A 71,507-nucleotide genomic window follows, 5' to 3' on the forward strand; every position below is an offset into this window, starting at 1 on the left:
ATGGAAATGCGAGATTTATAAGAGGATGTATTCTCCATATATCCTTTATAAAGGACGAAATTTCTTTAAAGGGGGAAGAATGTAATGCCCCCTATTTTTTTGCATGGAATTTTATCAAAGAGTAAACGACATATTCCCATCCAAGGTTTGACAAAATCCTAGTGGGTACCCCTGGTTTCATTTATTCTAGATTCCCACCTCAAAAGGACATTGTTGTCATATTTAGGTTACAAAGGGTGTTATTACCATAATGTCTTTAACGAATGAATTAATAAATTAATTTTAACCCCAAAATTACTAAATTATAAGTTAACCATCTTATTTTTAAATTACTTCAATAATACCCTTGGTACTACGCACCCTCTTAGTTTTTGTCGGATTTGGGTTGTTTCCAACGGTGTTGAACCCCCTGGTCATCTCCATCACCTTCCCCATCGTTCGTCGTCCAAAACTTCTCTGGTTCCCAACTCATTGGCCCCTCTGATCGTCGACACCGTAAGGCTTAGGGTTTCGATGTTCTTCGTTAGATTCCGATGATGAAAATCCAATTAGACATCACCACTGCAACCAGCGTCTCCAACTCTACAAAACCCCTATGTCTTTAGCAATTGTTTAGTCGTCGTTCGCCATTCGAGATCGACAAAAGCCAGTCGCATGTAGCGGTTGTCGTGGCTGGCAATTGGAGAGTGATAAGGGGTTGTGAAGAGTAAGATTTTGTAGAGTAGAGGATAGGGGTTCAAATGGTGATGACAAGGGTTATTTTGGTTGGAAGAATCGTCTAAAAAGGGTAAAAAATGTCAGAGGTGACATCGGCTAACGTGCGTCGGAGCACTGTTAGGGGCGACGATTTGCTAATGTGTGCCTCTTCTTGCAAAATGGCCAATTTAATTACCCCTTAACTGTTATATCCAACAATTTTCCGTCACTTTAAGGGTGAGAATCTGGAATAAATGGAACTAAGGGTACTAACTTAGGATTTCGTCAAACCTTGGGCGGGAATATGTCGTTTACTCTTTATTAAATTTTATTTTGTGATTTTGGGGGTTAAAGTGTTAGATTTTGAAATTTTGAGGGAGTAGAAAAATCGAAAACAAGCGAGGACCAAAGGGAATTTGTCAGATATTTTTATGAATAGTAATAGATCTTAAAAGAGAGGACCAGGAAGAAGACGGAGAAAAAAAGAGAGAAAAGAAAGGAGAAAAGAAAGAGGAGAAAAGAGGGAGAAGAAGAAAAGAAAAAGAAAAAAGAGAAGAGATGGAAAGGAAGTTCGGCCAAGAAGGGGAGAGAGAAGAGTACAGAGCGATGGTGGTGGCTGAAACAGGGGTCACCGGCCGGCAAATTCCGGTGATCGGAAAGCAAAGGGAGATTGAGCAAATGGGAGGTTAGTAAAGCTTGATATTTCCCTTGTTGGTGATTTATGATTCAATTGATTTAAAGAACTCTCTTTGGATTGTTTTGTCTATGAATTGGTATAAATTCATGAAAAGAAAACTGAAATGTGGAGATTGCAATAATTTAGGTGGGTAGAGCATATATGTTGTGCTTAAACCCAATCTGTTATAGATGTGATTTTGGGTATGGAAGTTTACACTGTGAAGCCTAACCATTTGGACTTTCGAAAAATTTATCTAAGCTCTGGGTTCTCGGTTGGAGCTCAAATCCGGATATGTTGTTTTAGACTTCTTGAGGAATGTTTGAAAAATCATTTCACCAAAAAATTCGAAGTATTGGATTTTTTTTATAGATTTTTTAAGTCTGCCCTGAAAATTCTGGAATTTTCGTTTCCTGCGGAGCACCCTTTTTTAGTAAAAGAGTTAGTGCAGCTATACTTTTCCAAATTGAATGATTTTAAATTCTGGTAAATCCTATATGTGTCTAGTTTAATTCTGGAGAGTTTCGTGAGGTTTTGATTAAAGGCTAAATTGTTACGAATTTTACAAGTTAGTAACGTCAATTCTGGAAATAGTTGGCCGTTTTGAATGAGTTGAAAGAAAATTGTATTTTAAATAGTTATTGATTCTGGAATGACTTGAGAAAATTATGGGAACAACTTGTGTGTCTCTAGAAGGCCCCATTAAAATTATGGCTTAAATTGATGAATGAATTTTTTATGAAAAATCCGAGAGCGACCAATGCTCGGTTATGAGACAGTTTTGGTAAAGAAGAAATTAAATTAATCTTTTGGTCAGTGAAGTGTCCAATGATTTTAATGTTGAGGTGTTACATTGGGGGGGGACTTATGTATGGAGGATTTATTGGATTTTGTATATAGGGAGGGTTGGGATGGGTGGTGTCACTAACACAGTACTCTCTTCTGTATTCAAAGCTTATTTATCTCTACAAGCAGCTTTGTAGTGACAATTTTGATACAAATAAATGATTAATTTACTCTGTGGTTTTTTGAATGTGTTATAATATACACTTTGTTATATGATAGAGGTAAAATCACGAAAAGACTATGATGAGACTCCCTGCACTGCTAACAAACAATAGCCAAACAGTACAAGATAACAGAATATGTTCACCACAAACAAGCCTCAACCAAGTATATTAATGGAGAAAAACAAAGAACAACCAAAACAATTGATAAACTCAACAGATAGATCCCAGCAATTCGAGGAGCTGGGGACCTCCCACAATGCACTATTTTTATCTCCCCCCCTTCACCAACACTGACCTCCTTTATTTATACTAACTTCCAGACTACCCATTCTCTATGCTAATCAACCTGATTCTCCACTCACACAAATAACAACTTGATTCCCTACTCACACGTGATTGTAACTAATTCCCCTAACAACCAACAGCAAAGCCCTCACATTCCCGATTGTCCCTTATGCCCCTTGTATTGGTAAACATGTTTAATGGGAGGTCTATCAATCTATAATACCCAGTGGTCAACTATGACTCTTGGGTGTATCACTCAAAAGGTCCTAAGTTCAATCCATGTGGGTTGTTAATAGTGGTGGCCAATGAGGGGATTTACTCGGCTGTCAACTTCAGGGTCTTGGGGAATTACTTGAGGTGTGCATAAGCTGGCCCGGACATTCCCGATCCCCAAAAAAAAGACTTTATTAAATGTATTTTTCACCCGTAGTTTGGTTTATATTAATTTTAGGGTTAAAAATTATTTTAAAATTAAAGATAAAGTCAGTTACTACTATCTTCCTTCTCATCTTAAAAGATTTGTCATTTAACTTACACTTGTGGTAAGGATAATGTGGCAAATAAATTTGAAGCATTCCATGAAGCCATGAACTGAAGGACAATTTTGCAAATCAAAACCATATTTGAAGCATTCCACGAAGCTGTGATTGCAAAACTACTATAGTTCTTGTAAAATTGTTGCCAAAGTTCAAATCATTGAGGGTTTTTTCTTTAAGAAATCGAAATATCATTGAGCTACCTGATTCAATTGCAGATTTGAAACTTTACAGGTACCTTAACCTTTCACAGACCGAGATTACAGGCCTACCCAAGTCAACAAATTCATTAATGAACTTAGAGGTTTTGATATTAGGATGGTGTACAAGAATCAAGAAATTACTCCTTTGGGAAATTTGATCAATCTCCGGCATCTTGATATTGAAGGGGTAAATTTGAGAGGACAATGAAAGTGGATATTTCGGCCGACAGAAATCCTACCTTATGGAATCATGATTCACTTGCCATGTTATGATTTTATAGTTTCAAAGGACAGTTGAGGCAGAACAGAGCGTCTGTGGCATGTGACTTGTGAGTTAGTGAAGATTTGCTCAAGATCAAGCTTGTGGTGAGAATCCTTGTTCCTTCTCTCCTTCCGCACACTTGTTTATGATGTTTTCCGTGGATATTTTATTTGTCTCTATCTTTTAATTAGGGCGAAAACCAAGACTTCTAGGAGAAACAGCAACTACGAGAGGGCTAGTATGCTGAATCGGACAATTTCCACAGAAAATTCTCCCTAGGCTGGTTATGTTCCACCCTTTCCTGCAACAGCATTGGTTTAAAGATATCTAAAACTCCAAAAAAAGAAAATGGACCCTCCTCAAGGGAATGTCTGCTTATGCAGTCAGACAATGCCTCAAACTTCACCAGTTGAGGTGATTTCTAATGACAATGTCTTGCAAAATGAACCAGTTGAGGTGCAGAGCTTGGCATCTCTATCTTGTTTTAGGCTGTTGGTCAAATTCTAATCTCTAATCATTGGCAAATTCTAAAAATTTTGTGCTCTGCTGATCGACTTTTGCTTTATAAAATTTACTTGATGTTCTTCTTCTACGAGTTAGCCTCTACTATTGGCATTGTGAAGCCGCAAGAAATGGCAAGAATATGTTGGTGTTAGCTCTGCTTCATGTCAATTTTGATAGAATAACTGAGACATATCTTAGGTAGTTGAGTTATGTTTTGTACAGAAAGTGAGTTGAATGATTTTTTCCCCAAATTCTGGTCAATTGTATTTAAGTGTTGTGTAATACTTCAGATCAAACTTTAATTTGTTTATGAAAGTTTTTGCCATTGCCTGTTTGTAAATATGTTCTTCCTCTGTTGTGAATAAGGTATGTAGATTGGTCAATGGCAGTTCTTGCCATCTTTGTTATGAATGTATTTGCTTTCCTCCCCTTCTTCCTATCATACATTTTAGGCGGTTCATTTTATTATTTTAAAACAAGAAAGCTTCTTATTGTTGTTCAATCCTGGACTTTATTTCATGTGACCAATTTGGTAAGGTCTAACAGAGTATGGTAACTCTTCTGTCTCCAGAGCTTATGCATTTTGTGGCATATTACAAGCAGCTTTGAAATGAAAATTCTGATACAAATAAACATTATTCACTGAAATGCCAAAAAAGGTATCACATTCATGCGCCATGCACTGCAGACAAGCGGCCAGCTCAACCTCCAGACAATTCTTCAAATTCTTATCCAAGTCGCTTACACCACAGATCCCGGGAGATTGGATTATTATACAAATTAATTATTTTAAGTTCTATAAAAGCTTGTGATCCATTTGGGTGGGTTTTACTGGTGTCTGAGAAAGCTAGCCTTTTGACCTTTTCTTTGTGTGAACAGATTAACTATCGAAGAAAAAGGGTTCTCGACTTTTGATTCATGTCATCAGAAGTGTCCATAGGGCTTTACTTCTATAAAGAGGATGAAGCTGGTCGTATAATTAATTTCCAAAGCACAAAGATCAATGGAGTCATTATTTTATTTTCGATTAAAATCTTTTTTTAAAAAGCTAGTTTCATTAGTTTAACTTATCACAAATTGTTTGTACAGATACTCTCACCTAGTCTCTCATCTCTCAGTCACTCTCAAACTCTCTGCCCTTAATTTCTCCAGTGTTGAGGTACGTTACTCTCAAACTTTCCGCACTTAATTTCTCCAGTGTTGAGGTACGGAGGTTAAATGTGTTTACCTTTTTTATGAATGTATGTTTCTTTATTTTTTTATTATTATTTTTTTTTTTTTTGTGACTGAGATTCTCTAGGCCAACTTGCGCACACCTCAACTAATATTCTGAAATCTTAAAGTTGACCACCGGGTAAATCTTCTTAATATCTACTCTTATTAGCAATCCAAATAGATCGAACTTAAGACCTTTTGAGTAATATACCCAAACTCTTAGTTGATTGCTGGACCACCCCCTGATGGTTAGTTTCTTTAAATTTAGAGATAGTGAGATAAGACTTCTTTTGATCTTCTTTTGGTTGATTATTCAAGATGATTATATGTATTCTTTTTTTTTTTTTTAACAATAAATAAAGGGTACTTTTTGAGAAATTTCTTTGCACCTTCTAAACTAATAAATTCCATTTCGTCCAAACTGATATTTTTGTTTTATGTTTCAATAACAAGACTAAATGAGTGGCTCTAGCTGCCTTCAAAAGAGTCAGTCAACTACGGTATTTTTTCTACGAGTAATACCACCCATGCAATATTTTTATATAATATTTCTTATACAACATGATGTAACAAAAGATGATTAGGTGAAAGTTCATTTTTAATTTAAAATCAATCAATCATTTTTGCCACATCATATTCTATAAAAACGTGGTATGTGTTGTATTATGTTTTTTCTACAAATATTTTCACCTCTCGTATCAAACTCTCAATTATTTCTCTTATTATACTCTCAATTATTTCTCTTATTCTCTCATCACGCTCTTACCAACTCTTCTCAATCTCTACTCTTGTTTTCTCACTGTTAAGGTAAATTTACTTATTTTCAAATCTGTTTTTCGAATATTTATTTTCATATTTATATTTTGACGTATGTTTATCAGCATCTTCATACTATTGTATTCATTTATCATTAATTTAAACATAGATATATATGAATATATTAACTGGATCTTGCCCCATTTTACAATAGATCTTTCTCTCTCTGGCGGATTATTTTTCTTTAACTTTGTGTTTGTACTTAAATTAGATAAATCATATTACTCATGAATAGAATTTAGTTAAATCAGTACTTAAGAACTATAAGGAAATCAGATGATTAATGTAAGTTCAACTGCTGTTACACCAAGAAATTGACCGTAGATCATTGTTGTATTTGATGTTTTTAATTTCAAAAATGAATTTGGTTGCAGTTAAACAATTAAATCTATATGAATTTGGTTGGTGTTACAAGTTTATTGGACAGTTTTGTTGATATTGTCCCTCTCGCTTGCCTGTTGCTTCTTTGTGACAATCCTTTCTTTTCTTTCACAGACTAAACCAGAATCATGGCAGTGGGAGAAGTCTTTCTGGGTGCATTCCTCCAGGTGTTTTTCGACAGATTGGCGGATCGTAGGTTGCTGTCCTTTCTACGTGAATCTGGGATAGATATAGTGATAAAGCAGTGGAAGAAAAAGTTATCGATGATTCAAGCGGTACTTAACGACGCAGAAGAGAAGCAACTAACCAACAAGGCAGTGAAAATGTGGTTGGATGATCTGCAAGACTTGGCTTATTATGTAGAAGATATTCTGGATGAATATGCCACTCAACTTGCAGAGCGCAAATTGATGACTACAGACCACCCCACGAACAGCTTTACTGATTATTTCTCTTCTTTGATGTCCAACCGTCACATGAAGTCGCAGATAGAAGAGATAACTGACCGTTTGGAAGATCTGTGTGATCAAAGAGATTGTCTTGGGTTGAAAGAGATTGCTGGAGGGACATCAACTGCTACACCACAAAGACTACCTACTACATCCTTGCAACTTGAACCTGCTGTTATTGGTAGAGATGATGATAAAGCCAAACTACTTGAAATGATGTTGAGGGATAAACCAAGTGATGCCAACTTTCATGTAATACCCATTGTTGGAATGGGAGGAATTGGCAAAACAACACTTGCTCGCGAAGTGTTCAATGACCAGGCAGCGAAAGATTTTGACCCAAAAGTATGGGTTTGTGTTTCGGATAATGATCATTTTGATGTTCAAAAGATCTACAAGGCAATTTTGGAGGAGATAACTTCCAAGTCTTGTGATGTGGAGACTTTTAACCAACTTCAAGTTAAACTGAGATCTCAAGTTGTCGGCAAAAAATTCTTACTTGTCCTGGATGATCTCTGGAATGAGGATTATGGTAACTGGGAAATCCTAAAATCTCCCTTCATGGCAGGAGCATCAGGGAGTAGGATAATTGTTACAACACGCAACCTCAATGTCGTATCAACAATGACTGGATCCATTGAAAGTCATAATGTACAGCTCTTATCAGAAGAAGACTGTTGGTCCGTGTTCGCCAAACATGCATTCGAGAACAGAGATATTGCCAAATTTACAAATTTGGAATATATTCGTCTAAAAGTTGCCTCAAAGTGCAATGGCTTGCCCTTGGCTGCTAGGACTCTTGGTGGCCTTCTACGTTGTGAGCAAAGAGAAAGTAAATGGAATGATATTTTAGACAGTAAAATATGGGAAGATATATTGAACTCAAGTCAGCATGGTGAGATTCCGAAGGTGTTAAAATTAAGCTATCACCGTCTTCCTTCCCATCTAAAAAGATGTTTTGCATATTGTGCTACTTTTCCGAAGAATTATCAATTCAACAAGAAGGACCTCGTCCTTTTTTGGATGGCAGAAGGTCTAATTCAAGAGTCAAAATACAATAAGGAATTAGAAGATATAGGTGGTGAATATTTTCAAGATCTATTGTCAAGATCACTTTTTCAGAAATCAAGCAATACGTCTACATATGTAATACATAATCTTATTAGTGATCTGGCAAAACAGGCTTTTGGAGATACAAGTTTTAGATTGGAGGATGAATTGAGGACCAACAACCAATCAGAAGCATTAAAAAAGATTCGCCACTTGTCAATTCGCCACTTGTCTACAAAATTTGAAGCACTCCACGAAGCTGTGAACTTTAGGACAATGTTGGAAGTCAATTGTGTTGCATCTGATATAGATTTTCCTAACTTTTTGCCAAAATTCAAAAAATTGAGGGTGCTGTCTGTAATGAGTGATCCTGATATGTTTCCAATGAGTGTTCCAGTCATTAGTTTACCTGACACAATTGGAGATATGAAACATTTGAGGTACCTCAACCTTTCAAACATCAAGATTACAAGCCTACCTGAGTCAACAAATTCATTAATCAACTTAGAGGTTTTGCAACTAAGACGGTGTATGTTAATTGAGAAATTACCTCCTATGGGAAATTTGATCAATCTACACCATCTTAATATCCAAGGAGTAAATTTAATAGAGATGCCGTTGGGAATGGAAAATTGGAAGAATCTTCGAACATTATCTAATTTTGTTGTGGGCAAAGATATTAGATCTGGTTTGGATGTTTTAAAAAACTTCTAAGTTTCTCCGTGGAAATCTTCATATTTCAAAATTAGAAAATGCTACCTCATTTTCGCGAGAAGCAATATTATGTGATCAGGAGAAGTTAGACGAGTTATGGCTAGATTGGGATTGTAGCAATGGTGATAAGGAGTGTCAAAGTGAGGAAGCACAGAAAAATGTACTTGGTATATTAAGACCTCACAAAAATCTAAGAAAGCTCTGCATCAAAGGATATGGTGGCACACAGTTTCCAGATTGGCTTGGAGATTTATCATTGTCTTTAACTTTCTTGGAGACACTTGAGATTTGAACGAAATAGAGAAGCAACAGGAACAAAATAATAATAGTTAAACAAAACAAATAGTAAACAAAGAAAGCAATACGCATGATTTACCCTGGTTCACACAATGTGGGCTACGTCCAGCTGAGTCAATATTATTGCAATATGCCTCACCTCTCTCGTTTACAATGAATGAATTGTTCTCACACCCATAACAAGAGAAAAGTATGTTTATATACTAGGTTTAAGGGATTAAACCTAGTTTTACAAGAATTCCTATTCCTAAGCCCAACCCAAAAAGGAATTAATAACTTAAAAGGAATCCTACAGCGGTTATACATGGAAAAGCCCAAAACCGGGGGGCCCCCGCCCGCTGACCGGGCAGCGAACCCCCGAGTGCGTCTCCGTTACCCATTAGCTGAAGTAGTCGACAACTCCAACATTCTCCCACTTGGCGAATACTTCACACAATGAAGGCCTATCTCATCAACATACCATGTAAACTTTGCTAACGCACAGCCTTGGTAAGAAAATCTGCAGCATTAACAAGTGTATCAACCTTCTCTAACAACACCAATTTTCCTCCACCTTTTGCCTGATGAAATGGTATTGTATGTCAATGTGTTTTGATCGCGAATGAAAGGCAGGATTCTTGGCTAAGTAATAGCCCCTTGATTGTCACATCAATCTTCACAGCACAAGCTTGAACCAAGCTCTAAACTCAATCTTCGAAGCCACATAGCTTCCTGCCAGCATGTGTCAATGCCATGTATTCTGCCTCATCGATGACAAAGCCACAGTACTTTGCCTTTACTCATCCAACAAACAGCAGCACCAATATAAAGAATACATACCCACTTGTGGAACCCTCACTACCGAGATCACCTCCCCAATCAGCATCCACAAAGCCTATCCATCTAGCTCATCCCCAGTCGCCATGCCCCATAACATAATGATAAATCCGAGGTCCCACGAAGATATCTAAGAACCCTCTTTACAGCACTCCAATGCTCCTTACCAGGATTTGACATAAGCGACTCAAAACTCCCACTGCTTGTGCAATATCGGTCGCGTGCACACAGGCAACATCAACCTACCTACACACTCGCATATGGTACATGTGTCATTTCTTCAGCATCTTCCTTAGACTTAGGACACTGATCAGTAGACAATTTCACCCCAAGTCATAGGAGTCTTCACAGGTTTGCAGTCTACCATGTTAAATTTCTTCAACACCTCCCGATGTACTTTCTTTGCCCTAACCACAATTTACCCTCTGACGATCTCTAGTAATTTGCATACCCAAAATAAAATTGTGCAGCCCCAAGATCCTTCAGTCAAATTGTGCAGCTGACAACCCCTTCACAGAATTTATCAACTCCTTGCTATTCCCTATCACAACATATCATCTACATATAGGGTTAAAATAACAAACACTTTTCTAACCTTTTTCATACACACAGTGATCCACGTTGCTGCGGCTAAAACCTGCTGAAGAACATAGAGTCGAACTTTTGGTACCACATCCTTGGGGATTGTTTAAGCCCATACAGAGACTTCTTCAACCTACACACCAAGTCTCCTTCCCTTTACATACAAACCCCTCAGTTGCCTCATGTAAATTTCTTCCTCTAAATCTCCATGTAGAAATGCCGTCTTTACATCAATTTTGTTCAATTTCAAGATCAAACGCAGCAGCAATAGATAGAACATACCTGATTGATGTTAACTTGGCCACAGAAGAAAAATCTCACCATAATCAACACCCTCAATCTGCGAGAATCCCTTTGCAACGAGTCTCGCCTTATACTTTGCAATTGTCCCATCTGCCTGCAACTTTCTTTTGAACACCCACTTGCAACCAATTGCCTTTCTATCCTTAGGCAATTTACATAAGATCCATGTATTATTCTTGTCCAGTGACTGCATCTCATCTTCATCGCAACCTCCCACGATTTGCATCTTCCATGGCTCTTGCTTCATTTACATTCCTAGGTTCATCGCCAATCACATTCAAAGCTGTAATCCACTCAATGCACTTAGAGAGAAACGAACTGGTGCCTTTCTAACTCTTGTAGATCTCCTCAAAGTTGATGGCACCACAACTTCATCATCAGAATCATCCTCAACACCTCCACGACCCTCATCGCCACACTATCAAGTTTATCTTCATGGTCAATTCTATAGACTCTGAATTTCAGTCTCTGCACAACATTTGGGTCATCTCCTCCTCTTGCTCTATGTAGTCACATCAAACGAATTTTCTTTGACTGCTCAAGATCTTCAGTTCCCACACTTTGTTTACCTCTCTAAAGATTACATCTCTGCTGTATATAATGCTTCTACTCACGGATTCCACAACTTATATCCCTTGATGCCATCCTTGAACCCCACAAACGTTGCACTTCTCGGATTTACTGTCAAGCTTGCTTCTCTTCTCCTTGGCACATGCACATACGCATCACAACCAAAAACTCGATAAAAGACAGATTGGGTTTTCACCATACAAAGCTTCAATGGCGTCATGTCTTTAAAAGAAGATTGGGGACCGATTCTTCAAATAACAGCCATCGCTGTAGCTTCTGCCCAAATCAGACCCCAATCTGTCGTATTCAGAATGCATCTAGCCTTCTCAACAGTGGACCGATTGAGACGTTCAGCCACTCCATTTTGTTGAGGCGGTGTAGGTGTAGTTTTCTGCCTTGCAATTCCGTGTGTCGCACAACATTGCTCAACACTTACTAGAGCAAAACTCACCGCCATTATCAGTTTTGCAAAGCTTTAATCTTTCTGTCAACTGTTCTCAACTAAGGCTTTAAATTCCCGAAATTTCTCAAAAGCCTCAGACTTGCTGCGCAAAAATAAACCCACCAGTATCTAGAAAAATCATCAAGAAAGATACATAATCACCTGGATTTGCCAACAGATTCTACTGGAGTGGCCCAAAAACGTCACTATGAATTAACTCCAGTATTTTTGTTGCTCTCGTGCCTGTCGATTGAAAACTAACTCGATTCTCTTGCCTTGTAACATTCCTCACAAAACCCAAAACTCATAGAACAGTTAGGAATACCTTCAGCCATATTCTGAGTCACCAAAGTAGACAAAGCCGACTCTCCAATGTGCCCCATTCGCTGATGCCACATGTTGCAGAATCAAGTTCTTTTTCAGCCTCCTTTCCGAAACATAACCACCCAAAGAGGAATTTCTTACAACTGATGCTGCGCCTGTATAATGTACCATGTCGAACTCCTCGTGCAATAACCATAGATCCCCGTCATCTTACAGTGTTTCTGTCACATGAATCTATACCTGCGTCAGCCATTGTTCCAACGATAGCAGATTTCTACTCATACCAGGGATGTGCATCACTTCAGGAGCGTCCTCATTGAACCATCATGCAACCTCAGCCTGATTTTCCCGCGGCCAATATCTTCACAACAGTATCATCTCCTAACAGAACTTTCCTCCATTGTATGTCTCATACTCACAAAACCATTCCTTGTAGGTGTCATATGGAACGACGCACCAGTATCAACATACCAAACCGATTGGTCTGATCCAGCCATACATGCAGCAGCCACATACATATCACCATTTGATTCCCGTTTGTACGAAGTTCAGCTTCCTTCCCCTTCACCGGTTTGTTTCTGCATTCTTTCTTAAAATGCCCAAATTCCTGACATCTCCAGCATTTATCTTACTTTTATCCTTGCTCTTAGATCTACCTCGCGACTTTCCCTGTCGCCAGACTTATTTGAATTCCTATCAAGGTTTCGTCCCCTAGCAGTTAAAGCATCCCTAGACAACCCTCTGAACCTCTCCGCCGCATATCCTCTGCCAACAATGTAGAACATACAGATTCCCACGCACATCTGTGTCAATCCTCCACCCACCATCGCAACAATCATTTGTCCCACGTATCAGGCAGCGAGCATAACAATATTACCACTTTCTCAGATTCGGTGAGTTTGTACATCCACAGCCAGCATTGATTCACCAGAGTATTAAACTCATCCAGATGTGCAGCAACGAATCCCCTCATCATATGGAGATTGTAAGGTTTCTTGCGACGGAACAGCACGTTCCCAAAGACTTACTCGATACATATTTCCAGTTTTTGCCATAAACCCTTAGCCGTATCCTGATCCATCACATTCGTTAGAACAGAGTCCTCAAGACAGAGCGAACACACCTCTGGCTTCCCGTCCATCTTGTCCCATTCGCAAGTGCGGCATGATCCGTCGCTGCATATCTCCCACAGGATTAGACCCAAGCGTACTTGACAATCCAGTTTCAGACGTTTCACTCTTTGTAACAACGGCAGTCCCGACTTCGGCCTATCATTCACAATTGCACCCCACAGGTCCCTATCAACGAGTAATCCTCCATCCGCAGTTTCCAAGCTCGAAGCGTTTGCCGGTCGACCTTCTCAATCTCAACCTTGATCCCGCCATCTCTAATCACGATCTAACAGAACCTTGCTCTGATACAATTGAACGAAATAGAAAGCAACAGGAACAAAATAAATAGTTACACAAAACAGCAGTAACAAAGAAAGCAATACGCGCGATTTACCCTGGTTCACCCAATGTGCTACGTCCAGCTGAGTCAATTATTGCAATATGCCTCACCTCTCTCGTTTACAATGAATGAATTGTTCCCGCACCCATAACAAGAGAAAAGTATGTTTATATACTAGGTTTAAGGGATTAAACCTAGTTTACAAGAATTCCTATTCCTAAGCCCAACCCAAAAGGAATTAATAACTTAAAAGGAATCCTACAGCGGTTATACATGGAAAAGCCCAAACCGCCTACGGGCTCAGGGGCGCTGCCCCCGCAACCCCCGCCCGCTCACCGGCAGCGAGACCCCCAGTGCGTCTCCTTTACCCATTAATACTGAAGTATCGACAACTCCAACAGATTCATCACTGTGAGAAATTGCAGTCTGTTTTATGATAGAGAAGTGGGCACTCATCTCCTCTTCTCAATGATGGAAACTCAGCTTTTAATCTAAGGATCACCTATTGCTCTCTCTCATGAGTTTATCATCAACGTCAGTTACCTAAGACGATGAGCACCTTGAAAGTTTAAAATTGACAATTGTGATTCTTTGACATGCATTGTGAGAGATCAGCTACCTCATCTCTGAGAAACTATCAGTAGATAGTTGAAGAAATTGAAGTGTTTGTTGGATGATACGGAAGATGTTGGCACTTTTCTCTATCTCCTTCAGTGATGCACAGAGAGATCATTGACAACACTAAATATCCAGTCTCAGCTAGAAACTTGGACATCAGAGCTGCTCATCTCTCGCTTGTTTGTCATCGAAGGTCCACTACAAACTTAAGCGCCTCAAATTGACAATTGCTCAAATCTCTCTACTTTATCTAATGAGCCATTTACCTGCACCAAAAAAATTAAGATCTCCCTTTGCCCAAATCTCCCCGATCTTATTAGAAGACCAACCAACTGAACACTTGAAAACATCATGGTTAGTTTCTGTGAAATTAGAGCTAATAGCAAAGAGGTTCATAAAACATGGCTCTCCAAGAATTGATATGGGCTTTTGTTATAATCTAAATCCCTACCAGAGTTTACACAATCTTATCTTCGTAAGATTTCCATAATTGGATGTGGAAGTCTTTTTTCCTTCCCTGATGAAAGGCTTCCTAGCACAATCCGAGAAGTCTATATATCTGGTTGTGGGAATCTTAAAGCTCTTCCCAATGGCATCCACACCCTCAACTCTCTTCAAACGTTGACGATATCCCATTGTCCAAGAATAACATTTCCAGAAGAAGGTCTCCCCACCAGCCTCACATCACTTACAGTTGGAGGTCCGAATATCTGTAAGCCACTGATGGAGTGGAGATTGCACAAGCTCACCTCTCTTAAATACCTCTGGATTGAGTGGGGATTGTACAAGCCCTTTCTTACCTCTCACTCGACTAATGAAGTCTCAGATGCAGAATCTTTTCCAAAGGAAGGGATGTTACCGCCCTCTTTAACACAGCTTTTCATTCGTCAATTCCCAAAATTAAAATACCTTTCTTCCCAAGCTTTTCAAAATCTCACCTCTCTTCAACATTTAGAGATCTCTGGTTGCCCATATCTGACATCCTTTCCAGAGGAGGGCCTCCCATCCTCACTTTCGATATTAAGGATTTTGGATTGCCGCCTGTTAAAAGAACAGTGTAAGAAGGATGAAGGACAAGAGTGGTCGAAGATAGCCCATATCCCTGGAATCAGAATTTTGTAAACATGTAGAAGAGGGAGGAAGAACAAGCTCTACGTAGCCTCATAATTCAAAGAATTAGCTCTTGAGGTATGTGAAGTTGAACACCTAAATCCCGTTTACTTTCACCATAAATAGATGAGCTTTAATTATATAACAATTGGGTGTTTATTGTGTTCCACATGCAGGAACATATGAACTCCCAACTCCAATCAATCACAATGGTAAACAAAATCATACTCTCTACCTCAAATTGCTTCTTCTTTTACTTGATTATCAAATTGCTTGACATTTTAATCCTCTTTTTTGGTTAAAGTAAAAGTTATCACTAACTTTTATTGGTGTTCATGGCTCATTAAAAACATTGTATTAGAATATGCTGATATGTAATTTGGGAGTCAGTATTATCTGTTTCCTTTTGTCTCTTGAACATATAATGTTAAATTGTTGTATTGTTTGTTTCCTAAGGAACAAAATAACAGGAAGAAAACCTCCACATATCATTGTCGATGCAGTTCTACTACCAATTGAAACAGTTGAGGCAGAACAGAACATCTGTGGCATTTGACTTTCAGGTGTTGAAGATTTGCCCAAGAGTCAAGCTTGTGGTGAGAATCCTTATTCCTTCTCTCCTTGTGCCGATTTGTCTACTAGTTTTTCCCTGAATGTCTACTTAATTTGTCTCTCTTTTATTTAGGGTGAAAACAAAGACTGATATGAGTAACTGAAATTACGAGAGACCTAACAATACTGAATTGTACAATTTCTGAGGAAGGTTTCCATGTGTGTTTGTGTGCCACCTTGGTTGGAAGAGATGCAAGACTAGCAGGGAAATAAACCTTCTCAGTCGGTTTTGAAGCTTGTGTTAGTTTCTGCAGTTCCATATCATATTTTCTAATGATACGATGATGGGGATTGTTGTGAGGGATTTGAATTGTGGTTTGTACCCAAACTGTCAGAGACGGAGGTATGAACGATGGTTTACCCAAATGCTTATAATAACAATTTTTGCTATCTTCTATTACAAATGAATTAGCTTCCTTTTCATTCATCATATCTCATACCTGCTTTCTGAGTTTCAATCTTGCATCAAATCTTTAGCAATATAGGTTGATCTATTGATTCGGCTGGTGATCTGAGGAGATGGTAACAGGAATACCACCCATGAGGGTGCTGACTAAAATGAGATTTTTGCCCGACTTTAAGCCATGAACAATGCAGATCATTTCCCAGTTTAAGTTTTATTCAATAAACCTCAAAAAATAAACAATAATAAGGATCAGAAAATGAAAATATTGCCTGTCGTAAACTTTTTACCAAAATTGACATAATCCCTATTACAAAAGAAGAAAAGAGAAAAGTGAGACATCACAGAAGCCTCTTAAATTATTAGAAGATGCATTTCAGTGGTGTACGTGAGACTATCTACATTACAAATTAAACTTCATTTATTTCTACATCCTTGTATGGCCTCGCCCTTTACCATTTACCAGAAAGAGTAAACAGGACTTCATGCTGGAACTTCCACCTCTCTGAAAAGCCTTTAGCTACCAGCAATTGTAGACAGCAACAACTGGGAACTAACATGGATTGGTTTAAACCTTCTCTTCACCCTCTTCCTCGTCATCTATTCCAACCCAATTAGTGAATGCAAATAGAAATTCCTTGAAGTTCACCATTCCATTTTTATCCCAGTCCATCTCCTCTACAATAGTAAAGCGGGAAGAACATTAGCCATTAGAAATATCTAATATGACCAACAAAACTCATCAAAGCATAATTTGAGTAAATCTGTTCAAATGCATGCACATAGAAGAGCATGAAGATCTTCCTGCACCGAGAAATCCACATCCAGATTGAAAGCAGGGCACTTGTTATATAGGAGAAATATAATTTTTGAAACATGGAGGTATAAATTTTTTTGAATGCTGTAAGAAAGGGAAAAAAACTGACCAAATCTTTTCATGACTATTCGTCCCGAAGAGCGTTCCCCTGATTCATTTATGGCTTGAGCCATCTCATTTCTGCTGACATAACCATCCTTGTTCTTGTCCAAGAATACAAATGCATCAACCAAGGTTTCGAAAGTTGCCTCCAACTTCGGCATACCCATCCGTGATTTCTCTAAAATTCCCTTCATGGCAGGAGCATCAGGGAGTAGGATAATTGTTACAACACGCAACCTCAATGTCGTATCAACAAAGACTGGATCCATTGAAAGTCATAATGTACAGCTCTTATCAGAGAAGACTGTTGGTCCGTGTTCGCCAAACATGCATTCGAGAACAGAGATATGCCAAATTTACAAATTGGAATATATTCGTCTAAAAGTTGCCTCAAATGGCAATGGCTTGCCCTTGGCTGCTAGGACTCTTGGTGGCCTTCTACGTTGTGAGCAAAGTGAAAGTAAATGGAATGATATTTTAGACAGTAAATATGGGAAGATAATTGAACTCAAGTCAGCATGGTGAGATTCCGAAGGTGTTAAAATTAAGCTTCCACCGTCTTCCTTCCCATCTAAAAAGATGTTTTGCATATTGTGCTACTTTTCCGAAGAATTATCAATTAACAAGAAGGACCTCGCTTTTTTTGGATGGCAGAAGGTCTAATTCAAGAGTCAAAATTCAATAAGGAATTAGAAGTATAGGTGGTGAATATTTTCAAGATCTATGTCAAGATACTTTTTCAGAAATCAAGCAAGTACTCACATATGTAATACAAATCTTATTAGTGATCTGGCAAAACAGCTTTGGAGATACAAGTTTAGATTGGAGGATGAATTGAGGACAACAACCAATCAGAAGCATTAAAAAAGATTCGCCACTTGTCAATTCGCCACTTGTCTACAAAATTTGAAGCACTCACGAAGCGTGAACTTTAGGACAATGTTGGAAGTCATTGTGTTGCATCTGATATAGATTTTCTAACTTTTTGCCAAAATTCAAAAATGAGGGTGCTATCTGTAATGAGTGATCCTGATATGTTTCCAATGAGTGTTCCAGTCATTAGTTTACCTGACACAATTTGAGATATGAAACATTTGAGGTACCTAACCTTTCAAACATCAAGATACAAGCCTACCTGAGTCAACAAATTCATTAATCAACTTGGAGGTTTGAACTAAGACGGTGTATGTTAATGAGAAATTACCCCTATGGGAAATTTGATCAACTACACCATCTTATATCCAAGGAGTAAATTTAATAGAGATGCCGTTGGGAATGGAAAATGGAGAATCTTCTAACATTATCTAATTTTGTTGTGGGCAAAGATATAGATCTGGTTTGGATGTTTTAAAAAACTTCAAGTTTCTCCGTGGAAAACCTTCATATTTCAAAATTAGAAAATGCCTCATCATTTCGCGAGAAGCAATATTATGTGATCAGGAGAGGAGGCGAGTATGGCAGATTGGGATTGTAGCAATGGTGATAAGGAGTGTCAAAGTGAGGAAGCACAGAAAAATGCACTGGTATATTAAGACCTCACCAAAATCTAAGAAAGCTCTGCATCAAAGGATATGGTGGCACACAGTTCAGATGGTTGGAGATTTATCATGTGCTTTAACTTTTGGAGACACTTGAGATTCATCACTGTGAGAAATTGCAATGTCTGTTTATGATAGAGAAGTGGGCACTTCATCTTCCTCTTCTTCAATGATGGAAACTCAGCTATTTAATCTAAGGATCACCTATTGCTCATCTCTCATGAGTTTATCATCAACAAGTCAGTTACCTAAGACGATTGAGCACCTTGAAAGTTTAGAAATTGACAATTGTGATTCTTGACATGCATTGTGAGAGATCAGCTACCTTCATCTCTGAGAAGCTATCAGTAGATAGTTGTAAGAAATTGAAGTGTTTGTGGATGATACGGAAGATGTTGGCACTCTTTCTCTATCTTCTTCTTCAGTGATGCACAGAGAGATCATTGACAACACGAATATCTCAGTCTCAGCTAGAAGACTTGGACATCAGGAGCTGTCTGTCTCTCGCTTGTTTGTCATCGAAAGGTCTGTCACTTACTAAACTTAAGCGCCTCAAAATTGACAATTGCTCAAATCTCTCTACTTTCATTAATGGGCCATTTACCTGCACTCAGAAAAATTAGATCTCCCTGTGCCCAAATCTCCGATCTTATTGTTAGGAGACCAACCAACTGAAGCACTTGAAAACATCATGGTTAGTTTCTGTGAAAAATTAGAGCTAATAGCAAAGAGGTTTATAAAAACATGGCTCTCCAGGAGATTGATATGGGCTTTTGTTATAATCTTAAATCCCTACCAGAGGGTTTCACAATCTTAATTTCTTCGTAAATTCCATAAAGGATGTGAAAGTCTTTTTTCCTTCCCTGATGAAAGGCTTCTAGCACAATCCGAGAGTCTATATATCGGTTGTGGGAATCTTAAAGCTCTTCCCAATGGCAACCACACCCTCAACTCTCTTCAAACGTTGACGATATCCATTGTCCAAGAATAACATTTCCAGAAGAAGCTCCCCACCAGCCTCACACACTTACAGTTGGAGGTCCGAATATCTGAAGCCACTGATGGAGTGGAGATTGCAAGCTACCTGAGGGGGGGAGATATTCCTAGTGAGTCACGTAGAGTGGGTCTGGGGTGAGCCCAGGTGTACCAACCGGGCCCCACGGTTAGAATGGGAACGTGACAATTTCCAAAGCACAAAGATCAATGGAGTCATTATTTTATTTTCAATTAAAATCTGTTTTTAAAAAGCTAGTTTCATTATTTTAACTTATCACAAATTGTTTGAACAGATACTCTCACCGACTCTCTCATCTCTCATTCACTCTCAAACTCTCTGCCCTTAATTTCTCCAGTGTTGAGGTACGTTACTCTCAAACTTTCCGCACTTAATTTCTCCAGTGTTGAGGTACGTAGATTAAATGTGTTTACCTTTTTTATGAATGTATGCTTCTTTATTTTTTATTTTTTTTTTGTGTGATTGGAATTCTCTAAGCCAACTTAGATACACCTCAACTAATCTTCTGAAATCCTAAAGTTGATCATTGGATAAATATTTTCAATGTCCACTCTTATTAACAATCTAAGTAGATCGAACTTAAGACCTTTTGAGTAATACATCTAAATTCTTAGTTGATTGCTGAACCACCCAATGATGGTTAGTTTCTTTAAATTTAGAGGTAGCCAGATAAGATTTCTTTTGATCTTCTTTTGGTTGATTATCCAAGATGATTATATATATTCTTTTTTTTTAATAATAAATAAAGGGTACTTTTTGAGAAATTTCCTTGCACCTTCTACACTAATAAGTTCCATTTCGTCCAAACGGATATTTTTGTTTTATGTTTCAATAACAAGACTAAATGAGTGGTTCTAGCCGCCTTCCAAAGAGTCAGTCAACTATGGTATTTTTTTTACGACTAATGCTACCCATGAAATATTTTTATATAATATTTCTTATACAACATGATGTACGATATAACAAAAGATAATTGGATAAAAGTTTATTTTTAATTTAAAATCAATCAATCATTTTTGCCATATCATATTCTATAAAAACATTGTGTGTGTTGTATTATGCTTTTTCTACAAATATTTTCACCTCTCTTATCAAACTCTCAATTATTTCTCTTATTCTCTCGTCACGCTCTTACCAACTCTTCTTAATCTCTACTCTTGTTTCTCAGTGTTAGGTAAATTTACTTCCTTTTAAATCTGTTTTTCGAATTTTTATTTTCATATTTTCGTTTTGACGTATGTTTATCAGCATCTTCATACTATTGTATTCATTTATCACTAATTTAAACATAGGTATATATGAATATAGATACATGTTAACTGGATCTTGCCCCATTTTACAATAAATCTTTGTCTCTCTGGCGGATTATTTTTCTTTAACTTTGTGTTTGTACTTAAATTAGATAAATCATATTACTCACGAATAGAATTTAGTTAAAACAGTACTTAAGAACCATAAGGAAATCAGATGATCAATGTAAGGTCAACTGCTGTTACACCAAGAAATTGATCGTAGATCATTGTTGTATTTGATGTTTTTAATTTCAAGAATGAATTTGGTTGCAGTTAAACAATTAAATCTATATGAATTTGGTTGGTGTTACAAGTTTATTTGACAGTTTTGTTGATATTGTCCCTCTCGCTTGCCTGTTGCTTCTTTGTGACAATCCTTTCTTTTCTTTCACAGACTAAACCAGAATCATGGCAGTGGGAGAAGTCTTTCTGGGTGCATTCCTCCAGGTGTTTTTCGACAGATTGGCGGATCGTAGGTTGCTGTCCTTTCTACGTGAATCTGGGATAGATGTAGTGATAAAGCAGTGGAAGAAAAAGTTATCGATGATTGAAGCGGTACTTAACGACGCAGAAGAGAAGCAACTAACCAACAAGGCAGTGAAAATGTGGTTGGATGATCTGCAAGACTTGGCTTATTATGTAGAAGATATTCTGGATGAATATGCCACTCAACTTGCAGAGCGCAAATTGATGACTACAGACCACCCCACGAACAGCTTTACTGATTATTTCTCTTCTTTGATGTCCAACCGTCACATGAAGTCGCAGATAGAAGAGATAACTGACCGTTTGGAAGATCTGTGTGATCAAAGAGATTGTCTTGGGTTGAAAGAGATTGCTGGAGGGACATCAACTGCTACACCACAAAGACTACCTACTACATCCTTGCAACTTGAACCTGCTGTTATTGGTAGAGATGATGATAAAGCCAAACTACTTGAAATGATGTTGAGGGATAAACCAAGTGATGCCAACTTTCATGTAATACCCATTGTTGGAATGGGAGGAATTGGCAAAACAACACTTGCTCGCGAAGTGTTCAATGACCAGGCAGCGAAAGATTTTGACCCAAAAGTATGGGTTTGTGTTTCGGATAATGATCATTTTGATGTTCAAAAGATCTACAAGGCAATTTTGGAGGAGATAACTTCCAAGTCTTGTGATGTGGAGACTTTTAACCAACTTCAAGTTAAACTGAGATCTCAAGTTGTCGGCAAAAAATTCTTACTTGTCCTGGATGATCTCTGGAATGAGGATTATGGTAACTGGGAAATCCTAAAATCTCCCTTCATGGCAGGAGCATCAGGGAGTAGGATAATTGTTACAACACGCAACCTCAATGTCGTATCAACAATGACTGGATCCATTGAAAGTCATAATGTACAGCTCTTATCAGAAGAAGACTGTTGGTCCGTGTTCGCCAAACATGCATTCGAGAACAGAGATATTGCCAAATTTACAAATTTGGAATATATTCGTCAAAAAGTTGCACAAAGTGCATGGCTTGACTTGGCCTGCGGAGGACTCTGGTGGCTTCTCCGTGTGAGCAAAGAGAAGTTAAAGGGAATTATATTTTAGACAGTAAAATAGGGAAGATATATTGAACTCAAGTCCGCATGGGGAGATTCCGAGGTGTTAAAATTAAGATATCACCGTCTCCTTCCATCTAAAAGAGGTTTGCAGTGTTATTGGCCTGTTCCGAAGAATTATAATCAAAAGAAGGACCTCGTCCTTTTTGGATGGCAGAAGGTATAGTCAAGAGTCAAATACAATAAGGATAGAAGGATAGGTGGTGACTATTCTAAGATCTAGTGTCAAGATCACTTTCAGAAACAAGCAATACGTCTACTACATATGTAATACAACTTTAGTAGTGATTGGCAAACAGGCTTTTGGAGATACAAGTTTTAGATGGAGGATGAATGAGGACCAAACAACAATCAGAAGCATTTTAAAAAAGATTCGCCACTTGTCAATCGCCACTGTCTACAAAATTTGAAGCACTCACGAAGCTAGTGAACTTTCGGACAATGTTGGAAGCAATTGGGTTGCATCTGAATAGATTTTCCTAACTTTTGCCAAAATTCAAAAAAAAAATTGAGGTTGCGTCTGTAATGAGTGATCCGGATTGTCCAATGAAGTGTTCCAGTCATTAGTTACCGTGACACAATTGCGAGATATGAAAAACATTTGTGGTCCGTCAACCTTTCAAACAGCAAGATTACAAGCCACCTGGTCAACAAATCATTATCAACTTAGAGGTTTGGCAACTAGACGGTGTATTGTGTAATTGAGAAGAAATTACCTCCTATGGGAAAGTTGATCAATCTACGCCATCTTAATAGTCCGAGGAGTAAATTTAATAGAGATGCCGTTGGGGAATGGAAAATGGAGAATCTTCGAAACATATTAATTTGTTGTGGGCAAAAAGATATTAGATCTGGTTTGGGATGTTAAAAAAATTCTAAGTTTCTCCGTGGAAATCTTTCATTTTCCAAAATAGAAAAGCACCTTCATTTTCGCGAGAAGAATATTATGTGATCAGGAGAAGTTAGACGAGGTATGCAGATGGGGATTGTACAATGGTGATAAGGAGTGTCCCAAGTGAGGAAGCACAGGAAGAAATGTACTTGGTATATTAAGACCTGCACAAAAATTAAGAAAGCTCGCATCAAAGGATATGGTGGCAACAGTTTCCGATTCCGCAGCTTGGAGGGATTTATCATGTCTTTAACGTTCTTGGAGACACTTGGAGATTTGAACGGGGGGAAATAGAGAGCAACAGGACAAAATCATAATAGTTAACAAAACAAATAGTAAACAAAGAAAGCACTACGCATGAGTTACCCTGTTCACACAATGTGGGTACGTCCAGGAGTCAATATATGCAGTATGCCTCACCTCTATCGTTTAAATGAAGCTTGTTCTCACACCCATAAAAGAGAAAAGTATGTTTATACCAAGGTTTAAGGGAATTAAACCGAGTTTTACCAAGAATTCCTATTCCTAAGCCCAAGCCAAAAGGAAATTAATAACTAAAAGGTAAATCTACAGCGGGTGTATACAGGCGAAAAGCACACAAAACCGGGGCCACGACCGCCTGGACCGGCAGAAGAGCCCCCGAGTAGCGTCTAGGTTAACCCATCTAATGATGAAGTAGTCGACAACCCAACATTTCTCCCAACTTGGCGAATAATTCACACAATGAAGGCCTTATCTCATCAACTAAATGTAACTTTGCTACAGCTCAAGCCTGGTAAGAAAAATCGACAGCATTAAACAAAAGTTATCAACTTCTCAACAACACCAATTTTTCCCTACACCTTTGCCGGATGAAATGGATTGTAGTCAATGGTTTGATCGCGACCAGAAAGCAGGATTTCTTGTCTAAGAGTAAAAGCCCCTTTGATTGTCACATCCAATGTCACAGCATAAGCTTGAAACCAAGCTCTAAACTCATCTGGCGAAGCCACATAGCTTCTTGCCAGCATGGTCAATGCAATGTATTCTGCCTCAGGCGATGACAAAAGCACAGTACTTTGCCTGTCACTATCCAACAAACAGACAGCACCAAATAAAGAGAATACATACCCATGGGAAACGCTTAGCTATCGAGTCACCCCCCAATCGCACATCACAAAGACTATACATCTAGCTCATCCCCAGTCGACAATGCCCCATAACAAATGATAAATGCGAGGACCACGAGATATCTAAGACCCTCTTACAGCCACCCAATGCTCCTACCGGATTTGACATAAAGCGACTCAAAATCCCACTGCTGGCAATATCGGGTGCGTGCACACAAGGCATCATAAACTACTACAGCATGCATATGGCAAATGGTTCATTTCTCAGCATCTTCCTAGACTTAGGACACTGATCAGTATGAATTCACTCCCAAAGTCATAGGATCTAACATGGGTTGGTCAGTTCTAATGTTTAAAGTTCTCACCACGTCCCTCGATGTACTTCTTGCCTAAACAACAATTTACAACTTTGACGATCTCTAGTAATTGCATACCAAAATAAAAATTTGCAGCCCCAAGATCCTTAGTCAAATTGTGCAGCGACAAACCCTTCACAGAATTATCAAACTCCTGCTATTCCCTGATCAGCAACATATCATTCTACATATAAGGTTAAAATAACAAAGACATTTTCTAACCCTTTACATACTACACAGTTGATCCACGTTGCTGCGGCTAAAAACCATGCTGAAGAACATAGGAGTCCGAACTTTTGGTACCACACCTGGTGATTGTTTAAGCCCATACAGAGACTTTTCAAACTAACACCAGCGTCCTTCCCTTTACATACAAAACCCTCAGGGGCTCATGGAAATTTCTTCCTCTAAACTCCGTAGAAAATGCCGTCTTTACATCAAGTGTTCAATTTCAAGATCAAACGCGAGGAAATCAGAAGCAATAGACAGAACATACCTGATGATGTTAACTTGACAAGGAGGAGAGAACAAATACTCACCATAATCAAACACCCTCAATGCTGGCGAGCATCACTTTGCAACGATTCTCGCCTTATACTTGCATCGTCTCCATCTAGTTCTTTTTTTTTCTATGCCTGAACTTTCTTTTTTTTGAACACCACGCAACATTGCCATTCTCCCTTGGCAATTTACCATAAGATCCAGTATTTCTGTCCAGGGACGCATCTCATCCATTCATAGCAACTCCCACAGATTTTGCATTTCCATGGCTCTTGCTCATTTACCAATTCCTAGGTTCATCGCAAAATCACATCAAAGCATGGAATAACTCAATGCACTTAGTAGAGAAACGAAACTGGTTCTTCTAATCTTGTGAGGATATCCTCACAGTTGGATGGCATCCACACTTCAATCATCAGAATCATCCTCAAACCATCCAAACACGACCCTCAAATCAGCCACACTATCAAGTTATATTCATGGTCAGATTCTATGGACTCTGAATTTTCAGTCTATGCTAGCACATTTGAGTCATTCTCCTCTGCTTACGTAGTTCACAGCACGGAATTTCTTGAATGCTCAAGATCTTCAGGATTACACACGTTGTTTTACCTCTCTAAGATTAACATCGCTGCTGTATCTAATGCTTCTACTCACAGAGATTCCACAACTTATATCTTGATGCATCCTTGAACCCCACACCTGCACTGCTCGGATTACGGTCAAGCTGCTTCTTCTCCTTTTTGGCCACAGGCACATACGCCATCACAACCAAAAACTCGAAATAAAAAGACAGATTGGGGTTCTTACCATACAAGCTTCATATGCCGTCATGCTTTAAAGAAGAAGTGGGGGACCGATCTTCAAATAACAAAGCCCCAGCTGTTAGCTATCTGCCAAAATTCAGACCCCAAATCGTGGTATTCAGAAGTGCATCCTAAGCCTTCTCTAACAGTGACAGATTTGAGACGTTCAGCCACTCCATTTTGTTGAGGAGTTGTAAGGTGTAGTTCGCCTTGCAATTCCGGTGTCGCACAACATTGCAAACTTACTAGAGCAAACTCACCCGCCCCCTTATCAGTTTGCAAGCTTTAAGTCTTTCTGTCAAACTGATTCTCAACTAAGGCTTTAATTCCCGAAATTCTCAAAAGCCTCAGGACTTGCTGCGCTAAAATAAACACACAGCAGTATAGAAAAATCATCAATGAAAGATACATACTACCGGGATTGCCAACAGATTCTAGGAGTGGGCCAAAAAACGTCACTATGAATTAACTCCAGTATTTTTGTTGTCCGTGACTGTCGATGAAAATAACTGCGATTATGCTTGCCTGTAAACATTCCTCACAACAAAACTCACTAGAAAGTTAGAACTACCTTCAGCATATTGTGAGTCACCAAGTAGACAAAGCCGATCTCGACCAATGTGCACCATTCAGCTTGATGCAACACAATGTGCAGAATTCAGTTCTTTTCAGCCTCCTTTTCCGAAACCAATAACCACCAAAGAGGAATTCTACAACTGATGATTTGCAGCTGTATAATGTACCATGTCGAATCCCGTGCACATAACCATGAATCCCTGAGTCATCTTACAGAATTTGTTCTGTCACAATTGAAATTACCGCAGTCAAGCCATTGTTCAAACAGATAGCAGATTTCTAATCATGACCAGGGATGGCCACTTCAGGAGGTCTCATTGAACCATCATGCAACCTAAGCCTGATTTTCCCGGCGGCCACTAACTTCACAAACAGTATTCATCTCCTAACAGAACATTTCCTCCATGTGAGATCATTACTCACAAAACCATTCCTGTGAGGTGTCATATGAAAAAAAAAGAACAAAAAAAAAAAAAAAAAAAAAAATAAAACGAGCCCAGTATCAACATACCCAAACGATGGGTTTGATCCAGCCATACACTGCAGCAGCCACATGAATATCACCATTTGATTCCCGTTTGTACACGAAGTTCAGCTTCTTCCCCTTCACCCGGTTTGTTCTCCAAGGTCTAGGTACTCTTAAAATGCCCAGAATTCATGACATCTCCAGCATTTATCTTTACTTTATCCTGGCTGTAGATCTACCTCGCGACTTTCCCCTGTCGCAGCTTATTGAATTCCTATCAAGGTTTGTCCCTAGCATTTAAAGCATCCTAGACGAACCCTCTGAACCTCTCCGCACGAATATCCTCTGCCCAATCAATGTCAGAACTACAGATTCCCACGGACATCTGGTCAATCCTCCACCACCAATGCAAACAATCAGAGATGTCCCACGTATCAGGCCAGCGAGCATAACAATATTACACTTTCTAGATCTCGGTTGAGTTGTTACAGTCCACAGCCAGCAGTTGATTACCAGAGTGATTAAACTCATCCAGATGTGCAAGCAAAAGAATCCCCATCTGCATAGGAGATTGTAGAGTTTCTTGCGACGGAACAGCAGTTCACCAAAGACTTACTCAGATACATATTTTCCAGTTTTTGCACATAAAACCTTAGCCGTATCCTGATCCATCACATTCGTTAGAAGAGGCCTCAAGACAGAGCGAATACAAACCTATGGCTTTCCGGATCCATCTTGTCCCAATCCAGCAAGTGCGGCATGATCGGCGCTGTAATCTCCTCCAGCAGGATTAGCCCAAGCGTACTTGACATCCAGTCAGACGTTGCAGTCGTGTAACACGCAGTGACCCGACTGTCGGCCTATCATGTCACAATTGCACCCCCAGGTCCCCTATCTAACGAGTAGACTCCATCCGCAGTTTCCAGAGGTCTCGAAGCGGTTGCCGAGCGAACTCTCAATATTCACCTTGATCCCATCTAAATCACGATCTAACAGAACTTGCTCTGATACCAGATTGAACGAATAGGGAAGCAACAGGAACAAAATAAAATAGTAACAAAACAATAGCAGTAAACAAAGAAGCAATACGCGCGATTTACCCTGGTTCACCACAATGTGGGCTGACGTACACGCTGAGTCAAATATTATTTGCCAAGATGGACTACCTCTCTCGTTACAAATGAGAGATTGTTCTCGCAACCCATAACAAGAAAACGTATGTTTTATATACTAGGTGTAATGGGATTAACTAGTTTTACAGAATTCCTATTGCCTAAGCCCACCCAAAAAGGAATATAACGAAACTAAAGATCCTTACAGCGAGGTATGAATGGAAAAGCCCAAAACGCCTAGGGCTCGGGCGCTCGCCCCCGCAACCCCCGCGCTCACGGGCAGACGAGACCCCGAAAGTGCGTCTCGTACCCATTAATACTGAAGTAAGCGACACTCAACAAGATTCATCACTGTGAGAAATTGCAATGTCTGTTTTTGATAGAGAAGTGGGCACTTCATCCTCTCTTCTTCAATGATGGAAAACTCAGCTTTTATCTAAGGATCAACTATTGTCATCTCTCATGAGTTTATCATCAAAAGTCAGTTACCTAAGACGATTGAGCACCTTGAAAGTTTAGAAATTGACAATTGTGATTCTTGACATGCATTGTGAGAGATCAGCTACCTTCATCTCTGAGAGAAAGCTATCAGTAGATAGTTGTAAGAAATTGAAGTGTTTGTTGGATGATACGGAAGATGTTGGCACTCTTTCTCTATCTCTTCTTCAGTGATGCACAGAGAGATCATGACAACACTAGAATATCTCAGTCTCAGCTAGAAGACTTGGACATCAGAAGTGCTCATCTCTCGCTTGTTTGTCATCGAAAGGTCTGTCACTTACTAAACTTAAGCGCCTCAAAATGACAATTGCTCAAATCTCTCACTTTATCATTAATGGCCATTTACCTGCACTCAGAAAAATTAAGATCTCCCTTTGCCCAAATCTCCGATCTTATTGGTAGGAGACCAACCAACTGAAGCACTTGAAAACATCAGGTTAGTTTCTGTGAAAAATTAGAGCTAATAGCAAAGAGGTTCCATAAAAAACATGGCTCTCAAGAGATTGATATGGGCTTTGTTATAATCTTAAATCCCTACCAGAGGGTTTACACAATCTTAATTGTCTTCGTAAGATTTCCATAATTGGATGTGGAAGTCTTTTTTCCTTCCCTGATGAAAAGGCTTCCTAGCACAATCGAGAAGTCTATAATCTGGTTGTGGGAATCTTAAAGCTCTTCCCAATGGCATCCACACCCTCAAACATCTCTTCAAACGTTGACGATATCCCATTGTCCAAGAATAACATTCCAGAAGAAGGTCTCCCCACCAGCCCACATCACTTACAGTTGGAGGTCCGAATATCTGTAAAGCCACTGATGGAGTGGAGATTGCACAAGCTCACCTCTCTTAATACTCTGGATTGAGTGGGGATTGTACAAGCCCTTTCTTACTCTCAATCGACTAATGAAGTCTCAGATGCAGAATCTTTTCCAAAGGAGAAGGATGTTACCGCCCTCTTTAACACAGCTTTTCATCGTCAATTCCCAAAATTAAAATACCTATCTTCCCAAGCTTTTCAAAATCTCACCTCTCTTCACTTTAGAGATCTTGGTTGCCCATATCTGACATCCTTTCCGAGGAGGGCCTCCCATCCTCACTTTCGATATTAAGGATTTGGATTGCCGCCTGTTAAAAAGAACAGTGTAAGAAGGATGAAGGACAAGAGTGGTCGAAGATAGCCCATATCCTGGACTCAGAATTTGTAAAGATGTAGAGAGGGAGGAAGAACAAGCTCTACGTAGCTCATAATCAAAGAATTAGCTTGAGGTATGTGAAGTTGAACACCTAAATCCTGTTACTTTCACCATAAATAGATGAGCTTTAATTATATAACAATTGGGGTTATTGTGTCCACATGCAGGAACAATATGAAACTCCAAATCCAATCAATCACAATGGTAAACAAAATCATACTCTTACCTCAAATTGCTTCTTCTTTACTTGATTATCAAATTGCTTGACATTTTAATTCCTCTTTTGGTTAAAGTAAAAGTTATCACTAACTTTATTATTGGTGTCATGGCTCATTAAAAACATTGTATTAGAATATGCTGATATGTAATTTGGGAGTCAGTATTATCTGTTTCCTTTTGTCTCTTGAACATATAATGTTAAATTGTTGTATTGTTGTTTCCTAAGGAACAAAATAACAGGAAGAAAACCTCCAATATCATTGTCGGATGCAGTTCTACTACCAATTGAAACAGTTGAGGCAGAACAGAACATCTGTGGCATTTGACTTTCAGGTTTTAAGATTTGCCCAAGAGTCAAGCTTGTGGTGAGAATCATTATTCCTTCTCTCCTGTGCCGATTTGTCTACTGTTTTTCCCTGAATGTCCTTAATTGTCTCTCTTATTTAGGGTGAAAACAAAGACTTATAGAGTAACTGAATTACGAGAGACCTAACAATACTGAATTGTATTTACAATTCTGAGGAAGGTTTCCATGTGTGTGTTGTGCCACCTGGTTGGGAGAGATGCAAGACTAGCAGGGAAATAAACCTTCTCCGTTTTGAAGCTTGTGTTAGTTTCTGCAGTTCCATATCATATTTTCTAATGATACGATGATGGGATTGGTGTGAGGGATTTGAATTGTGGTTTGTACCCAAACTGTCAAGAGACGGAGGTATGAACGATGGTTTACCCAAATGCTTATAATAACAATTTTTGCTATCTTCTATTACAATGAATTAGCTTTTTTCATTCACATATCTCATACTGCTTCTGAGTTTCAATCTTGCATCAAATCTTTAGCAATATAGGTTGATCTATTGATTCGGCTGGTGATCTGAGGAGATGGTAACAGGAATACCACCCCTGAGGTGCTGACTAAATGAGATTTTGCCCGACTTTAAGCCATGAACAATGCAGATCATTTCCCAGTTAAGTTCTATAAACCTCAAAAAATAAACAATAATAAGGATTAGAAAATGAAAATATTGCCTGTCGTAAACTTTTTACCAAAATTGACATTCTCTATTACAAAAAGAAGAAAAGAGAAAAGGAGACATCACAGAAGCCTCTTAGAATTATTAGAAGATGCATTTCAGTGGTGTACGTGAGGACTATCTACATTACAAATAAATTACATTTATTCTCATACATCCTGTATGGCCTCGCCCTTTACCATTTACCAGAAAGAGTAAACAGGAATCATGCTGGAACTTCCACCTCTCTGAAAAGCCTTAGCTACCAGCAATTGTAGACAGCAACAACTGGGAACTAACATGGATTGGTTAAACCTTCTCTTCACCTCTTCGTCATCGTATTCCAACCCAATTAGTGAATGCAAATAGAAATTCCTTGAAGTTCACCATCTCATTTACCAGTCCATCTCCTCTACAATAGTAAAGGGGAAGAACATTAGCCATTAGAAATATCTAATATGACCAACAAAAAACTCATCAAAGCATAATTTGAGTAAATCTGTTCAAATGCATGCACATAGAAGAGCATGAGATCTTCCTGCACCGAGAAATCCACATCCAGATTGAAAGCAGGGCAATTGTTATATAGGAGAAATATAATTTTTGAAACATGGAGGTATAAATTTTTTTGAATGCTGTAAGAAAGGGAAAAAAAACTGACCAAATCTTTTCATGACTATTCGTTCCGAAGAGCGTTCCCCTGATTCATTTAGGCTTGAGCCATCTCATTTCTGCTGACATAACCATCCTTGTTCTTGTCCAAGAATACAAATGCATCAACCAAGGTTTCGAAGGGCTCCAACTTCGGCATACCCATCCGTGATTCTCGCAATGTTAAGAAACACAAAAATAAGGAGAGTCTCTACATAAGAGCATATTGTATATGGCACTAGTGTAATCAATCAAACTAGTTTCTCCAAGGAAAAGACGGTCGTTGCACTTCTACAAAATACAACTGAGGACAATGTTTAAAAAAGAAAAATTGCCGGCTTAAAAATGAAATATGCTGAATTTTAAGTAGTGTGATTGGAACAGCATGAAGAGCAGTTGGATCATCCTTTAGAAGATACACAAGGCAGAGAAGTACAATGAACTCATTGAACTTCATTCCCATGTCCTCATTAATATCACAGGCCTGAAAGAGATCATTGATTTCCTCCTCTGTAAATTTTATTTCAAGCTTAAGAAAACACTTCTTAAGCTCTTCCTGATCAATCGCACCATTTGAGTCCTCATCTACAAGAAATAGAAAAAAGAATACCTCTTAGAAGTTAGAAGACAATCGTATTACGTGTCTGTGTATATCAAAAAGATATGAGCACTTAAAGCAGTGTAGAACTAAAATATTTTAAACTTGCTAACCCAAATATATCAAGTTTAGAATGGTTTGAACAGAAAAATTTATTTCTAACAGGTTTAAAAACTCAAAACTTGAATGCTGGAAATTTTTGATAGGGAAATGCCAGCTATAGTGTACAGCCTGCTTGATAAAATATGCATAAATCTTTCAACAAACAATTGAAAAAAACAATATAAAAAATACTACGAAACCTACCAAATTGCTCAAAAATATCTGCTTTCTTAAGCCCTCATCAATTTTTGGGAATTTCAAAATTATGCTGTGAACGATTTCATGGCGTTCCTTCAGTTGCCCTTCGCTGCATAGCTTCAACCATTTTGGCCTCAAGCTTTGTTTTGGTATCCAAGCATGCTAGAAGACTCAGGCTTTCCAAAATACCTCCCAAACCAATTGATAATGACAAAATGGGAAGCAATGTTTGAGCTACCTATAAGCCTGGCCACGATAAGACGAAAATGTTTAGACACTGTAACCAGTTTTACATTCAAATTCAATCATATAATAACCATCTACTGCATTTACCAACATCTTCTAATGAAAAATAAAAACATAAATACAAATCAAGCTCAGTAACAACCTTTCAATCTAAATTATTCCTTACTTTTAATATAATCAGATTACGTGAACATGGAAACCACGAATGATTCTTTATGCATCAGTAAAAAAAAATCCAGCATATATGTTTATATGCACCTTAGATTATGATAAGATATACATACACAAGATCTACAATAAATTGTCACTGGGTTACCTTCAAAGCTCCAATATATCGATAAAAGGACAGAAATTTGATAAAATTTTATGATTTTTTGAAAACAAATCCAGAAATAAACTGTGCAGACAAATCTTGTTCCATATCAACACAAAACCATACAAAAATTAACCCAAGAACAATTAAAAAGAAATTGAAAATGCAACTCTCACCAACAACAAAACTTTCCAGGTTCCGCTGCTCCTGAAACTCAACAAAATCATCAAGAACCAGCAAAAATTATTAAGAACACAAAAAAAAAGCACCCCACCAAAAAGGAAATGGAAAAACCCAGAAAGAGAATAATGAAGAGGTGAATAGTTACTTGTCAAGGAGACAAAACAAACAAGAGAGAGAGAGAGAGAGAGAGAGAGAGAGAGAGAGAAGGGAAGAGGTGAATGCTAAAGTTAGATAAAATGGTTTCGTTGTTGCTGAGTTTGAGTTCTGAAACCAAGTTTTGTGGTGAACCCACCACGTATTGTCAAGTCCCACCGATCCGCGCTTATGGTTGTCCACTAACCATCCATTCCGCTGACTTTCATATTTTCCCAAAATATCAACGAATTTACCGAATTTTTAAATATAATACAACAATCATCACTAATCATATGATAATACTACTCGAAACTATATTTTAAATGGTTTGCATTAGACCTTACTACCACAATACTAAAACTCTTCCACCAGATTCCAGGCAAATGATTCAGATAATAAACATCTGTCCAGAATAAGTAGTAAAGGATTATCTAAGATATTTTAAGAGTTTTTTAATCTTGTATTGATATATGAGAGAACAGGGGTTATCTAAGAAAATTGTAGTAGATGTGGATTCTTCAACTTATTTTAAAGTAATATGTTTTTATTTGATAAATTCAAGCTAGTAATTGATGGGGTATTTGATATTTTGGCATTAACGGTTTGGTTTACGCATCTATTCGTGGATAGTCTAGATAGTTAGTACAAATTGGGGATAGTATAGATAGACATACAGTTTCAAATTTGATTTCCTGTGAGTATCGAATTAAATAGAGGGGTAGCAGGGTGATTCAAGTGAATGTTATAACGAGATGTTGCGCTAACTTCAAAAACAGTCAAAGTGCACAAGAGTTAACCCGAAAATCTTGGTTACAAAAAAACAAAAAAAGGGTTTGGTCTAGGCTCAAATGCTCGATTGTATTGTTTTTTTTGTGAAATTGACAATTGATAGTCATGACCTAAATGACAAATCTATCCCATTCATCTATCCTCTAGTGGTGGGCTTGTTTTGTCTAAAGAAAAAGACCTCCACTTGATCATACTTGCAATATTCATATCCACTAATAAGTTATGATTTGTCAATATACAACCATCCAACTAATCACTTTATATTTATGGTCGAATATAATAACTTCACACAACAATTTCAAGCGAGTAGAACAAAAGAAAAAATAATAAAATATTTGAGGGTTGTAGGGCCGGGCTAGACAGAACATAACCCAACCCAATAATGATTTGGGCCTAAATCTGGGCCCATGGAATCCCATCTACTAAGTATGAAGTAACTAGAAGACGAATTGGAATTTGGCAAGTCAGTGGCGTGGGTGCCAGCCACAGCTACTCAATATATTTACCCTATTTCTTCGACATTTCTCAGTTTCCACTTACCATAAATTCATACATTTCTTTCGATTTGGATTCTTCGATTCGATCCTTTGACCCTAAGTAAGGTATGGGTTTCAAGTTAAGATTTTAATTTAATACTGCTTTATTGTCTTCTGGGATTTTGATTTCTAGACTATTAAATTAGTTGTGGGGTCAATTTTTCCGTACAATAAAATTGTTTTTATGGGTTAGGGTTAGGGTTTCTGATCGTTTTTTGATGTTGAACCCTAAGCACGACAGGGTTTCTGTATTTTTGATTTGTTATTTCTGCAAGTTGTATTATTTAGTGTTTGTATTTGTTTATTTATTTATGATATTTGATAAATCAATTGATTATTTGTGGGTTCACCGTGTGTCAGACTTGAATTAGAATGTTTGTGACTGTTTGGCTAGTAATAGAAGAAATAATTGCTATGAGACGAACAATATTACAAGAAAATTTAATATATCTGGTCTCTGATTCTGTGGAATTCATGTGTTGTTGTTGATTGGGTTAATATGACTTGTTAGATGGGTATTATTTGATTTTAGAGTTAGGTTCAAGGATTGGAAATTCCTTGTTTGGGAAAATTTTCATTTGTAAATATTATGAACTTGTTGTTTGGTGGGTTAATATGACCTTTGTTGTTGATGGGTATTATTTGATTTTAGAGTTAGGCTCAAGGATTGGAAATTCCTTTGTTTTGGATATTTTCATTCATAAATATTATGATCTTTGTTGTTGATTGGGTAATATGAACTTTTGTCGATGTAATATGAACTTTGTTGTTCGATTGGGTTAATAGAACTTTGTTGTTTGATTGGGTAATACGAACTTTGTGTGGATAGGTATTATTATTTTAGAGATAGGTTCAAGGATTGGAAATTCCTTTGTTTTGGAAAATTTTCATTCTTAAATATTTATGCTTTTGCAGTGTGTGCCTTGAGAAAGTTTCATGGCTTCAAAAAGGATCAACAAGGAGTTGAAGGACCTGCAGAAGGACCTCCTGCCTCGTGCAGCGCTGGTGTGTTTTCTTCTATCAATGTATTTATATATTGCTTTTAGTTGTATCGAACTTTCTTTTACTATGAAGATTTAAATGGAGAATTATATTCATTAATCATTGTGCACATCTCAACTTGAGTTTTCTAATCCTTCATCACCCCTCCTTCCCTTAATTCCAGGAGGAAATCAAAAGATAGAAACTTAGTAAATGGAACCTTAGTTAGATTATTGGATTTTGTTTTGGCTGCTCTTCAATCAATTTATTTGCTGATCAAAACATTTGCAACATTAATGCGACAATGCATGCAGTGAGCATTTATCTTTGGACATAAATATATTATATTTGGTTATGGTATATAATTTGGAAATGCTGCATGTTTACAGGCCCAGTGGCTGATGACATGTTCCACTGGCAAGAACAATCGGGTCCATCAGATAGCCATTTTCAGGGGTGTCTTTCTTGTATCCATTCACTTCCCACCAGATTATCCATTCAAGCCACCCAAAGTAATATATTTTTCTTTTCCTTTGCAAAATATATTTTATTCCTCAACACATTCCTCTTTGCTTTAATGACTTCATATTTGAAATGTTTCTTCTTATTATTTTAGAATATTGAGGCTCTGTATTTCTGTTCTTCTCCAGTGTATTTGGGAGTTGTTTTCATTGTGAGCTTGGTAGTAGTTTCTACTGGTTTTGTATCTGTTTGGTTGAGTCAAGTGCAGTATTAACAAATTGTTTGCTATTTGTTGAGTGAGTGGGAACTGTATCTGTCTTATACTCTGCATAATAAACTCTTTGTTAGTCCCCATTGTTGACTTGAATCGTTATCATGGTTTGCTCATGGTATCTAAGAAATACTGTTCTTCTGTTTCACTATATCCTATTCATGTAGGAATTGGCTTATACTCATTATGTGACTAATCTTGGCAAGTTATGTGGCCAACTGAAGGAGACAGTGACATATGGTCGACTTAGTTGTTTTATTCTTTGAATTATCTTTCAAAGTGGTTAAGCAATGTGGGAATGTTCCTGTCTATATTAAAGTGGATAATTTCGATTATTTTTACAGGTTGCCTTCCGTACCAAGGTTTTCCACCCTAACATCAACAGCAATGGTAGCATCTGTCTTGACATTCTCAAAGGCAGTGGAGCCCAGCCTTGACAATATCCAAGGTAATGTACTTTTCTTACTGTATGCTTTCTTATATCTTTTAGTCAAGACTGATTAAAGGGATGCATCGCTACTATAACTTTCTTTCGTAGATATGTCGAATTATAGAAGAAGACAGGATATAATTTTTCATCAAACTTTTTGCTTAGCCATTCTTGGTTTGGCTTTGCTTTTTTGACATGTTATGATTGTTCTTTTTGCAGGTTCTTCTTTCAATTTGCTCACTGCTACTGATCCAAACCCAGATGATCCTCTTGTGCCTGAGATTGCCCATATGTACAAGACTGACAGAGCCAAATATGAGGATACTGCTCGATCCTGGACTCAGAAATATGCGATGGGTTAGAAGAGAATTCCTTAATGACAAGGAAGGTCATAGTCGTGCGGTCCTATTAGTAAATAATAGAAAAATAAGTCTGTCCAGAGATAAACTTGTTTGCTTTTGCCATATACTTTGTTATGGAAGGTTTTATGTGGGTTACTTTCAAACTTTAGACAGGTCCTTTAAAACTTGCATTAAAATTTGCTTAAAAACCATCTGTTTTCTCGTTTGAGGTGCGTGAAATCGTTTGCATGAAGTATCAGAATTTCAAATTAAATACACGTTATGGTCAAGTGATTTTAGGGCTAATATATATATGATTCAGATTGCTAACCAGGAAACAGAGAATCCAATTCATGGCAGTCAGATGGTCTAGTTGAATGGACAATGTATAAAGAGGAGTTAGACCTGTAATTCTTGTGCCTCTCTTGGGTTGATCAAGGCTTTATCTGCTAGATTATTGTTAGTTGATTTGAAATTGAACTATGAACCAACCTAGCCTGTTTCTGGAAAGAGTTTTGCATTTTTACTATTGACAGCCAAACAGTCTCATAATCTTTACTTTCATAAGTACTAGGACTTTTCAGAGCTAACCAGAAGGGAATTTTTGTGGCAGCCTTACCTGTAGATAAGAATATGACCTTGTTTGGATCTTGGACAAAGAGTCTCAACAGTGAGGCCATTGAGGCCTTTTCCCTTCACATGCATATCATTCTCACTTCTCACCATCTCCTCCCTCTTTGTATAGCTATAGCCTAGAAATTGCTGGTATAGGTCCCCTAAAGCTAGCAATTAGGTCACTTGCCAAAAAATCTAAAATGGTATCTCTTAGCAATGGCTGTGGATGTGGGGGCCTCAGCCTGAAGTCCAGTAATTCACATTGTTTCTTGCTGTCTTCATCATTCTCACCATTATATTTTAAACAAGTGAGGAACCAAAGAATTTCATCTCCAACAACCCAAACTGTAAAAAGAAAAAAAAATCACATGGAAAGTAGAACCGGTGGATTTTGTCAAGACAGTTAACCATATGCTGACAGATGAAATTAAATGAAGCAGAAAGGGACAACAGAAGAGTCAAATAGTAGAGTGGTTAATTGATTCACAGAGGGGGGGAGAGAGAGAGAGAGAGCATGTGAAAACAAAAGATTTTGGTTAACAAAATGGGGTAAGGACCCATCAGTTAGCGACAATGTGATGCGATGGCCACCAGTTGCATGTTATCATGTTTCCCAATAATAAATCCTTTTCACTGTTGAGTGTTATCACTCTCCAACATTTACCAAAACTGTTTTGAATTGGGGGCTCCATTGATTCAGAATACACTTCATTTGTTCATCCATTATAACACATATGCCTTGGTGTGTAGGAAGATAAGACCAAACCAATGAGGGAGAATAGTGAGAAACAGAATGAACTTATAGGACATGTCCCTATTAACTCCCTTTGTAATTCTTGAATGCATCCAATTTTGAGTGAACCTTTTGTGCTTGGCTGCTTGATTGTTTGCTCACACTCATCTTTCACTATCTTTATTAATCTCAATTTATATATTCTTGTTGCTTATGTTTTCTAAGTTGTTTGTTAATTATATGCATTTATGTTATTCGATCCGACGTTTTGGTTTAAATAAACTTTAGCCTAAAAATAGTGTTACATGTACAAAACTGATATAACTTATTACAAATATTTAAGTAAAAGATGTAGTTTAGAGGAGTTTATGACATGGGTGTCTTGCTAAGTTGGTTTACTGATTTCTTGGGTGATCGAAACTTTAGAAATAAGTAATTAAAGAAGAAATAAGAATTTGTTACCAAAACCAGAGAAAAGAGAGGATCATGCTTCATGCATATATGCATGTGGTGAATTAAATAGTTGAGTGGGTTGGAATAAAAATGAAACCTTTTCCTTCAAGTGATGAAAAAGTAGATGCATTAACCCTAATTTAGCCATCTTGTCAATAAGAACAAATCAAAAACTAAAATAAAAAAAGAAAAAAGGTTGTCGGCTGAATATGTAGTGTCGGTAGATGTAAGACTTGCTCTTCTTCTACATTAAACATTTATTTAATGTTGAGAGAAAAAGAGAAAGGGACATTATTGAAAGGAAAAGGAGCATATCTTTGATATTTTATTTCTTATTTCTTTTTCAAGGAATTTATGTCACTTATATACAGTGAATCAATTGTGAAATGCTTTTTTTTATTTCTTTTCTAGAATGTCTAATACTGTTTCACATCTTCTGTGCAAAAATATTTCATTTTCATAAGGTCTTCTTGACTGTTATTCAAAAGGTCAAATAATGTATACACATATGAGTAATGCTAGGGACACCAAAATTTTACATCGAATTTTTGTACTGAAAGACATGGAAACTAGTCAGACGCGACCACGTTAGAGTCTTTTGTGAATGAACGGTCGTCCAATATTTATGGACGTCTGCCTATATTTAATGGACTCCGGTTCATATTATATGGACGAGCATTCATATAAGATGGATGACTGTCCAAAAAATTTTAAAAACAAAATAATGGGGGTTCGTGATTATTGGATGGGCGTCCATGATTATTAGACAACCATTCACCTATAATGAACGCTTGTCTATGAGAAAATAATAATGAACTTCCGTTCATATAATATGGACAAGAGTCCATTTACTATAGACGGGCGTTCACCTAGAATGGACGCCGATCCATTGTTTAAAAAAAAAAAATGGACCGTCGTCCATATTTGATATACGGTCATTTATTCGCGAAATATTTATTAACATGATATGTGGCTCGTCTGATTCAGTTGACACGTCGTTCGGTGTAAAAATTTAGTGCAAAGTGTGTGTGTGTGTGTGGGTGTGGTCATGAAATTGGGATTAGATGGAACATAATTGACTAGGTGGTAGAGTCGTGCAAACACTTGTTTCTTCCGAAATTTTGGACCTTAGTTCCATGGAATAATATGCTACTGCTGAAACATAGAAGAATTGAAATCTTAGATTAAAAAAACTAAAAACTATATATGAAAAGTATGACCGCTTAGACAAGAATTATTGAATAGCAAACAACTATTACTAACTATATCAAGAAATTATATATCTTTCTCTGGTCTCAATGTGATGACAATTTATCATATTCTTTGGATAAAGTATAAGTTTAAGGCTTTGTATTTATTATAAAATGTCCCATATATTAAAAGAAGAGAAATTAAGTGACAATATATTATTTAAAAGTATATGTATAATATATTAACCACCCTTGGGTAGCCAAGTGGTTGAATAGGAAATTTTGGGATATATTATCTAAAATGTTTTGAATTCGATTCATCTTAATTGTTAATAGAGGTAACCACTAGAGCTTTATCCGATCGTTAGCTTTAAGGTCTTGAGGATTAGTTGAAGTACGCGTAAACTAATCTGAATATCCAGTTACCAAAAATAATAATAATAATAATATATGCCTTGTACAAAAATTCAATAAAACTTACAAGTGGGTTATTACAATTAAAATTGCAATACCCTACAAAATATTCCATAATAAAGTATTAAAAAATAATAAATAAAAATGAAAGAATATACAGAAACAATCAAACAAACGTTGACTATATAGTACACTAGAGAAGAAGAATAAGCAAAAGCAACATTGGGGAGAACAAAAATCCTTGTTAATTGAACCCCCAAGACCCTCCAAACACAGCCAGAGAAATCAAAACAAATCAAAATAAATTATATTTAATTATTAGATTATATGATATAATATAAAAATGCATGCTAGAGCTACTGTCCTTGAATGCTCTTTTCTCTCTTTATCTTTCGCGTTAAACCCAAAACGTAATGTCAGAAGGCAAGTGAGTCACGAGCTTAATCTCATATAATTTGAATCAATGAATAATCCCAACCCAACTGAATTATTATTTTATAATTTACAGAAAGAGAAAAACTGTAACTCAACAAAAGATCATGATCTGAAATGAGATCTTAAGAGTGACAAAGGAATGCATGCAATTGTCACTTTCTTGGAATATTGTCCCCGCCAAGCTTCGACGCTCCTCAAGACAAATCTACATCTTCTTCTATTGGCCTCTCTCTTTCTCTCTCTCTCTCTCTCTCTCTCTCTCTCTGCTACATTTCTGCATGCATGCAGAGATATATTTATATAAAACAGAGAAGATTTTGAGAAGGAAAAAAAAGTAATAACATTCGATGGATGGGTTAAAAGGGAGAGACAGATTTGTGGGTGGAGTGAAAGAGACAAGTAACTGCAAATAGTTCTTTGACTTGTATTGTATGTAATATAATGGTAGGGGTAGTGGGGTTAGGGTTAGGGTTTGGTGGGTGTTGAGAGTGACTTATCTCTAAACGACTAATCCTTTCACTCTCTGCCATCTAAAATGTGCCTCGAGAGTTGAAATTTGAAGCTTCCCATCTCAATTTTTTTGACATAAAATACATCGATCGATCATTTCAATGGTTGCTTTCTGTCTTTAATCCTTAACCTAGCCAAAAGGTTTGGTCATGGGATCACTTTTTCCTTTCGAAATTGACTACATAACGAATTGAGAAATCTAGCTATGAATTGGATCAAATGTTATGTTGTATCATGTGTAGATATTTCAGTTGAATTTTAATATATTTTCATAGAGGATGAGCAAGATCTATCCTAGATACGAATGTGACTCCTCTATACCATCAAGATATATATCACATTCTGAGCCCTCGACTAATCTTTCAGGATCCTAAAATTAATAGTATGATATACCTTATAGTGACCCCTCAACTAATCCTTCTAAGGTCCTGAAGTTAACAACCAGGTATATCCTACAATAACCAACCCTATTAGCAATTTAGGAGATTCGAACTCATAACTTCTTGAGTAATATATTAAAAAGTTCATGTCCAATCATTTGACCACCCAGTGATGGTTTTCACAGCTATATATTCTCTACCCAAATGAATTGGAATCATATTCCCTATATATTATTATATAAGTTTTATCAATCCTTGACAAAGTGAAGAGAGTCTTGGTACCATTAGGGTACCACATAAGACGAATTCGTATAATTAATCAATACATACATATTCGATATCCTATTCCATGCGTGCAGATGAATGAAATAGAATTATGCAGCTAAGATTTTGGATTGAACATATGTATAAATCTACAGTAAACCCACCAGCAAAGTCATCATCCAGAAAGTCGTCAATAATGGAGCGCATGCCATCGAAAAGTAAAGAGCAAATTAAAATTAGGTTTCTTAATTGTTCTTGTTGGAAAGCTGCTAGAGCTTACACCATTATCGCTGTTTTTTATGTTTAAAGAGATCCTGACATGCGCAGTTTTAGACCCACTTAAATAAATTAAATTAATATCAAAATCAAGCTTACCGAAAGACGAAAGTTGCATGCTCTTCACATTATTTCTTTCTTTTTTCCAATATCAATATTCGTCAACTAATTAACCTTGAAGCTACGCTAATACATTGACATTAACACACGGTTGCGTTAAACCCTAAAAGATAATTAAGCAAAGTTGTCTTGATTGATTAACTAAGCTTGGCAGGTGGCTGGATGTTGATCAGCATTTGAAAATATTAGTGATTCTTAATTAAAATTCAATGAACCAATTGGGTGTTGGTAAATCAATTATACCCACCAATGCAAAAGAACGGCGGAAATTAAATCTAAAAAAGTTTGGAATATATGCTGTAATGTGTATTGAATTTGATTTAATTTCATGATGTGACTTGGTTTTCTAGAAAACATTTTAAGATTATCATAATAACATCATCATCCTCCAGATTCTTCAGAACCTACATCTTTGTTTCGATCCTTTCCCCAAGTCAAACCTTTATCAAGTAAACACTAATTACCTACTAATCAAGGTTATAATTCTAATACATCATGAAGGAGATATAGAACAAGCCATTATGCCTAAGTCCAACTACAACTCATTAGAAGATATGTTCTACGTATATTACAGTGTAGAGATAACATTACTATGTCTTGATTGACCTTGAAGTGAAGGCTAAAGATTACCTTGTCTTCCCTGGGAGCTGGGATACAGATATATATATCCAGTCAATTACAAAGACAATAGGTAAGTATGAATTAGAAGTAGTGGTCCATGGACATTAATGAGAGAGCTTAAATGAATGGGGGATTGAATTCAGAAAGTAAAGTAAGGAGGTGAGTTGAGTAAATGTTTTGCAGAAGATGATGATGGTGAAAAGAGAGGAAGAGGATTATTAACAATGTGGAGTGTGGACAGTAGAAGAATGTTATTACATTGAGATGGAGGAGGAGCTGGTCCTAGGATTATTAATTATTAAATAAGACCCCAAACATTAATTAGGGTCTTAATTTCGAAATGTACTCAGCCATGGAATTTGTGGACACGTGTCCTTCTGGGTAGGTCCTATCATTTTGGAGGGTTATGAGTTGTCTATTCATCAAGATTGTTCATAAATTGAGATTCATCCTTCCTCACAGCAAATATTCTCTTTAATTTTGTAGTTTCAACGCCAAAGTTCTCTTTGTATTAGCTCCTCGAGGAAGCTAGTTTAAACGAGGAGAATATTTAATCACGTATATATATCATAATAATTTATTAAATTAGTTAGAATTAAATTTATCATATCATCTGTCATAGTCCTAAATAAGAAGGACTGATACTATGTTAAATAGATTTAGGTAAAACTCAATACTCAAATCCACTAAATTAGTAATGTGAAACAAATACAAGATAAATACAACTTTTAACGATATATTTCAAATTTTTTGTTTGTTTATCTCCGAAATCCTTTTCATTTTTAAATTTATCAAATAAAAAAAGGATTTCTTGATTAATTAATTAACTTGTAATATATATATAGAGGTTTCTAAAACTTGTATGGACAATAACAATAACAATAATGATGATGATGATGGTGATTAATACTATAAGGATTAAAACAAAGGAAAGGTATATGAGAAGGAATTATACCATTCTAGACGGTTCATGTTGAGTAAAAGATTAAAACTTGATCATCATGTTGAGCTCATGATTAGCTTCTGTGAAACGGGTCTTAGGGTAATATAAATAATTAAAAAAATTAAAAATGCAATTAATGAGCACAATAAATAATGGGAATTTCGTACTGAAACTATAATAAATGGAGGGCAGAGATTCTCTGAAACAGCTTAGAAAGGTTAAAACTAAACACCTAAAAAGTCACCTCAGTAACATCCTTTTACAGTAACGGACACTGTATATTAACTAATTTATTTATTAAAAATTAAAGAAATTGAAGGACACGTAAGCAAAATTTGACAACGAAAAGCGAAGCAGCAGACCAAGGGAGAGCCTCTCTCGCTGGAACCTTCAGAGAGAGAAAGGGAAAAGCAGCAGAAACAGCAACCAAAGCAAAAACAAATTTTAAAGGCAGCTTAACAAAACCCAGATCTTAATTTTCCTTTCTTTTACACACCCATATATATATATATATATATATGTTTTTGCTGAAATTAGGTTTCACCTCGGCAAAAACAGAGAGAAAAACCTTGTAAAGCTTAAAACTTTCGTCGTTTTCTCCAGAAAATTTGATTATTATTGTCTTTAGAGACCGTTCATTAGCTTCTGAGATTGGGATCCAGTTTTGGGAATCTGGGTTTGGGTTAAAACGGTGAGTTTTGTCTTTTTGGGTCTGTTTTTGTGGTTAATAGTAATAAAGTTTGCGCCTTTTTTTGTTGTGTTGTGTTGTGTGTGAATTGAATGTGGATCCGTCGGTTAATAGTCGGCATTGTGGATTTTTAATGTGGGTTTAGGGTTGAATGAGTAACTGTAGTGTGACATGAGAGAGCTGCCTTTGGGTTTGTAATGCTTTTTAAACTATTTTTTTGAGGCATTTAATGGTTATTGCATTTATTCAGCTTCAGTTGTTGCATGTGTTTTCTTAAATTTCTATTTTTTTTTTTTTTTTAAATTATAGGGTTTTGATTTTGGTGCCGTGATGGAGATTCTGTTTTAATATCGGTGTGATCTTTTCCTTTTTTTTTTTTTTTTTTTTGGAACAATGAAGTGCACATGAAAAAGGTGAATTGAATGAATCATAGTTGATATAGTAGAAGAAAAAAAAAAGAACATATTTTTGGTTGTTTAATTTATTTTTAATGGGGTCTGGTTAAATTAGATTTTTTGACAGAGATTTGTGATTTATATTCACTTTACTTTAAAGAGATTTGCTCCGTGGATTAGAGAGTTGTCTGGAGAAGTGAAAATTTTCTTCGACTTTCACGGGAAAGTGCAATTTTGACGTATTTAAAGCACAGAGGGAGTGATGCATGATGCATCACAAGAAAGTTGCTTACTTCTTTTATTGCCTTGCGCTATTATCAGATGCAGCCAAAAGAGCTTAGTATATATAGTTTTGTGATTACATTAGGTGCTGGATTGTTCCTTTTGATTTTGGTTGTGTAGAGATATGATTATGGTGATTGGTATTTGGTATTAAATGGCTGTGATGCATTCGTGTTCTTGCGTTGGATGCTTAGTGCTGCTTCTCTTTTGACAGTGTGCCCTGGCATGCGTCTCTGCGAGTTAGCTGTGGATTCGTTTTCAGCAACTGAAGATTAGAGCCAACGCTCTCCCTCTTGCATTAAACTGAAATGTCAGGTATGTTTAGTGGTTTATATGTTGCAAATGTTATATGCTTATGAACTTAGTGTGTCTAATGGCTGGATTCATTGAAAAACTTTAATATAGAAGGGCTAGAAGTTCTTGGGACCAATGATGAAATTAGAGAGAGAAGATCGGATTTTGAGAATTCAGAAGATGAGAGACGACGATCGAAAATTGGCAATCTCAAGAAGAAGGCGATAAATGCTTCAAACAAGTTCACTCATTCTCTGAAGAAAAGGGGGAAAAGGAAAATCGATTACAGGGTTCCTTCTGTTTCCATAGAGGATGTACGGGATGCAAGAGAGGAGAGTACTGTCATTGAATTGCGTCAAAAACTCATTGAAAGGGATCTTTTGCCCCCTCGGCATGATGACTACCATACTTTGTTGAGGTTAGTTGTAGCCCTTTTCGAAAGACACGGATGAAGGTTGGCTGTTTTTCACTATAAACTAATTGACTGTATTATTCTTAACTTGTAGATTTCTGAAAGCTAGGGACTTTAACATTGAAAAAACAATCCTCATGTGGGAAGAAATGCTTATGTGGAGGAAAGAATATGGAACAGACACCATATTGAAGGTAAGGGAATATATATGTTTGCCTCTTAATTGTCATATCTTTCCTGCATCTAAGTTTAATGCTCAGTAAACGAATCAATATGTAGGATTTTGAGTTTGAAGAGCTGGATGAAGTCTTGCAATATTACCCTCAAGGATACCATGGAGTTGATAGAGAAGGACGGCCGGTTTACATTGAGTTGCTTGGAAAAGCTCATCCAAGTAGGCTTATGCGTATCACCACCATTGATCGGTATTTGAAGTACCATGTCCAAGAATTTGAGAAAGCTTTACTGGAAAAATTCCCTGCTTGTTCAGTTGCAGCAAAGAGAAGGATCTGTACAACAACTACAATATTGGATGTACAAGGCTTGGTAAGTTGACTCATTTCCAGCTCATTATGGAATAAATTGATTTTGATCAGTTACCATTAATATGGTGTCTCTTGTGGGACTCAGGAAAGTGTTGTTGTGATTATAAATATCTGATCTGTTTTAGTATATTGGTGTCAAGTTCAGTTAGGGTTGTTTTTGCTCCAACTTCAGGTTTATAGAATTTATCAGTGATCAGAATTATATTCAATACAGGGAATTAAGAATTTTACTCGGACTGCAGCAAATCTCTTGTCTGCCATGACAAAAATAGACAACAATTACTACCCCGAGGTATTCAAATCTTCCTATTGATATTTTCCTTGTTACTCTTTCATTTGCTTCAAGTTATTAACCACATGAATTTACAGACATTACATCGCATGTACATTGTCAACGCTGGTTCTGGCTTCAAAAAGATGCTTTGGCCTGCCGCGCAAAAATTTCTTGATGCAAAGACTCTTGCTAAGATACAGGTGAAGCATATTACTCATCATTTAGCATCTATACTTTTCCTGCAGCCATAATTCACTTTGCCTCTGATTTCTAATATTCAGGTTCTGGAGCCCAAATCTCTGGGAAAACTACTTGAGGTCATTGACTCAAGGTTTGTATACTGTCAATTGTCTTTTCAATTTACAACTAATGAAGTCAATTATTGATTATCGATTATTGATTTTTGTCTTTTTCAGTCAACTACCAGACTTCTTGGGTGGTTCATGCACTTGTTCTGCAGAAGGAGGGTGTCTTAGATCTAATAAGGGTCCTTGGAATGAGCCTGACATAATGAAAGTAGGCATCCTTCTTATTAGAGTTGTTATTTATGTTTTCTCTATTAAGCTTTAATTTGGAAATGGAACTGGTTAGTAGAGATTAACCTAGGTCTCTCTATTTGTAGATTGTACATAATGCTGGACCGGGATTTGTGAGGCAGATCACCCGAGTTTCTAGTAACCAACAGAAATTTAATTCCTATACGCGTTCACACTCGCTGAAGGTACGTCTTTGTCTTATGATTACTGATATGTTGATGTTACATTAGTATATATCTTGTTACTAGGTTTTGATATACTCTGTTTTTTTTTTTTTTTTTTTTTAAAATCAGGGAAGAACTAGTGACACATCAACGGCAGAATCAGGGTCAGATATTGATGATGCTTGTTCTGCAAGTGGGCAAAGGAGTTCTACAATTTCTCGTTTGGCTCCTGTTCATGAAGAAGTGAGTAATAGAACCTATGATTCATACATATTGTAACTCTTATTTGTAGGCTTATGTAAATCTTCATGTATGGTGAGTTGGCTTTTGTGCGCACATGTGACCGATATAAAAGTCTCTGATTTATTCAGGTGAAAGATCCTAATGCATACTACAGTTGTGATGATAATTCCACTCCTGCTGAGAAAGCTGTGAGAACTGACAGACGAGTGGGGCATTCTCAGGATCAATTGATTAAATACAATGATGCGGGTGAAATTTGTTGCGAGACAATATCAAATTCAGAAGGTATTTATTGATCTTTTCTACCTTTGAAATCATTTCTGCTTCAGGAGATTCTGGTTTTGCTTATATATGTTCTACTTATATGGTTTCTACGTATCCTGCCGATATTATCCCTATGATTGAAACTTATATCTCATTTCATGACAAATTCAGGTACTCCAATAATGCGTTTATTCAACAATGTGAAGGAAAAAGTTCAGAGAAGGAATATCCAGTGTGTCACAAAAATGTTACTATCCTTTATGGTCAAACTAGTTGCTTTTTGTCATAGTCTGCAGTTATTGTGGAAAAGGCAGAACAACGTCCATCCATCTAATATGGTGGAAAACAACACAGATAGCCATCCACCAGCTGTTGAAGCTGTGAGTGAAGAAGACTCTGTCCTTCCATGTATAGAGCGTCTTCAGAAACTGGAGAAGGTTTTTGAGGAACTTAGCAACAAGCCTCCTGCAATCCCTTTGGAGAAGGAGCAAATGCTTATGGAGTCTCTGCAAAGGATCAAATCTGTTGAATCTGACCTTGAGAAAACAAAAAGGGTATGCCAGAGTCTTCTTGATTTTGGTGCCTGGAAACCGAAATTCTGATTCATAGTGGTTATCCTAATAACAATCATGTTATTGTGGCAGGTACTACATGCTACTGTGGTGAAACAACATGAGATTGCTGAATTTCTGGACAATTTACGGGAATCTAAATTTAGGGTATGTCGCTTTCATATAACCCTTGTATATTTGGCGGAGAATTTCCCTCTAAATAATTTTTTTTCATTGGATTCAAAACTTGGAATTTCTTTGAGTGTCCCTGTGTTTGGTAGCCTATTTAAAAAAATCTCATAAAAACTGAATGATTTTACTTATTATAGTTTGTTTGAGTGAAGCTTGACACCATTGAGTATCTTTCTTGCAGCAAAGAAGACTATTCTGTTGAATATTTGAGAGTTGACTTTGGAACAAAGGTGCACCTGCAGATTGGACTTATACAGGAGGTTGATGCAGAGAAGGAACAGCCTCAGCAGCACATATTTGGAAGAGGCCAGGCGAACACTTTTTTGAACCCCATTGACCTTCAATCCCTTTATTTTCCTTAATGGATAGTAGTTAACAAAAGTTACAGTAAGCTGTAAATGGGTTATATGCCATATTCAGCTTTAAAACGGTGTAGAGAGAAAAAAGAAGAAAAAAGAAAATAAAAAAATATCAATGCAATGTTTTACAGTGAGCACATCAAATTACTTTTCTATACAAATGCATATACCCACTTTACTAGACTGGAGATTTGTGTATTGTAAATGAAATCTCTAGATCTCTTTTAACTGAAAATATATGCTTCCACCTCCCATGAAGCACACCCACCAGCCATACCTTGCAGACTGAGTAAAAGCGAATGCTATATCCTGTCTATAATATTTGACTAGCTGACCCCCTAAAACAACAGTTGCTTGAACTACCAAGATTATCTTCATGAAATTGACTATGAAGTTGAGGGAATACGTTCAGTGTAAGCAAAATTTTGCAGGCAGTTTGATTGTTCCTTTTCTGCAAGATTTTGCGGGCAGTTTGATTGATCCTTTTCTTTCTAGCACAAGAGGAGCAACCAAAATACCTGCAAAATTTTGCGGAAAGAAGAGCGATATTGGTGATTGAACTTGCAAATCAGAGAAGAGTGATACTAGTAATGGAACATTCAAATCAGCTAGTTCTTTCTTGGGAGGATAAGGGTGGATATAATGAGAAACAGTTGATATAGAACACTAGAACGTGACCTGCAAGTCTTGGCTTAACCAAAGGACTCGGTCTCCATGATCACCAAACCAATAAACAATAAAGCGTTTGACATTAGCGCATTTGATATATAATATGAAGATAATATACAGGTAGTTTAACTCAGTCACTACCAACACAAGCGCGGCCAGTGCCTGGTAGGTGATTAGATGGATATCGAACTAAAGTTGTTTGAATGATGTATTTATTGTTAAGCTAAATTTGAAACATAATTGACATTTAAATGAATCTAACAATGGTTCCCGTCTTTAAAATCTTGACAGGCAGGTCCTAGCTGGAAAACCAACAACCAGCCAATATTTAGAAAGAATCTCATGCACAAGCCAAGCCCATTAAAGGAAAAAACCAGCAGCCTTTTACATGGCATCTGGCCACCATTAATACCAGCAAAAATTATTAAGTTTTCCTGTAAACTTTTTACCCTTCGGTAACTATTAACTAAGAACCTTTAAGTTGAGTACACTAAAGTGCTGTATTAGCTACTCGAAGTAACGTTATCTATTAGGGGCAACGTTACCCCTAACCCCAGTATGATCAGATGAAAATACCAGCGGCTAAGGCATTTAACGGTAAACTGTCATATTTCTCATTTGTAGTAACATAACTTGTAGAGTTACTGTTAGTGGACAAATGTAAGTACAACAGTCAAAACGTCTCAAACATCATCAAACTACAGTTTCTGTGATAAAGACATTAACTTTTTTAATCAAAGAAAATACCAGTTTTCGCGTTTGATGGGTTGTCCTCCAATATCAGTTTCTTACTTATTGGTCCCTTGTGTTTTTATTACAAAACATATGCTATGTTATGTTAAAACTTACGAGTCTTCAATAAATAAATTATAATTAACTCAGAACGGCTCCCTTTGGCCGAGTCAGTTTTATTTTTGTGCTGCGAAACCGCGTTAAAGCTTTACTCTTTAGAAGAGAGCAGGTAGAACATTGAAGAAAGAGTGGATCTTTTCCTTGGGTGAGAGAAATGATGGAGTTGGGGTTGAGTAGAAGTTTCTCTTCAATTCTCTTAGTGTTTCTATTTGTGGGTTTGTCTTCTTCAGCTTTCATTTCAGGTAATAAAGGTTTATCATTTTGTGTTTACATTTTTCTTTTTGGTTTGTGGTAGTGATTGAATTTGTTGATGTTCTTGATAATTATACAGATGATGTCTTTGGATCTCATGCTGCTACTGGCAGAAACCTTCTTCAAGCTAAGAAAGGTTTGATTTTTGCATCTTTAGTAGTTTGAGTTTATCTCAGATTTATTGGTATGGGATCTAAGATCTCAAATTTTCTATTTTTATGATATACCCATGTGAATTAATTTTTATTTTTGGTGTTTTTTCTGATAAATTTTGTTAGAAAAAGAAATGAGCTCTAGTTTGCGCAGCTTGTTCGGTTAATTTCTTACATCAAGTTGCTTTAGTTGGTTAAATCTATTTTCAGTTAAAATTACTATGAAAGCTGCAATGAGATACTAATTTGACTTCTACAAAACCAAAAATCATTCATCAATATGGGGATTCTTTGCCATCTTAGTTTGTAGTTTTGCTTTTATTAGTTTGATACCATGTTCTGGGGGCTTGCTTGTGTTCCGTCAAGATGTGTTAGGCATTCAGTGGTGTTTCTGTTTTTGTGTTGCATACAAACTGATAAATATAATTGCATTATGTCTGTGTCTCAAATGTGAATGACGCTACTTTAGGTAAGTAGAGGATATTGCAAATGTATGCATAGCTGTTTCCTGAATTGGTGGAGTCCTAAATGAGCTTAGGCTGCAGCTCATAGAGACTAAATCTTCTTGTTAGATTTGTCAGAACTGCAAGGTTGACTATTCGATCTAGAGATGAACGTTGCTGTTTGTGGGATATATTGAATTCCTTTGTGTATATTTGAGTACATAAAATCTTTGGCAGCATGTGGTATATCCTTGTGGGATTGCTGATTACGGAACATCCTTGTAGAAAGGGTAAATAATTGGATGAATCAATAGATAATAGTGTGAGTTTAAGAGACCCGCTAGATGCTGCTGTAATTCTGCTTTTAATAGCAGAACTATTTTTCAGAAAAACCAGGGGACCTGAATTTTCAAAATTTATCCATGTTGATTTTGTTGTTGGTCAGTCCTGCTGCTTCATATACACACTAGACATTTACACTATTACAAAGAATGTAGGGAGTAAGAATGAAGAGAGTGAGAATAACACCATATGAGTGTATCAATTTTCAAACAGAATCAGTGAAAGGTATGCATAAGATCAGTCCAAATTTAAGCCATTAATGCAATGTGCTGGGTTTACTCGTCTCTTGCATGTCTTGATTGTTTCCTGCTTTTTGATTCCTTTAGACCGAGGGTTTATCTTAGTCAAATGAACTGTTAGAGGAAAGTATGGTTCGACTGTGTGTTTGCGTACAGCATATTATAAATTTCCTATTGCTTGGTTCATTTTTAGATGCAAAGAGTGTATGTTTACTTGAGGCTGTTTGTGGTGTTATATTATGAAAGAACATTTGAGAAATGTTGGTATTGTACAGTCCAGTCGCCAGCCGAGTTTAATTAAAACTTCTTATAGTGATATATTATCTTGCACAATCTGCAGCTTGCCCTGTGAACTTTGAGTTCCTGAATTACACCATCATCACAAGCCAATGCAAAGGACCACAGTTCGCAGCCAATAGCTGTTGTAACGCATTTAAGGAATTTGCTTGCCCTTACACCGATGAAATTAACGACCTAACAACAGATTGCGCCTCAACCATGTTCAGCTACATTAATCTGTATGGAAAATACCCTCCTGGCCTTTTTGCTGCCGAGTGTCGCGAAGGTAAAGAAGGACTCGCATGCCCGGCACTTCCACCATCGATGTCAGACAGCGCAAACACGGGTGCCATCATAGGTAATCCATCCACACTGCTAATGTTGACAATTAGCTTCCTAGTGCTGATATTCCAGTTACTATAAAGTCACATTAAGTGTCAGTTCTTGTGATTGCTGATTGTTCATACGTACTACAACTTCTCGGCCATATTTTTCGTTCTATCTTTGGAATGGTGATCAAAGTTAAACAAACCATTTGAGTTAGGCATACAGAAAATATAATTTATGTAATGGTGTTGAATTGAGTGTTGGTTTTTTCAGTTGTAAACCCATATGTATTTTTAATTGAAACATAAAAGGGCACCTCCAATTTTATTCATTGAAACATTGACTTGCCAGAAGCATTACGAGTTCTGATTTGGTGTATGTAAAGGTGTACCAACTGTTGACGCGTGATGAGTTGTAAATTGGTGGGCTAACATCTTCATCTTTCCAACTCAAATAATGGCATTGACAGATAATCAAGGCCCTGATAACGGGTTAAACAATTCAGCAAACTTGAATCTGATTGTGACTAGGTTTTAAAATGGAACAGACAAATTCCACCCAATTATACATATTACTCATAAAGGACAAATTTAATCGTATAATCTAATGAATTAGCCATTATATCCTAATGAAATAAGGAATAATATATTATGATATATAATATTAGACTATTTTAAATTCAATAGTCTAACATTTATGGTTTAATAGTCTGATTAAAGTATACTAAATAATGCTAGATAATCAAATTTAGCACATTCTGACTTTTCATAAATAAACAATTAGGTTAAGTTATATGATTATCTGACTAAATCTTTGGGCTCCTCAAAGAAGTTTAACGCAACAACCCATCATTACGGCCACTCACGTAAATTGTGGATGCGCAAATGAAAAATCTAACATAAGATCATACACCTATCTACACCATTCCCAATTCGTTCTAATCATCTAGACTATCCACGAATGAGTATGATATTTCTTTATAAATCTTACAATATAAACAATAAAACTTCACTGAACAAAAATTTTACATTCAAGTCGAATAAAATTATATTTATTTGCAAGGTTGTATTATTCTTCTGACTATAAAAATCTACCCATTTATTATTTATATAGTATTACAGTAATCCAATTCTTATTATATCGTGCTGACTGCTGACACTTAAATCAACTTACAAGATACCCAAAGAAAAACAATGTTGCCCAATACGAACCCAATACATCGTTTCTCAATAGTTTGTCTGAAGAAAAATGTGTTCATGTATCTTCTTCACAAAGATGATATGACTCAATTGTATTTGGCTGCTTCAATATAATATACAACCCTGGAAGGGTTTTCGACTGTACAGAGACCTAAACTCACCACATGATGTTGAATCTAGTCTTACGACGGAACTGCTTCTTCGTCACACACCAGGGGCCTGGGAAGGTGCTTAACTGCATAATGTTAAAGAGTTCCAAGCTTATTTTAATGAATTAGGGTCGCAAAATAGCTAAAATATATTATATTGATTGGTGGAGTTGCTTACGTTGCTTATTAGTTTTGCCCCGTACCAGGCAGTTTCTGCACCGAAAGGAGGAGGAATGACTCTTATTCCATTGGAGATGGATGGCGGAAGAAGCTCATGAAGTTGTTTTTCAAGCCTTTCTGTATACAGTTCGAAAATAAAACATGGTGAACAGGATACTCAGATGCATCTCTCTCTAATATATTTAATTTCATCCCAGTTCATTGTTAGAGGTAAAAGGTTAAGAAAAAGATCATTGTTGCAACTTGGTTCAAATGATTCTCAGGATTTTGATTTAAACAAAAAAGGTTATTCACATGTGTTGTTCTCTGATACCTGCAAGTCCTGGTAAACATGCAGTCCCTCCAGCCAAAACTACAGTCTTGAACCAAGCATCATCACCCGCCAATTCTGCCGCATGGCAATGGTCCATGCAAAGTGCTACTGCATGATCCAAGCCCATTGTACGCCTGAGACAAAGAAACACAATATAGTTACTCAATCTATCAAACGGAACTAATTTTAATGGCGTAAGGTATTCTAAAACTTGAATCCGCAGAAAGGCAAAGCAAGGAAAATTAGGTTTATGGTTAAAACAACTATATGTTTCTTAAAACTCATCCAAGGGAATCATATGAGAGTGCTTCCGCACAGTTCACTAAGTAACAGATTCTTCAAAGATTAGGACTTACACCCCTGCCATACATGGCTGGAACAAGATCTCCCCTGTTTGAAAGCGTTCTTTTGAAAGGGTGAAGAATCCTTCTCCTGGAACTTTCGATGATGCTTGCGTATTTTTTGATAGCTCAGCTTCATAATCAGAAGCCACATAACATAGTTTCTACGATTCCATTATGCCAAATAGCATGAGCATACTTGGAAAAAAAGAAGTTATTCCATAATGTGATAATGTAAGACACATGAATATAGCAATACCTCTTTCAGTGTGCGAACAGTGTATAGTGATTCAAAATTTATATTGTTCTGCTGCAACAGCAACCTAAGGTATCCAGTAAGTTTTAATGCTCCCAGTCCAATGAATTCCACACCCACCTTACGCATTACTTTACCATTTAAAACTACAAGATAAAGCAGCAGAAAACGTAAGAACGTTAGGCAAACAAAGACAATAATAAGGGGGGCTATTAAGGATAGAGTAAAAACTTAATAAATAAAAAAACCGAGCATGCTACAAAAGTAAATAAAGAAGAAGAATAGCTTACTTGGAACAATAGAAGTGACTTGGAAACCAATATTAACAACAATTCCTGAAGTTCTTCTTGCTGCATACAATGCTAGAGTTGCCTAGATATTTAGATATATTAGAGCTGTAAGTGTAATGTATCAGAAAAGGAGAAAATTTATCTGTAATTAAATAAGAATTCCAATTAGGCCATAATAATTATAAAGAGCCTCATGACACAGAATTTTAAGTTCTTCATCTTTTTTTTTCCCCTCCTTAGCAAGATTACCAGACACTAGACTAGATTAATGGGGTAAAATTTACCTGGTTGATTGCACAAACAGCGGGAACATTCATATCAAAAAGAACTTGGTGGATGCAATCCTTGAGCTGTCGTCTTGATGCTTTAGCATTTTCAGTATCTGCAATATCAGCAAAAGAAAACAATTCATATGGATAATAATTTTACCAACAGGTGTTGAACTCCAACAGTTAACCAAAAAAACTTCTAATTCGAATGTTATAGGGATCTGACCAAAATAGCATTTGAGTTTTTTCAAATAAAAGGAAAAAAGACACCTGAAATTGAAATTTTAGAACTATGACCAATTACCCCTTTATCTTCACAAAGAATATAACTGAATGCATATAAAATATAAAGTGGTAGAGTTAAGTTTGATATCAAAAGGAAACTAGACTCATGGTCTCCACAACAATGGCCTAGTTCCAGAAGACCCCAACTTCAGTACCAAAATTCAAAATTCAAAATTCAACAGACATTGCAGGAAGCAGTCAATATAAGATCTTAGAGGCAAGTTCCTTAGTAGCTAACCATCATAATGGCAGATTGGGATGGACACAACAATTGGTTGTAAAGATGGTTTTACCTGCATCCTGTAAAGAGATATGGTTATCATTCTCAATGTCAAAAGTTCATTAAAAACCAAAGGGAATAGTAAACTGAAGATTTTTACCATCATGTTACATAACTAATTTCAACATAAGCTTCACAAACATATGTCCACAAATCCATCATAAAAAAATTGTGCAGCTAGTTTGCACTAATATATTCAATACTGCAAATGTCAATAATATACACTTAACTGACTCATGTGAATGTAAGAGACAGAGAGAAAGTCACAAAGAACGAACCTGCTATACATAGTTGAAAAAAAATGTCGAAGTCTGGAGTACATTGGAGACTCAATGTTACCAAATTCCTGAAAATATATTGGTTCATAATAAGTAAAAGAGTCCCAAATCCAAAAGCATAACTGCAGAGACAAACTGAACGAAATTTCAAAGTTAAAAATTGTTCCGAAAAACTTCTAATTCAGCTCACCATAAATGTTGCTGACCGCCCAGATGGACTAGCATATTTGCTCCAACCAAACTTGCAATAACCTGAACCGCCTAAACATTAAATGGAAAAGTAAATACCAATTTCAAGTACAAAGAACTGGTCTAAAACAATGAATGAAACATAGTGATATCTAAGAGATACCACCAAACTCACCATCAAGAATAACAGCACCAGGCACTTGAGCCCGTTGACCGTAAATATTCATAAAAGACAACTCCATCGTAGGACTCGAAAATGTCCTGCATTCAAATTAAAATAAATAGAAACACCCAATTCACCACCGTATACGACAATGTTTCACCATAACAAAGTGCAATCAATCATTCAATTTCAGCAAGAAACCACGAACTAAAAGCCAGTAACTTTACCAATTCAACTCCAACTTTAACACCAACTACTTTGTTTTACTTCAATATTCTCAGCAATCGACACAACATTCATAAAAACAGCCACCCACACAACAACGTACAACTAGAAAAATAGAAGCTTAGTAACTTCATCAATTCAACTCGAAATTGTAAAGTAACTATTTTTTTAATTTCGTTTTAAATATTTTTACAATAGCTTTTAGGATTGTATTCGCAAAACAGTTTTTATTCATAAAATTTCTTGCATCCTGAAATTAATTCATAAAATGAATTATAATTTCATTTTTTTTCATTCCAATTTTCTGAGCAACCAAATAGAAGCTAAAACTAAACTCACTGGATAGGATATCCCGATCTGAGGACGGTTTCAGCGAAGAAAACGGATTCCCAAGGCTCTGGAAGATTCTGAAAATGGTGAATCCAGAGACGATTATCAGACACGAGCAATCTCCATGACTTACAAACCACGCTCAGCTTGGCCGCCTCTTTTGGACCTATCAATTTCACGATTTGCATCAGTATATCATTCGGTATCTGATCAAACACACCTAAAGAACACGAAGCCGATGACGACGAAGAAAACGGAGACAGAGACGAAGACGACTCGGTGTAAGATGGCCGAGTGGAGACTGATCCCCAAACTTTCCTCAATAACATCGCCATGAGAACGGAGCTCAGTTCAACTGATTGGTTTTGGTTACAGAGTTAGGCGAGACTATAAAGGGAAGAAGACTATGGAGGGAAGGGAGCGCGGCCGTTTGGAATGTGATACGTGGCAGATGTTGAAGACGCATGTTTTAGACTTAAAATTAACATAAGAAGGGGGAATGTTGCTAATTTTTTAAACTAGGAGGGTGAAAGATTTTTAAACCATAGATCAAGGGGGAGAAAAAAATTTAGTGTAGGTGGCAAAATCTTGACGTTAATTAATATTAAATTAAAATTAATCACGTTATTATTTTCTTAAAAAGAAAAGTGATACTGTTATCATTAATTTTCCCACGTGTTACTTACACGTGTGATGAAAAGGTCACTTACAGTATTGAGTTCAGTGTATGAGCAGAAGAGTTCTGTTACTTTTTCTGTTCAGATGACTCTTTACACGTGGAAATATTTTAAATAAAAATCTAACAAAAATGGCCATTTAACGAGTTATTAGACATAAATACCCTCTAACAAAGGATTTTACATAATTAGCCAAATGTAAATAAAATTTCATACAAATATAATTTCATTAAGGGTAATAAAGTCAAATCACAACTCTTCCACATTTTTTGTCTTTTCTTAAAATATCTAAATTACTTTAATATATCTTATAATATTTTTTACTGACATTTTAATATATCTTTTATAAACTTTACATAACTATTCGTGTTTGACTTATAGGTGATAAATATTTTATTTTTAAAAATGAATAATTGGTGAGATCAAACTAGCATGTGCCACAAAGAATAAATTAAATGCATACACCTAATTATAAAATAACATCTATCAATATGGTGGGTGATATTTATTGATTTATCTCAGTGAACAAGTGGCTAAATTTTTGTGTCTATCAACTATAAATATGGTAACACATAATTTGCAACTACCCTTCTTTGAATTATAATATTGCGAGGTCCATGCCTTCATAATTTTCGAAATTGTAATTGAATGATTATAAAATCGATTTGATAACGTTATCGATTTGATAACTTGGTCGTTACTTGAATCCATGTGACAAAATGGGTGCTAAATTTGCAATAGCATAGAGCATTAGCAATGGCAAGATTAAAAGGGTAAGTTGCTTAATGACTTTATTGTATAGCTTTAATGGTATGGTCCATTTTGCTATTAAAGAATAAGAATCAACCTAAAAAGAAAGCAACACAACCACATGAATACTAACTTTGTTTGATCATAACTTCTTATTTTCAGCACGTATTTTTTAAATATATTCATTCGACCCGTCATAATTTATTATATCAACTTGTTTTTGTAAAATCTATCCATCTAACTAATCATAATTTTTTATCTCCACGTTACTATTAGTAAGATCTATCTATTCGACTAATCATAGCTTGTTTATCAACACATGTTCGTAAAATCGATTCATCTTCGAATCATAATATGTTATATCAACACTATTTGTAAATATTATCTATCTAACCAATCATAATATTCATTTGACCAATCACAACTTTTTACGTTAAAATCTATTCATCCAATTAATCATAATTTATTATATCATATACCCCCGTCTAACCAATCATAACTTATTATATCAACACTTTTGTAAAATCTATCCATCTGACTAATTATAACTTGTTATATCAACACGTTTGTAAAATATATCCATTTGATTAATCATAACTTGTTATATCAACACATTTGTATAATTTATCTATCTAACCGGTCATAACTTTTTATATTAACACGTGTCTGTAATATCTATTCATCAAACCACTCATAATTTGTTATATCTAACACGTGTTTGTACAATCTATCTATTCGACGAATCACAAAATGCAATATTATTACATAACTTGTTAATACCTATCTATTTGATCAATCATAATCTGTTTTATCGACACGTGGTTGTAAAGTCTATACATTCGACCAATCATAACTTGTTATATTAGAACGTATCTCCATGGAACCAATCATAACTTATTACATTAGAACATATCTCCATCCAAACTATCATACCTTATTACATTAATTAGAACATATTCATAAGCGGCAGTTTGGTTCGGGGTTAAGTGGCATTACTGGGGTAATGTCATCTTGTATTACTTGATTACCACGTTTGGTTGTCAAGTGATATAAGATACCAGTAATCTTCAAATACCAATAGTGGTTACTATTGGTAATATAAGAGGTAATCTGATTACCTCCATTTTCTTAGGTTTTCTGAGATTACCAGGGTTATCTTTTTTTGTTACAATTTTATCCCTTATTAATAAAAATTTTGGACAATAATACCCCTAGAATAACCCCTATTTAAAACAAATTTACATTAAATCCTATTTCAATTTTACCCTTGTTTAATTAAAATTTTGGACAATATGCCCTATATTTAAAATAATTTACAGACCACCACTGCCACCAAGCCACCACCACCACAGCCACCCAGCCACCACCGCTGACAGCGGGTCAACCACCACGGCCACCGCCGGAAAATTGCCGGAGTCCCTAAAAACACTGGAAATTCGGTGGGAGGCTCGGGAGGCTTCGATATGGCCTTTTTCCATATCGGGCCAGATCTGGCCAGATCCCTGGCCATTATCGCGCAGGTGGACCAGACCTGGCGTTACGCCATGGACCTGGCGTTAACGGCCAGATGGCCTGATATGGCCGTTTTCGGCCATCAATATGGCCGGAAACGGCCATAACGAAGCCTTCGGAGCCTCCCACAGAATTTCCTATTTTTTTTTCGTTTCGGGTTCGGCATTTTCGGCGTTGTTCGCGGTGGCGGCAGGTGGCGGCAGGAGGTGGGGGTGATTTCGTCATGAATTAAAGTTTTTTATAAGCGGGGGTGTTTTAGCTAAATCTGAATATTGGGGGTTAAAAAACTATTCAAAAATTAATAAAATTATATTATATTATATTAAAAGATGATCATTTAGTAATTTAAATAACATACCCACCAATTTATTCATATAACCAAACATATTAATATAACATACCCACCAACTAACCAAACATATTTTCTTAAACATTCCCAGTAATCTTCCAAGGTATCTATCTTTCTAGTAATCCAATATTCCAGTAATCTAACATTCTTGAACCAAAGTCCCCTAAAAGCTATAGATAACTTAACTTTAGAAGCTTCTTTAACCCAAGAAAAATTAGTATCTTGAACATAGATTAATTTAGAACTCTCACAAACCTCCAAAATTAAAACAATCAAGCATAATTTTGATCATAATTAAATCACTTAATTAAAAAATTAAATAAAATTAAGAAATATTTTTGGAATATAAAAAGGACATGTCCCTCTCATCACATTTCCTTGTTCATAAGCTCTCATTCGAACCAGTGGATAAACACGAACCCTTCTCTTTTCCTCGCGTTTTCTCATCGTTTTCTCGAATTCTCGCGATCATTTCAACCCACCGTCAATTTTATTCTTTCGATTTTTGCATAAACAATTTGGTCATATAAATCTACATCATGCGTCGGTTCTGATGTTTGATCTCCAGATCGAGGCTGTCTCACTGTAAACCCTAATTCTTAAAAGAGGTGAATTTTATTTTCTGGAATTTTGTTTTATGTGATTTTAATTTTTATTGATTTGATTTGATTGCATTAGGGTTTTATTTTTAATGTTTTAGTTGCTGTTTTGTGGTTTATTTTTTGATTAACATGATACAGGTTCAAGCTTTAGGGTTTTCGTTTTCTTTGATTATTGTTTGGTTGTGATGATGCTGATTATTATTATTATTATTATTATTATTATTTTTTGCGAATTTATGTGAAATGCAATTTTTTGAGCTATTATAGGTAGAATTTGATGTGGGATTTGATTAAAAAGAGAAAAGCCTAAAAACTAAGGAAGCAAAGGTTTCTAAAGTTGGGGGCTTTTGGATTTTGTATTTGGAGTTAAATTGGATGGGGTACATGTAAAAGTTGGATTTTTTTAATTAGATGCCGTTGTATGAGAGCAGATTTTGAAGTTATATTGCGTGAATATAATGAAAAAGTTTTTATTGCTCAAAGAATTAATTGAAGTGAACAAGAACAAAGTTGTCGTCCCTTAAATATCTCCAACGGAACTGATCTGAGTGATATTGTTGCTTCCTCACTTCAGCTGTTGTTTGCATGAACATGGTGTTCATACTTGGAATTGTGGAATAAGTGGAAGGTATAATAGTTGTAGAAGGTATAGAATGTGGTTCAGCTCTCACATTATGGTCTTTGCAGCTTGGGAGACCATCTCATATGATTTGTAGGCTCAATTGATGTCAATTTTTCGTTCATGGTGACTTGCATAGTGTAGTTTAGTGCACAACATCACTATGTTAAATTCCTGCCTGGTACCCTCTTGGTTTCCACTATCAGAAACTTTCTTTTGTGCTTTATCATTAAGTAACCATAAACTTAGACTTTTGTAAATGCATTACATTTGAATCTCCAATCATGAGATAACAAAATTCTAATGCCAGTCAATTTGCTCCACACTTTGTAAAAGCATTTCAACGCTTAATCTAGTATAACAAAATTTGAGTTTATTTTGTTTTACATGTTGGACTAAACAGTTATTTTATTCTCTGATGCCTAAATTCCTATTGGTGTAGGTTTGTTTTTCTCAGGCTAAATATGTCTAATTACCAAGGGGATGATGCTGAGTATATGGCAGACGAATATGACATGGAAGACATAGATGATGATGTGGATGAAGAATTTCGTGGCAGAGGAATGGGTGGATCAGATTCTGAATTTGAGGAATATGAGTACTCAGTATGTTGATGTTTTACACGATTATGTAGACAGACAATACTGAATTAATATTTCTGATTGTTATTTAATGGAATGTAAATTCAAAATTTAATTTATTTGAAGTTTTGCTTTGTCATTTTAGAGTTTAAGTAGTTTTATGTGATTTTTGCAGAATAATAAGATAGCTGATACTTCTGCTGCTCAAGCAAGAAGAGGTAAAGATATCCAGGGTATACCTTGGGACAGGCTTAGTATCACTAGGGAAAAGTACCGGCAAACTAGACTAGAACAGTACAAGAACTATGAAAACATCCCTCAGTCTGGAGAAGGGTCAGGGAAGGTACAAGTTGCTACTTTTTCTCCTTGACCCACAAAAAAAAAAAAAAAAAAAACACAACACCCACCCACCCCCCCCCCCCCCCCCCCCCCCCCCCCCCCACAAAAAAAAAAAAAAAAAAAAAATTTTTTTCCCATTTTGGAAGTTTCCTGTCATTCTATTGAGTTTGATTCAATTTTTTTTTTTTTTCCTCTGTAAGAGGATTGCAAGATTACAAAGAAAGGGGCTTCATTTTATGAGTTCAGAAGAAATTCTAGATCTGTGAAATCAACGATTCTTATTTTCAGGTAGTTGAATGCAAATTTGCATGTGATTACCTGAGCTAAAATTTACCTTTTTTTTTGTTGGTGGTTAGCATAACTAAAGAATAGTTCTCATCAGAGTCCTTGCTTCATAGCTTTTTGTTGCATAAATTCACAGTATACTGTTAATTTTTGTTTACTTGTAAATGTGGTCCTGAATATAGATAGTTGTGGATTCAACGAGTTGAGACATGCATTTTGATTCTGAAATGGTTTTACATAATATGATGGCGTTTTTCCTTGTTGAAAAATAATTGTCATGTGTTTGCGACATCTTTGTTCTGTGTTTTAGTACGGAACTTGGTTGGGCTACATCAAAGCACGATGTCTACCTTATGTCACATTTTTCAGTCGTTATTGGTCTCTTTAACTTGCAGCAGGTCTCAGGTTCTCAATGTTTCTGGCCATGTGGCACCAACCAGATTAGTGTCTTTTAACTAAAATTTGATCTGTAAAACACATTGCGTTTCTCTGTCCTTGGCTTTGCCAAAATTTTCTCATTTGAAACTAGATGAAATTTACTAATGTACTTTTCTTTAATGTAGAAACACCCTGGTAGTCTGTTGGAAGGATTTTCGCCGACTCAAGTGAGCACTTTTGCTGTAAAAGATAAGTTGCTAGTTGCTGGTGGATTCAGGGAGAATTAATTTGCAAGGTGAGTCAATGAAGAGATATTTGCATGCCCACTGTCTACATCGTGGCAGCCCTTTTTTTGGTTATGATTTTCATTCGTATTGTGTATATATACCTGCACCTTGGAGTGCCTTTGGTTGAAGAGCTTCTGAATTTAAGGGATTCATGATGATATGATGAATATGAAAAGTCTGATGCACGAACATAGTTAATGTTTCTGTTTAGCCTTAATTATGTCTGTCACGCTCCTCCCATCTTGGCCTGTTAAGGATTATAAAGTGGTTTTGTTGTTACTCTCCCAAGGTTAATGCTTTTTTTTCTTGTGCATAACAGCATCTGGATCGACCAGGAGTGAGTTTTGTTCGTACAACATATGATGATAATGCTTTACCAAGCGTTGATATTTATGTGTCCCAGGTAGTTTTCTCTTTCTTGTGCTGTGGCAGAACTGTCCTTGGCGGCCTTCCTCGGGCTGCCGCGCTGGGCCAACAAAAAAAAAAAAAAAAAAAAAGAGCTGAGTTTAATTTATCTTATGCTTTTCATTGCCAGTGGTGCAGTCCATTTCACTGCCTCAAATAATGACTGTGGTGTCAGAGATTTTGATATGGAAAAGTATCAACTCTCTAAGCATTTCCGTTTTCCTTGGCCAGTGAATGTAAGTTTGTTACATTGAACAGTCCATCTGTCCGTATAGTATGTGGTGCCTTCGTTGACATGGAGGGTTTTGTGCTTCATTTTGTGGGCAATATATGATGCACTTGCAGGCTGAAGCTTTCAATTGAATTTTTTTTTTTTTATTTTGTGCTTTTGCAGCATACTTCACTGAGTCCTGATGGTAAACTTCTAATAATTGTTGGAGACAACCCAGAGGGTATGTTGGTGGATTCTAATACTGGAAAGGTAATTATTTATACTGCTGTCCATATATCTTTTTCCCTTCTTTTTTTCATTTATTTTTCTGGAAGTTGACAAAGAAAAATGACTTGGTGTCTACTGGTGCATGTATATCTGGATCCTGTAAATAGAAATTAAAGCATTTACTGATTTATATTTGTAATTTTCACAGACCGTCAATCAGTTGTCTGGGCACTTGGACTTCTCGTTTGCATCAGCATGGCACCCTGATGGCGTCACATTTGCTACAGGAAACCAAGACAAAACCTGCCGAGTTTGGGATTTACGGAAGCCATCTGAGTCTGTTGCTGTTTTGAAGGGCAACCTTGGAGCTATCCGGTCCATTCGCTATTCATCCGATGGTCGTTATATGGCAACAGCTGAGCCTGCTGACTTTGTGCATGTGTATGATGTTAAAAGTGGGTATGAGAGGGAGCAGGAAATCGACTTCTTTGGTGAGATATCGGGGATATCATACAGTCCAGACACAGAGGCTCTGTTTATTGGCGTTTGGGACCGAACATATGGTAGCCTTCTGGAATACGGTCGTTGCCGTAACTACTCATACCTTGATTCCTTAATTTGAGATGGCTGTGGAAATTGCAAATAAGTGGTGTGTTGGTGCAGTGTGTACTTTGGTTCAATTGAGAAACTTAGTATCATGCACATGCATATTTAGTAGGGAGATAAAATGTAGTTGTAAATGTAATATGATGTGCAATTTAGGGGTTGTTGTTTTAGTTGTTGTAGTCCACTACTGGTGGAGTTGAGTTGATTATGATCATAAAGTGGAGGGGATGTACAGAAGGCTAGAAAGCAAGTAAGCACTGTTCCATTTGAATCTTAAACAATTGACAGAGGCAGACAACTTTGGCATCCTGGTTAACAGGACAATTAATTTCATCAATCATTCCTACCTTTTTCTATGTATTAATTGTTCTTCTTGTGTTCATGGTCGGTTGAACGAATAAGAGTAGTGACATTGATTACCAAGACAAACCATTGGGGCAAGTCTAGCTCTCAGACAAGCTAGGACATGGACCAAAATAATACAAAGGATTTATTGTTCATCCCAAATTACGAATATACATGTACGTATAACATTTGAGGGGAAATAAATATGTTATCAATATCAAAAACAGAAAGGTGAGAAAAAAGAAAGATCCTTGTTCAAGGGGAATTGAACCCGACGTGAATCGAACACGCAACCTTCTGATCTGGAGTCAGACGCGCTACCATTGCGCCACGGATCCCTTTTATATTTCTGTGCATTATTATTTTAATTATTTATGAAAATATGACTCCTTGTTCCTCTACCCCAAATCTCTGATCCACAAGGCAGCCAATAAAGCAAAGCCAACTCACTTTCCAAAATCTTTCTTTACTGATTTCCATCCTCAGAAATCTTCTCCACTTTTCGCAACCATCACTTGTGGATTATATGATCTATTTCCACACCACCAACTTCTTCTCATCTCTTCTCAGTTCATCACTTTCCAACGCTCTTCCATTCTTCTTCCACTAACCCTCACCATGGCAGCTTCTGCAGCCTCTTCCACTTTGTTCACTCCCTCTTTCTCTTCATCCCAAACCCACCAACTTTCCCCCTGCAACATCTCCTTCCAAGGCCTCAGACCCCTCTCCACCAAACCCAAATCTTCCCTCCCCAAACTCTCCACTTCTTCTTCTAAAAAATCCAACTTTGGCGCCATCAAAGCTGAGCTCAACACTTCTCTTGTCATCAGCCTCAGCACCGGCCTTTCCTTATTCTTGGGGAGGTTCGTCTTCTTCAACTTCCAGAGAGAGAACGTGGCCAAGCAAGGTTTGCCTGAGCAGAATGGAGTCTCCCACTTCGAAGCTGGAGATACTCGTGCCAAGGAATATGTCAGTCTTTTGAAATCTAATGACCCTGTTGGCTTCAACATCGTTGATGTTCTTGCTTGGGGCTCCATTGGCCATATTGTTGCTTACTACATCTTGGCTACTTCTAGCAATGGTTATGATCCCAAGTTCTTCTGATTTAGTTGTTCATCAAGTGTAACTTCTTTATTATTTGTATAGTGGAAATTACTTTGTTGTGACTGAGTTGGTTGTGGTGCTCTGTCTTCACATTTATGTACTCATTTTTCTCAATGCTTTAGTTAATTGTTTTGCAAAAATGTTTCCATTGTTTCAGCTTCTTTATTCTTTAAACTAATTAATAACCCATCAAGAGAATATATATTAACAACAACAAGATGATCTCTCCCTGGCCTGGTGACTCATTTGACAGCAATGAGATTGGAAAGTTTTGATCTTGGGATTTTGAAAGGAGGTTTTACACCTTCAAATTTGAAAATCTACTGCTTAAATTTGATATAAGCTCATCATTCAACATTAAAAATCCATTATGTTAAGTCTATAAAAAANTTGTTGTGACTGAGTTGGTTGTGGTGCTCTGTCTTCACATTAATGTACTCATTTTTCTCAATGCTTTAGTTAATTGTTTTGCAAAAATGTTTCCATTGTTTCAGCTTCTTTATTCTTTAAACTAATTAATAACCCATCAAGAGAATATATATTAACAACAACAAGATGATCTCTCCCTGGCCTGGTGACTCATTTGACAGCAATGAGATTGGAAAGTTTTGATCTTGGGATTTTGAAAGGAGGTTTTGCACCTTCAAATTTGAAAATCTACTGCTTAAATTTGATATAAGCTCATCATTCAACATTAAAAATCCATTATGTTAAGTCTATAAATAAAATTGAGGGTTGAGAGTTCAAGATGCAAACTTGATGAAGAAATATTGACCCTCCATATTGTAGTTCTCAACTATCCCAAGACACTCACTTCAAAAAGAAGCAAATAAAATATAGAGTTCGATGGCTTCTTAATTAAACTTCTTGGACTTGATAATATAATACAAAAGAATTAATAATAATAAAAATTAAAAAGTCACTATCTTGCTTTACCTTTACCCTTCTCTTATAACCTAATCTCATCTTCATCTCCTCTATTGCTCTCTAACTCATTCTTTGCTTAAATTACCAAACTTTACTTGCCCAATTACTTCTTTAATACTAACAATTTATTATAACCTAAAGTTTTTATTATTCTCTAAAAACCTTATTATAGGGTAGAGCAAAAATATTAAACCCCCATCATCCATCGTTTCTATCTTTACCTCTCTCACTAAAAATGTCGACCCACATTATAAATGGCCAAAACTCTTCACTCACTCCCAACAGTAACACCAACTCTGCTACTTACTACCCTTCTGCAACGGCCAACTTCGAGGATGTTGTTCAAAATTCTGATCTTTTTTGGGCTACTCTCAAGGCCTTTCACAAGTCTTTTGGTATCAAATTCAAGTATGTAACTTTTTCTCTGTTTCTGGTCTTTTCTCTTTAAAGTTAGTAGCTTTAATGTTTCTGGGTTCCTTTGATGTGCTTTACTCATCTGGGTTGTTTCGTTCTTTGTTTTATGTTTTTTATTTCTTCGTTTTTTTCTGTGTAATATACTTGTTTTTACTCGTATTTCGCTAAAAATAGGTGGCTAAAAGGTAGTATATTCATTTTGTGTTTTAAAAGCTTTTGAGTTTTGTGATTTAGAGCACTATTTTTAGTAGCCATGTCATTACAACTCGGACAATTTGTAAACTTACAATAGATGCAACAAGTGGGGATTTGATTTTCTCAGAAAGTTGTCTTAGCAGTGTAGTGTTTTGCTGGACATTGAAATGATTATTGAGTCAGATCTTAATTGTTTTGATACTAAATAATGAGACATTTGCAGGTCAGCAGTATTTGCAAAATTAATTGACATTTGTAAGAGAATTAAATTTTTATTCTTGAGAAGACAAGGAATTTCTCTTTTTAGTAGATTGGATATAATGTGATTTTTCTCCCCTGTAAACACATTGTAGTATAATAAGTTAGGTGCTGGTTTTATTTATTTATTTATTTATTTTTTTGTCATGATTTAATACTGTGTATTAACATACCTGTACCGTCTGCAAGTTTGCCTGGAAAATCATAAAATAAGGATACATTTACTTTAGAGGTTATCTATATGTTCCTTGCCCTGTTTATTTTCCTTTTTATCTCTTGATGTAAGGCAATTATCTGCTTTTGCTCTAGTAGATAAATTCTTATGGCAGGCGCTTTTTTTTTTTTTTTCAGTAAAAACTACAAAAAGCAAGGTTGAATATGATTTATTTTCTTTTGATTTTCTTTTTATTACACAGGGTTCCTACTGTAGGAGGAAAGGAACTAGATCTACATCGCCTTTTTGTTGAGGTGACATCTCGTGGTGGCCTTGAGAAGGTATGTGTGATTACCTATTTCATAATTAGTGAGGAGGATGCTGTTTGCTTTGTAGAACTTGTGTATCTGTTACAAAACTTAGTGTCACAAAACTGGTGAACTCATACTCCAACTTGTCTTGGTTAGGTTCCAAGCTAGTCCATAATTTTAGAATGGGTGCAAGTTGATCTGCTTAGGACCCTGGATGATTGCAGGAATATATTGTGTAGTTTATCTTCCTATTTCTACCTTGCAACTTAATGAGAGAATTTCTTTTCCTTAGATTGTCAGTTCTCTTGGAATGGTTTCAGGTAATCAGAGATCGCAAATGGAAGGAAGTAATTGTGGTCTTCGATTTCCCAACAACTATCACCAGTGCATCATTTGTATTACGGAAGTATTATGTGTCATTACTTTATCACTATGAGCAGGCTTATTACTTCCGCAAACAAGTCCCTTCATCATCAATTCCTGGTACTTGGAAACATGACTTTTGAATGTATAATTTTTATTTCCCATAGATTTCAAATTACATATTTTCCTGTTCTTTTTGACAGATGCCATAAACGGGAGCCTTGACAATGGATCAGCACACCAAGAGGAAGGTGCTGCAAACCAGTTAGGAGGCCAGGGTATGTTTGATACTTATTTTTGCATGATTTTTTATCCTGTGTTGCAGTATAATTACATTAACTTTCTATTCATATATTTCTTTGCTGCCTGTGATTCAAAAATCATATGTGTTGTTTCTACATATGTTATAAAGATAGATATAATTACAGTACTGGGGCCATATTCACTTTGGTAGTATGACTCCTATCTGCACTGTATTAAAATAAAGGGACTACCTAATGTATTAATGTGCTGATATTTATGATAGCATGAGATGTGACTGCGTTATGTGGTTTCCTATCGTAAATTTTAGATAGTTTAAACTTTTTGATGGAACATAGACTATTATTTATATTATTTTGTTTCTCTTACTGAGATTTGGTTAACAATTTTCTGTTGCTTGGTAAACATACTTGGCAAGGCATGTATTTTTTTATTTCTTATGACATGCTAGATGAACAATTTATAGTGCATCAGTGCGTAAAGTCAGAGTCCTAGATACAAGGCACACCCCCGTGGTTTCATCTATTAGGTTTTGTATATTTGGATCTTTCTTCATGCCTATGGAGCTTTTCTTAGGCTCTATGGACTGCAATTGGTGCTTTAATTACTTTCTTTAACTTTAGTTCAAAGTAAGTCTTGTACATGGTCCTTTTTACTGCAAGTTTCTCAAGCTGCAGTTAAGAAAGAAAAAATAAATCTGTTAAGTTTTGTTGGACATGGTGTCTGATACTTGTTTTCTCAGTTTAACTTAAAATATTTCTTAATATCTTTAACAATTTCGCCTTCTTATATTTGCCGGTGCTCACAAAATTTTCTTTCCTTTTTCCCCTTTTTGTTGGTCGAATATATGCAGCATGTATCACAGCTATAAGGATCTTTGTTGTATATTTTGGATGCAGGGAGTCCGGAGTTGAAACCTGGCTGTTCAGTTACTGGAATTATTGATGGAAAGTTTGATAATGGATATCTGGTTACTGTGAACTTTGGTTCTGACAAGCTTAAAGGTGTCTTATATCATATTCCTCATATGCTTCATGTGTCTCAGAGTTCTAATACTTCAGTTGTACCAACCCACCGACGTCGGAAGAGATCTCGGTTGGCTTTACGAGATCCATCTCGACCCAAGTCAAATCGTAGCGGTTATAATTTCTTCTTTGCTGAGCACTATGCCCGCCTAAAGCCTCACTATCATGGGCAGGAGAAAGCCATCAGCAAGAAGATAGGGATCCTT

The 71,507-nt window shown here is 36.5% G+C and overlaps 7 protein-coding genes, 1 non-coding gene and 2 pseudogenes across 8 annotated transcripts in view; 7 read left to right on the forward strand and 3 right to left on the reverse strand.

Moving 5' to 3' along the window:
• The first annotated feature begins 1,221 nt into the window (after positions 1–1,221).
• On the forward strand, positions 1,222–8,797 carry LOC116115527 (putative disease resistance RPP13-like protein 1). The gene is made up of 3 exons (XM_031401669.1): positions 1,222–1,381; positions 5,262–5,331; positions 6,699–8,797. The coding sequence occupies exon 3, from the start codon at positions 6,713–6,715 to the stop codon at positions 8,795–8,797; it is 2,085 nt and encodes a 694-aa protein (XP_031257529.1). The 5' UTR covers positions 1,222–1,381; positions 5,262–5,331; positions 6,699–6,712.
• Positions 8,798–16,576: 7,779 nt separating this feature from the next.
• On the reverse strand, positions 16,577–33,312 carry LOC116115528 (annotated as a pseudogene).
• Positions 33,313–36,031: 2,719 nt separating this feature from the next.
• Positions 36,032–37,681, forward strand: LOC116115558 (ubiquitin-conjugating enzyme E2 28). Its single transcript, XM_031401696.1, is given in 9 exon segments — positions 36,032–36,154; positions 36,157–36,182; positions 36,386–36,407; positions 36,546–36,609; positions 36,611–36,668; positions 37,234–37,303; positions 37,306–37,337; positions 37,539–37,560; positions 37,563–37,681. Coding segments are annotated over 9 exon segments (456 nt in total). The 5' UTR covers positions 36,032–36,111.
• A 7,315-nt stretch (positions 37,682–44,996) lies between these two features.
• Positions 44,997–49,982, forward strand: LOC116115555 (phosphatidylinositol/phosphatidylcholine transfer protein SFH13-like). The gene is made up of 15 exons (XM_031401691.1): positions 44,997–45,305; positions 46,194–46,294; positions 46,385–46,691; positions 46,780–46,879; positions 46,965–47,231; positions 47,445–47,522; positions 47,600–47,704; positions 47,786–47,835; positions 47,921–48,020; positions 48,127–48,225; positions 48,334–48,447; positions 48,576–48,732; positions 48,883–49,265; positions 49,356–49,430; positions 49,636–49,982. The coding sequence occupies exons 2-15, from the start codon at positions 46,288–46,290 to the stop codon at positions 49,654–49,656; spliced, it is 1,863 nt and encodes a 620-aa protein (XP_031257551.1). The 5' UTR covers positions 44,997–45,305; positions 46,194–46,287; the 3' UTR covers positions 49,657–49,982.
• Positions 49,983–51,302: 1,320 nt separating this feature from the next.
• LOC116115553 (GPI-anchored protein LLG1) lies at positions 51,303–53,705 on the forward strand. Its single transcript, XM_031401690.1, has 3 exons — positions 51,303–51,576; positions 51,666–51,722; positions 53,103–53,705. The coding sequence occupies exons 1-3, from the start codon at positions 51,489–51,491 to the stop codon at positions 53,462–53,464; spliced, it is 507 nt and encodes a 168-aa protein (XP_031257550.1). The 5' UTR covers positions 51,303–51,488; the 3' UTR covers positions 53,465–53,705.
• A 697-nt stretch (positions 53,706–54,402) lies between these two features.
• LOC116115547 (actin-related protein 8) lies at positions 54,403–58,574 on the reverse strand. Its single transcript, XM_031401685.1, has 12 exons — positions 58,125–58,574; positions 57,573–57,658; positions 57,399–57,469; positions 57,209–57,276; positions 56,889–56,950; positions 56,381–56,478; positions 56,097–56,178; positions 55,810–55,952; positions 55,566–55,714; positions 55,210–55,343; positions 54,895–55,013; positions 54,403–54,802 (listed from the first exon to the last, which is right to left on the reverse strand). The coding sequence occupies exons 1-12, from the start codon at positions 58,448–58,450 to the stop codon at positions 54,725–54,727; spliced, it is 1,416 nt and encodes a 471-aa protein (XP_031257545.1). The 5' UTR covers positions 58,451–58,574; the 3' UTR covers positions 54,403–54,724.
• Positions 58,575–61,791: 3,217 nt separating this feature from the next.
• LOC116115548 lies at positions 61,792–66,135 on the forward strand (annotated as a pseudogene).
• A 420-nt stretch (positions 66,136–66,555) lies between these two features.
• TRNAW-CCA lies at positions 66,556–66,627 on the reverse strand. The gene has a single exon. It is a non-coding gene; the product is annotated as a tRNA-Trp (tRNA).
• Positions 66,628–66,773: 146 nt separating this feature from the next.
• Positions 66,774–67,519, forward strand: LOC116115562 (photosystem I reaction center subunit V, chloroplastic). Its single transcript, XM_031401699.1, has one exon. It carries the CDS (start codon positions 66,908–66,910, stop codon positions 67,391–67,393), a length of 486 nt encoding a protein of 161 aa, XP_031257559.1. The 5' UTR covers positions 66,774–66,907; the 3' UTR covers positions 67,394–67,519.
• Positions 67,520–68,555: 1,036 nt separating this feature from the next.
• Positions 68,556–71,507, forward strand: part of LOC116115529 (high mobility group B protein 10-like) — a 4,069-nt gene continuing 1,117 nt past the window's right edge. Inside the window, exons 1-5 of the mRNA XM_031401670.1 lie at positions 68,556–68,728; positions 69,604–69,682; positions 69,973–70,135; positions 70,219–70,293; positions 71,176–71,507. The exon at positions 71,176–71,507 is cut by the window's right edge and continues 30 nt beyond it. Of these exons, the coding sequence (XP_031257530.1) occupies positions 68,556–68,728; positions 69,604–69,682; positions 69,973–70,135; positions 70,219–70,293; positions 71,176–71,507 (822 nt within the window). The remainder of the gene's footprint in view (positions 68,729–69,603; positions 69,683–69,972; positions 70,136–70,218; positions 70,294–71,175) is intronic.

Source organism: Pistacia vera, unplaced genomic scaffold (assembly GCF_008641045.1).
Source record: "Pistacia vera cultivar Batoury unplaced genomic scaffold, PisVer_v2 Contig745, whole genome shotgun sequence".
In the NCBI taxonomy this organism is placed as follows: Eukaryota; Viridiplantae; Streptophyta; class Magnoliopsida; order Sapindales; family Anacardiaceae; genus Pistacia; species Pistacia vera.

Bases quoted from the DNA above. Each gene is read 5' to 3' on its own strand.
- LOC116115553 (XM_031401690.1), top strand. From the start codon at position 51,489: ATGATGGAGTTGGGGTTGAGTAGAAGTTTCTCTTCAATTCTCTTAGTG. The intron at 51,577-51,665 runs GTAATAAAGGTT...ATAATTATACAG, and splicing joins TTCTTCAGCTTTCATTTCAG to ATGATGTCTTTGGATCTCAT. The intron at 51,723-53,102 runs GTTTGATTTTTG...CACAATCTGCAG, and splicing joins CCTTCTTCAAGCTAAGAAAG to CTTGCCCTGTGAACTTTGAG.
- LOC116115562 (XM_031401699.1), top strand. From the start codon at position 66,908: ATGGCAGCTTCTGCAGCCTCTTCCACTTTGTTCACTCCCTCTTTCTCT.
- LOC116115547 (XM_031401685.1), bottom strand. From the start codon at position 58,450: ATGGCGATGTTATTGAGGAAAGTTTGGGGATCAGTCTCCACTCGGCCA. The intron at 56,479-56,888 runs GTTAGCTACTAA...CTGATATTGCAG, and splicing joins CCCAATCTGCCATTATGATG to ATACTGAAAATGCTAAAGCA. The intron at 55,344-55,565 runs GTAAGTCCTAAT...TCTTTGTCTCAG, and splicing joins CAGCCATGTATGGCAGGGGT to GCGTACAATGGGCTTGGATC.
- LOC116115555 (XM_031401691.1), top strand. The intron at 47,705-47,785 runs GTGAAGCATATT...TCTAATATTCAG, and splicing joins AGACTCTTGCTAAGATACAG to GTTCTGGAGCCCAAATCTCT. The intron at 47,836-47,920 runs GTTTGTATACTG...TGTCTTTTTCAG, and splicing joins CTTGAGGTCATTGACTCAAG to TCAACTACCAGACTTCTTGG.
- LOC116115527 (XM_031401669.1), top strand. From the start codon at position 6,713: ATGGCAGTGGGAGAAGTCTTTCTGGGTGCATTCCTCCAGGTGTTTTTC.